The sequence below is a fragment of the Clinocottus analis genome, unplaced genomic scaffold (assembly GCF_023055335.1).
Source record: "Clinocottus analis isolate CAN_PGR_092001 unplaced genomic scaffold, fCliAna1.0.p SCAF_9, whole genome shotgun sequence".
In the NCBI taxonomy this organism is placed as follows: domain Eukaryota; kingdom Metazoa; phylum Chordata; class Actinopteri; order Perciformes; family Cottidae; genus Clinocottus; species Clinocottus analis.
Genome location: NW_027176251.1, coordinates 9412907 through 9483514, shown reverse-complemented (window position 1 = coordinate 9483514; position 70608 = coordinate 9412907). Strand labels below are relative to the sequence as shown.

At 40.7% G+C, this 70608-nt stretch overlaps 6 protein-coding genes across 9 annotated transcripts; all 6 read right to left on the bottom strand.

Moving 5' to 3' along the window:
* Positions 1–18751: 18751 nt before the first annotated feature.
* stk40 (serine/threonine kinase 40) lies at positions 18752–35011 on the bottom strand. Of its 3 annotated transcripts, XM_068570503.1 has the most exons (13): positions 34813–35011; positions 32937–33025; positions 32367–32518; positions 31418–31542; positions 30959–31044; positions 30160–30303; positions 28853–29077; positions 27803–27855; positions 23280–23395; positions 21881–22025; positions 21464–21583; positions 21229–21313; positions 18752–21048 (listed from the first exon to the last, which is right to left on the bottom strand). In XM_068570503.1, exons 2-13 carry the CDS (start codon positions 32961–32963, stop codon positions 20830–20832), a joined length of 1497 nt encoding a protein of 498 aa, XP_068426604.1. In that variant the 5' UTR covers positions 32964–33025; positions 34813–35011; the 3' UTR covers positions 18752–20829. The 3 variants fall into 3 exon arrangements, with proteins under 3 accessions (XP_068426604.1, XP_068426605.1, XP_068426606.1); XM_068570504.1 differs by lacking the exon at positions 32367–32518; XM_068570505.1 differs by lacking the exons at positions 32367–32518; positions 32937–33025.
* Positions 35012–37193: 2182 nt separating this feature from the next.
* Positions 37194–44559, bottom strand: oscp1b (organic solute carrier partner 1b). Its single transcript, XM_068570677.1, has 10 exons — positions 44345–44559; positions 43009–43163; positions 42403–42570; positions 41453–41533; positions 41238–41341; positions 40650–40778; positions 40213–40282; positions 39810–39949; positions 39578–39641; positions 37194–38182 (listed from the first exon to the last, which is right to left on the bottom strand). Exons 1-10 carry the CDS (start codon positions 44454–44456, stop codon positions 38063–38065), a joined length of 1143 nt encoding a protein of 380 aa, XP_068426778.1. The 5' UTR covers positions 44457–44559; the 3' UTR covers positions 37194–38062.
* Positions 44560–45284: 725 nt separating this feature from the next.
* On the bottom strand, positions 45285–47130 carry LOC137781588 (cornifelin-like). The gene is made up of 4 exons (XM_068570449.1): positions 47104–47130; positions 46223–46370; positions 45955–46091; positions 45285–45746 (listed from the first exon to the last, which is right to left on the bottom strand). Exons 2-4 carry the CDS (start codon positions 46332–46334, stop codon positions 45648–45650), a joined length of 348 nt encoding a protein of 115 aa, XP_068426550.1. The 5' UTR covers positions 46335–46370; positions 47104–47130; the 3' UTR covers positions 45285–45647.
* Positions 47131–47728: 598 nt separating this feature from the next.
* mrps15 (mitochondrial ribosomal protein S15) lies at positions 47729–53268 on the bottom strand. The gene is made up of 8 exons (XM_068570237.1): positions 53055–53268; positions 50569–50637; positions 50411–50486; positions 50229–50277; positions 50037–50121; positions 49862–49920; positions 48915–49106; positions 47729–48615 (listed from the first exon to the last, which is right to left on the bottom strand). Exons 1-8 carry the CDS (start codon positions 53176–53178, stop codon positions 48517–48519), a joined length of 753 nt encoding a protein of 250 aa, XP_068426338.1. The 5' UTR covers positions 53179–53268; the 3' UTR covers positions 47729–48516.
* Positions 53269–53704: 436 nt separating this feature from the next.
* On the bottom strand, positions 53705–62688 carry csf3r (colony stimulating factor 3 receptor). 2 transcript variants are annotated; one of them, XM_068570020.1, is made up of 17 exons: positions 62581–62688; positions 60531–60630; positions 59691–59765; positions 59212–59508; positions 58827–58959; positions 58519–58685; positions 57922–58091; positions 56848–56998; positions 56463–56545; positions 56140–56347; positions 55854–56042; positions 55537–55638; positions 55127–55273; positions 54904–55044; positions 54698–54794; positions 54540–54618; positions 53705–54399 (listed from the first exon to the last, which is right to left on the bottom strand). In XM_068570020.1, the coding sequence occupies exons 3-17, from the start codon at positions 59752–59754 to the stop codon at positions 53917–53919; spliced, it is 2511 nt and encodes an 836-aa protein (XP_068426121.1). In that variant the 5' UTR covers positions 59755–59765; positions 60531–60630; positions 62581–62688; the 3' UTR covers positions 53705–53916. The 2 variants fall into 2 exon arrangements, with proteins under 2 accessions (XP_068426121.1, XP_068426122.1); XM_068570021.1 differs by having other exon boundaries at positions 59212–59505.
* Positions 62689–68174: 5486 nt separating this feature from the next.
* On the bottom strand, positions 68175–69426 carry LOC137781753 (uncharacterized). Its single transcript, XM_068570701.1, has 3 exons — positions 69387–69426; positions 69144–69202; positions 68175–69009 (listed from the first exon to the last, which is right to left on the bottom strand). Exon 3 carries the CDS (start codon positions 68918–68920, stop codon positions 68264–68266), a length of 657 nt encoding a protein of 218 aa, XP_068426802.1. The 5' UTR covers positions 68921–69009; positions 69144–69202; positions 69387–69426; the 3' UTR covers positions 68175–68263.
* Positions 69427–70608: the final 1182 nt, after the last annotated feature.

The window sequence follows — 70608 nt, the reverse complement described above, 5'->3', positions numbered from 1 at the left end:
GGTCTTTCTTCTACAGGGAACTGTAAATGATGCTAAGTATATGCCTCAGAATAAGCATGAACAATGTTGCACTGTGTTTATGTCCTGCTTCATAAAATTGTTAAAACTAGGCTTGTGACGCTTGTTTTTTTCAGATGGAGCAAAAACAGTGAAGCGTTTCAACTTACACTGCTTAAACTTTTTTAGCGTATGTACAAACCATCAAGAATATGAAACATTTTACAAACAGTAAAACAATGGACCATTGTTTCAAAAAGAGTTGTGTGTTTGTACGTCTTGTGGTCATCTGGCTGTTAAATATATATATATATATATATATATATATATATATATATATATATATATATATATATATATATATATATATTTCTTTTACCCCAGATGAATCAGGTAAAAACATGAACTAAAAGATATTACCATGAATCTTCCCCAGTTTATTCCTTACTTACTTAGTTTTCTGAAAAATTTTACAAATGCAAAGGAGGCTTTCTCTTATTAGATTGTGCTGATATGCATTTTATTCAATTCACATATCAGATTCAAAGGTTTTCACAGTGATTATTTTGGATGTACCTTGATAAGACAACTCCATTGATTTTGCACAACACTCGAGGTCAATGTTTAAAAATACATCACAATGAAAATGTAATAAAATAAATACTTAAACATATATTTTTTTTTATTTCACACTAGACTAGAAAAAAACATAACAAGACTCAAATTTGCATTATTTAATTTTTTTTTGACTTGAACTTCTTCATATTTACATATGACGCATGACACTTTTCAGTTGCTATATTAGACGTCACTGAAATGAAAGGGACGAGCAGAAAAAGGGCAGCCAGCATTTCAAAGATTACAACTTTTTTTTAACAGAACAGCAGAGAATATTATGGAGCATGACCATGGCCACTAACACTGTACCCAATTTGAGGCTGACACTAAAAAATACCAAGAGTAGTGATTATGGTTTGATAAAGGCTTCAGTCCCAGAGCAAGCTGGAGCCAGTTCACTAGTCTATCCTAGAGAGAGAGAGAGAGAGCGAGAGAGAGAGAGAGAGAGCGAGAGAGAGAGAGCGAGAGAGAGAGAGAGCGAGAGAGAGAGAGAGAGAGTCATAATGACATTGTCGTTGTTTGGCCGCCATTTTCAGAGTGTTCTGCTTCTTTGGCCCCAGCCTTTGTAACCCTGCCTCCACCATTGACCTGGCGGCCTCCAGTCATGCATCACCTCCCCATTGGATCCAGCATTACAAAACCGACACTTTCCAAACAGATGTGACGGATGGATTCTTTAGACAAATAGACACACAATGACAATGCTTTCAGTAACAACTGGCCAAGCAAGAGAAACAACAGGGAACGAAAAGAAAAATGGACAAGAGCTCCGATTTCTTTTGTGGCCTTTGACATGTCCTGCCTTAATTGAATTAACTTCATGTAACATCTGATCACACAGACGCATACATGTGCACACTAAGTATAACGATAACAACATTGACTGAATGTTGATTAAATTCTCAGCTCGGGAGATATACAATTACCCCAAAGCTCCAACAGGACAAATCAAGACATTAAGAGACATTAGAACCTTGTGTAGATTTTAGATACAGCTTCACACAAACCATTACGTCGTCATATTCTACAAGCCCTTACCCTCCTGTTCCCACTGACGTCCTGGCAGCAGAACACTGTTGAAAACCGCATATGTTGAGCTCCAAATTCGTTGTAATTGCCGCAGGGCTTTTTAGAAGTACACACAAACAAATTAGGCTGACTTCCAACAATGCACTGTTGTTGCAAGTGGTTTCAAATACTTAACTGCTTGTGATCCACAATGGACAAGAAGACTAATAACACTTTTAATAGAAGGAATACCAATTCTTTATGAATGTGTGCCACATCTGTGAAACATAATGAACAGATAATCCAGATGTTGAAACTGCATGAGGTTGTTATATATTTATTTTTATGGATGGTTAAACATTTTGTGTCTTCAATTTGTTAATACTGTACACAATACTGACAGCATTATCTACCCACTGAGCTGCTAACAGTGAGCTTCAGAGATATTCTTTTGACAGTATTAGACTGATACAACGGTATCTTCTATTCCATTAATAAGGTAATGTTGTCCCAGAGTGGGACATATTAGCGTTTGAAGCTTGTTCTCAGTTTGATTTAACAGATTACTTTCACTCTCTCTAAACTTTAAAGGATGGTAGATTGGTTAGTAAACAGTAACCAATCAGCATGTGTCATTGGCGTTTTCTTTAACTCCTAATTATGTCAAAGCATTACGAGTAAAACATTCAGAGACGCAGTTCTCACATCGTCCCCTGTGTGCCGGTTGTCTGTGCATTGGTCCACCACAGATCTGCTGCTGTCATTCACGCTTTAACAATGGGACCATTGTCCTACTTTAACCAACATAATCATCAAAGGATGCTGTATTGCATGGGCCCCATTGGAAGAGCCTGCAGTTAACAAGTCATCTGAAAAACAAACTGTTTTTACTAGTCACTTGTTTAGGTGCAACAACTCTCCTCAAGCCCCTAAAAGCACATGAAGACCTTATGATGACGAAGAGCTAATGGCACAAACAGACTCTGGATGATTAATTGTGTTTTTCTTGCAGAAAGAGAAGGGACAATGGATTTTCTTTCTTTTGCTTCCTTTATATGCACAAGAGGTCAATCGGTTCATTTTTTGAAGCAAACCATCAAAGAAGGAAAACCTAGGCCAGTGAGATTTAAAATATCTGATTATGAAAATATTTCTAACCTCATTCTCCTTGGAAGTTAGTCCTTATAACCACTATTCACCCTCCTGAGAGTCAACATGGCAATCAGGTGGCAATAAATCCAGACAGCACCTTCCCCTGTGCGCCTGTGCCACAATATTATAAGTCCCGATACCACATATTTCCCAAAGGATGCCTGGGCTAAAAGTCATCCCCTTTATAAAAACAGCCACTCCTATTCTTACAAGCACTGTAAACACATACACAGTAATAGATAGACATTTTGGAATAGCGCTTGAACTCTCCCACAAGCATGAACTAAAAATACAAGCCCTCACTAGTATTTATGACGGCTGAGAACAAGTCGAAGTGAAACATCAAGCAAAAATGTGTAATTTTTGTTGTTGCTGTGAACCACAAACAATTTTATATAGCCTTGGGAGCTCAGCACTCTCGAAAGCCCGCACATAATGACATAGAAACTGGCATTAATAATATGTCAACAAACAATCTGTTTCCATTCACGCTTTTCCCACAGTGAAGAATCTACTGAAGCCGGGCTGCACGGTGCTCATACGCTTTGCAAAATGAAGATGCCCTTTAGACAAATGCAATCATGTGTGGAGAGTTTTTTCAGGAGTGTAAAACCTAGGTGTGGCTATCCGCACATTTATAAGAGTGTTTTATTCACCTATATGCAAGTGAGTGTGCCTATATATGCACAGTGTGTGTCCACACCAATGGTGGCACTATTAGATGCATCTTTTTCTTCTTCTTTTTTTTTTTGCCTCCCTCTCATTAAGTTGGAGCCCGGAGGAGTGTGCAGGAGGAGTGTAATCGAGATAATAACACGGTTGCACAGACAGCTGCTGATGCCTCTGCAGAGCTGAGCCAGGTTGAAAGTCAACACTGCTGAAAGTCAGAGTGCAGGTTTGCTTGACAGTGCATACTAAGGACAGGACCCAACAGGCCGGGAGAGAAATAAGAGAAAGAGCAGATGTGAAATTTAGATGAAGTGGTGCATGTGTAAAGGAATACTCCCCAAATGTGTATACTCAAAAACTCTACACCCTGAAATATTCAAGTTTGTAGCTTCATCTTCTTCACTGAGAGTGGCAGCTGTAGTGAGCTTGGATTCACAAGAGTAACACGCAGCCCGACAATTACCGAGCACAGCAAAATGTTCCACTGAAACCTCTCAAACCATCCCTGCACCACAATCCTCCTCCTTACCACTTATCCATATCTTCAGCGTGTTCTGAAACATAGTTTCTCCACATTACAGTAATAAGTGGGTTATGCTCCAGGAAGTGTTTTAAGAAGTTTCTATGAAAGATGATACCGTCAAAGGAAATGTGACGCTGTTGAAAAAAAATCTAACTATCAGTGATCAGACTGCCGTAACATTTTAAGTTAATTAAATAGATTGTTCAGTTTAACTCATTTTGAAAGTGCAAGCTCTACACTTTTCAAGCACGCAGGCTGTATATTTGATACTTTAGAGGTTATCAGTGGAGTTTATGTGCACAATCATTCATGTACACCAACATCACAAGCTTGCACACACACAAACATCCACCAACACTACAATATTTACAGCAGTCCACATGTACATCAGTTGGGAACTTTTTTGCTTCTGAATCATTCAGGCATCTGCTTCCTGTTTGCCCCCCACCCCGGGAGCTTAAGCCCCATGTAATCGTTCAACACCATTGCACTTCCGTTGCTCTGTCCCTCCATCCTGCCATCCCCCTCTGCTGGGAACTGTTGACTCATGGTTGACTAAATCAACAGTTTTGGGTCAGAGGCATCCATCTGGACTGTGGTCGCCGCTGTGCCCTGCTGGTCATTTACCTCTTTGCCGGAACAAGCCCCTGGAGTTACAGTCAACACTCATGGACACTTGTGATAACAAGCTGAGCTGCTTTTTTTTATTGGAAAACAAGCACTTTGACACCACCACACAGTCGGTGGAGCGAAATTGTGTCCAAAAGTGAAGGCACAGTTTGTAAATGTGCCAGAACAAGTTTGTCACAAGTTCTGTTTTTTTTTTTTAAAGTTCTTTTCAAAGAACCTTTTGAGACTGCAGATGAGCGTGACTTTTCTTTCTTTGAACAAGAAAAATAAAATGTCCAGTGGCTTTATTCAGAGTGAAGGAACCCTAAAAGATTTTAATCTGTCAGTATCTAGATCCCCAGTGGATGCATGCACAGATTGGAGTCAGCGGCTATGAAGTACTTAATGTCTTACTCCTCCCCCTGCGGCGCCCGAGCAAGAGCTGACATGAACAAGACAAGTCTTATCTTTTAATGCACAGTCAACCAATTTCAAAACACCCTCTTATCATAATCTATTGCTTCCTTCAGGTGCGGCCGGGATTACATATTATGATTATTATTACGGTCGGTCATAATGCAGAGCTTTAGAGTTCATAAACCATTTGTTCTTAACATGATGGCATGCCTGCCGCACAGGCAGGTCAGAGTAACATGATACATGCAAAATATGGACACCCTTTTTTTCAAGACTCAAATTTAAACCTCTGTGGTTGATTGAAACTACATTTTAGTCAGAGTGAAGTTCCGTGGATTCAAATCTCTGGGCACGCAGCACTGCATGAACTAAAATGAGCTAAAAAAAAAAATCCCCGTGAAAATCCTTGTTTTTCACAGCCACTGTTTTTGATAGTCAATTAAAGCACACTGACTCCATCGACGCCTAAAAGATCAGGGAGTGCAGTCAGTGAACCCAGCATTCATGAAAGAGTGCCCACGCAAATATGTGTGCTTATGTCGGATTGCACTGCACTGCATGCATGTTTACGTGTTGCATTGCATTTTTCAGCTGACAGCGGAATGCAAAAACATGACTCCCTTGGACTGGAAACCATCTGCCTCACTTGTAATCAGCTTGTGCAGTGTCAGGGTGTTTATATTGAGGCTGCATGCTTGACAGACAACAGACGGGCAAGACTTCATAAATCACTTTCGTGTTCAAACCCCCAGAGTTTGTGCGGCCACAGCATCGCGCGATGCTTATCACCGATGTAATGAGCGACCTGCAATCACAAAAACGGCCGGAAAAAGATGCTCAATTTGACTGGGTCTTTTGTAGATGGAACCTAGAGGGGAACTTGGATAGAGCAGACATCAGTCAAGGCCAACTGCTTTGTGTAAACGAAAGTGAAAAACAATTTGTATATCCGTCCTCTGAGTCGGTTCTTACTTGGCCCGTGTTACATCCTTCCACCAAGTTTTATGAAAAATCGGGCTCCTCTGAGAGACTGAAATTCCTGCAGTGCAGCTGTGGCGCCTGACTATAAAGCAAGCAGGCCAAGACTGCATGATCCCCCCCCTCCCCCCCCCTAGACGGTTCACCTCTCTCACAGTACGAAGACTACTCCACTTGCTTTCAGACAGCACTTCTTCTGGATCCAATCTGAGGATTAGCTGTAACATGAGGATGAAGCGAGTGAATCGTCCGGGAAATTAAAAAGACGGAGTGAAATGGGCCTTCCTCGTCCAAGAACAATGACTATTGCTTGAACATTCGACAATATGGATTCCAAACAAAATAGTTTCTTCAGATTAGGTTTCATTGAATGCTAATTACATAAAAATACCTTTATTTAATACACTATGTGTAGTTGCAGTTGCCTTTTCAGCTTCAAATTGCTCTCCTTATGGGCACAAAAACCTCTTTTTACGCAAACCCAACTAAAGGAGTGCTCTTCGTCAACACCAATCTGTGTTTTCTGCATTCTTTGCTCAGGTTGACGTTTGTGTATTCTTCAGCATCCAAAAACAGAATCAGCGACTGTTTGGTTGGACAGTCCAGTCTAGAGGGGGATGTTTAGCCTGGAGGCGAACCAATGCCAGACGGGCAATCTGTAGAGCTCGACTGTTGAGTTCATCCCAGGACACATTAGTGGAGAAAATAAAACATTACAGGCCCACAAAGTATTAACTGCAATATGGAGAAATATGCAGGTGTGTAGTGGGAACAATGAACACAGCTTGAAGCCTTGAACTTTAACCCCCAGGCTGTTATGCTAGTTTTAATACATATTGGAGCACAGATTCAGCTAACACCTTGTCAATGTTGAAAAAGAAAAAAATCTAGTAACAATTTCCCAGCAAACCATTCTCCCTTTGAATATAGGCATGTTGGTTAAGGAAGACACCAATTAAGCAGATAAAATAAAATGTAATTGTGTAAATATGTTTGCCCAATTTGTGTGCCAGTACAGAAACTATTCATCTGATCTTCAGAGAGGTTTGAGATGTTGCCTTTAAAAATTATTTTTCTCTTCTCTGTACCTGAACCCTAGCCACTCTCCCTGGGCATTAATCTCTCCTGGTACCGTTCACTGCCTGAGTCCCCGACACTCCAGGTGTTCGGAATAAAAGCCTCTTAACTCGCTGCTGAGTTGGCGACTGGTGAGACTGTAGATGATGGAGGAATGGAGTCGGTGGGAGCCTAATAAATAACAGTTGGCCCTCTAAAAGCTTATTTTACACTACTGGGGATCATTTACAACAAGAACTCTGCAGCAAAAATGTAGTCTGGGCTTTGGCGCAAAGCATTTCCACAGATGGAGGCAAAGTTATACTGTTGTGGTCAAAATAGTAGTCCAAGTTTCATTACGACTGTGGAGAGACTTCAGTCAATCCACAGTCAGTTTCCTGCCTTCTAGTTCTCCACCAATCAAAGAAAGAAAAAAAGTTTATTTGGATCGTACCTTTCATCAGCAAAGAATGCCAATTGCTTTCCAAAAGATAGGGAAAGAAACAATGGCATGATATAAATGTGCAAATGTTTAGCTGTTGAGATAAGAGAATGTGAGAATGTCAAAAAAAATTCTCCTTGGAGATTAATAAAGTACTTTTCATTCATCATTTCATGTTTTGAGACTTTGTGTGTCACTCACTCCAAACATGCTCCTCTTTGGTTCAGCCATCATGTGTCAGTCAGAGTAACTTGTCAGCTTGTGTGTTGTTTGAATGCACACAACAGTGAGAAGCAAAGAGTGCAACAGAACGAGTTCTGCCTTTTAATGAAAAACAATTTGCAGAAGAGAGAAACTAATTCCTTTTTGTATCGATCCTATGGACACTAGAAGCTATCTTCAAAACAATACATATCTGCAGTATCAATCATTTTGGATCGCTCTGCTTATTCCCTGAGCTGAGAATAAAGTGTCTCTTTCCGTGTGTGTTGTTTATCTTGCTGTGTTAATATAGCCGAGTCGGCCGCACATGCTTTTAGTGCATGTTTGTGCATATGAGCGTGCTCTACGGGTTGCTGCTTTGCACTGCGTTCATACAGCTAGATTGAGATTTATAGCTTGAACGCAAAGTGAAGACAAGCTCTGACTTTTAATTATTGGCTCCGCAAACAATTATTTCTATTTTATCTTAGTTTAATGTGGAGTAAGTTTTAGACGTCCCACTGATTTGTTCAGTGAACACACTCAGCAATCACTTGGTGACGTCAAATGAATAATCACAGCATAAGTTTTTGGTTCCAAACACAGAAAACACTGCAGAGTTTAAAGTGTTCCCAGTGATAAAATGGCTCTTTTGGTTTCTGAATTTAATTAACGCAGGAAGAGATGCTATCTGTGTAATATCCAGGCCTCGGAAACTGCTCCTTTATCCGTGTTATTTCAGTCTACTTCACACACAACGCTGTGCGTCACTTCCAGAAATGATATAGCTTTGCTGCCACACTTTTCAAATACAATCATTTTCTCACGGGAAATGATAGCCTCTCAAGAACTTCAGCCACTGCTGACTTTAAAAAGACATGCAAAAAGAGCAGGTCTTAATTTTCTATGTTTAAACACAGCCAAAGTACACGCCCTGCGTGTGCTGTAATTCATGCTGTCATCTATTTCTGTGCAAACATGTTAAATGATTTTCAAACAATGTGTGCTTCTTATGAATAATACATGCAACACAGCATGTAAGGGAAGTTTTAATAGAACTGTGATGTTAGCAAAGCTGGACAGGAAATAGTATATTTTATTACATCTTCAGATAAAGCAGCTGCAGAACACAACACATCATACAGTAAACACAAGGGTTAGCAGCATGACTGAGTCCAGACTGATCCCTAACTAATCAAACCTCCAGAATGACTGACAGTAACCACGTGTAGAAAAACCCAAACAGTCTAGTGAAACAGCTCCACCAGGTAGCAGCCACAGGGCGCCTTCAAACATGGACATAATCTGTGCTGACGGCCGACATCTGGAGACTTCACTCCGGTTTCCTACATCCATCCTACTGTTCCAACCATGGAAGTGCAAAGCAAAGCAGCAGCCAGGGTGGGACAGATCCCAAACCAAACCCCGGAGGAATTCACATTTGGGCCAACGTGGTCCAGACTTGTTTCTTCTTCATGGGTGCCTGGCACCACTTGGGAAATCCTGGTTTGGTTTTAGCAAGTGGCACTCCACCCATGCCTCATTGGGGTCGAAGACAGAATCACAAGAATTACACCCTATGTTAGAGTTTGTCACCCGATGTCTACTGTAAGAACCGCTGTGCACCCACTTCACTCTGGCTGAGCAAGAATAGACCTGAGCAGTCATTCAAGCAATGCCCTGGGAAGCCTGTAATGACTACCTCCGCCTCCATTTGGCTTTCTGTGGGAAGAGACACACTTTTTGTTTTCTGTTCTTGAATCACTCCACTTGTTTAGTTTATAAAGTCAAAGGATGTGGTGCGGTGGTGAAAATGGTCAACATGCACTAGTTTGTAATTCTGAAACATCTGAAAATAAAAAGGTACACATACCAAAGAAAGGAAATTATTATGGCCCTAATCAAAGATTGACAGGCTTGCAAGTCTTTGATTAGAGGACTATACCACATAGTATTTTGGTTTACATTCATTTACTGGCCATTTTTTAACTCCAAGTCCATTCATTCCTATTATATATTAAAACAGGTTACAAATATAGTTTGTTTTTAGAATGAATTAATACACATTTGAGCACCAGTCAGCATATACAACACCAGGATGTTGTATGTTGGATCGACTCAAAATAAACAACCTAACCCACATTCATCACAGTGAGGGAACATTTCAGCCGGTGCAACAGAATGGCTCACTGATGTGATTTTGTACAGTTTTTGGAGAACAATAGAGCTCTATGGCCCCTGTGGATACACATAAAGTAAGTAGTTATTATGTCCAATTTATTGTTGTTGTGGTTTTTATCTTGAGTCTCGTTGACAATAAGAAAATAAAAAGAAATTGTCATTTTTGAATACCTGAAATACAGAAACCTGATCAGATTCAGAATTACTATTGGCCAAGTGTGTTGATAGAGACAAGGAATTTGATCTGGATGTGCAATTTAGTTAAATCCCCTAAATGTAGTTTTTGTGGGTGGATGGGCTAAAACAAAAAGAAATCTCTTCTCTAAACAGAGGCCACTGCGGTAATTACAGGGTGACAGCACTATCGTAATATGCAACCTGTGTGGAAGCTGCTGAAAGTAATGGTATAGTTGGGCTTCCTAAGCTTTTCATTTGTGCAAGCAATAAACTGTTATTTCATCTTTTAAAAGTCACAGTGTCACTTTAAGGCACCGTGTAGATATAAAGAAAAGTTACGCAATGCGGTGTAATCCATACTTGTTTATCTGTGAATTGCAATAATTAAGTCATAAACTCCTTTTTACTGCAAACACTACTCAAAGTGGAAGAGACGTGCACTCACTCTCTCTGTTACTTAACTCATCTGCTTCATCCTGTTCTTTGATGTGTGTCTCAGAGATTAGACCGAGCTCTGAAGTTTGGCTCTTTGATTGGAGAAGATATTTACAGCACACACAAAGAGAAAGAGACATGTCTCACCGCCCACACCAAAGCTCGCTTTTGAAGGGCCAACGAGAGGAAATCCAAGGGCTGTTTGCCACCAACAGATACAGGATGAAGGAGTGAAAGAGGCCCTCAAGAGGAAGAGGAGGATGCGAGAGTCAGAATTTATTCAACATTTTGGTAATCTAGTGTCTTTACTGGCATAATGACAAACAAAGAGCCCTGTGGTTTCTCAGCAAAGTGCTGGTGGGCTTTATTTTCCTCCACATTCTTATGTCAAGTAAAATCACTTGATTTCTGTGAATGATTCAGTTTTTAGACGCCCACACGACCGACACTGAGACTCATTGCCTCCTTGACATGTTGAGCTGACTAAAAGTTTTGATGTGAAAGTAAAAAGAGCTTTTTTGGACCTATTGTATTGCAGGAAAGACCGATAAGTATTTTCAAGAAGGTCCTGAAATTCATAATTACATTTCAAAACTAAGTCTAAGCAGACGGTGCAAGGATAATTAATTGTTACAAAAAAGGCGAAGCTTAAAACAAATTAAAAAATGAATGGCTACACCTGAACTAGGAGTTTACAGCCAAACTAGCAACTGCGAGGTTGTAGGCACGATGGTGCTTTAAGCTAAATAGTGTTTCCATGTTCACCATCTAAGATTAGCATGTTATCATTTTTGCAAATTAGTATTTAACACACAGTACAGTTAAGGCTGAATGGAAATCTTAGTTTCTTTTTGCAGGCACATGGTCATAAACCCAAATATTGATAATTGATCAATGGATTTGAATTTGAAGAACCCATTTCTCGTCTTCTACACTCATGCCAGCATTCACCCACACACACTCATACACTGATGGCAGAAGCTACCATGCAAGGAGCTACTGCAGGATCCGAAACCCATTCACATTTATACTTCGATGGCACAGCCGTTGGTAGCAATGTGGGGTTCAGAGTCTTGCCCAAGGACACTTTGACACGTAAACTCGGAGAGACAGCGATTGAACCTCCGATCTCTCATCCACAACCCAACCGTTCAATAGCGACAAATTGAATTCTTGACCTGCCGTTAGCGGCAGATAAAACAAAGTCCAGTTCACGAAAGTTTCTAAAAATTGTGGAACATGAATACCTTTCCCAAATTTCATAGCCATCCTTCAAGAAGACTGTGGAGATATTTCAGACTAAACCAATGTGGTGGGCCAACTGGGCCGTGCTAAACGTTTACATGAGAGGCAAGAGGATCTTGATGAATCGGCAACTTTTATTTTCTCAATATAGTCATCACTCTCAAACTTCTCCGCACTGCAGCTGCCATCAGGAAAGTGGAGTATCTGATTTAAGAATGTGTCTCTACTGTTTATATCTCTATGTCAGAGGGAGAGTGTGGAATGAGTCCAAACATCATTAGAACAAAGAGGTTTAGATAGACAGCGAGATTTTTTTTCCTGAGCCTACATAAGCAGTTTTCTCTCCGCTGACTGTGCCGAGTGGGGATAGCTGCGATGTCGAGTGCAGCTCTTTTCCCAAGCAAACACTCTCTCTAACCACAACTTTTGGGATTGGCTTGGATGTACAGTAAGTGTATTTGGGATAGTACACATTCATTTTCTGTTCAGTAATTTTCTATATGGAAGGCAGTAAACAAAGAACTCAAGCTGTAGGACTCTTTCTTTTCCTTTACACAAGTGTCTCAGAGGCCGGGACCTGATTCTGTCATTTGGAATTTAGATAAAAGCAAACAACCTCTTTATTTAGTTCCCACTTGATTTTACATTGATTGAATCTTGCTTCTTTTTTTAATGACAAATACATCTTATCTTTTCAGCCTGGATCAGAGGAGTGCCTCATTTCATGCAGTGGTCCCTCAAAGCAACTTTCACTAACAAACTTTGCTCTGCTACAGTGTAGTAATGCTAGCTGTATAGAGAGGGAAGGTTTACATCATTTAAGCAGTAACAAACTGTAAAAACAGTACATGCTTTGTTTAAAATCTCCACATCAAACTATTAAAAAAGAAGAAGAAAGATCAGGTGTCAATTTGAAAAAGGAGCATGTTTGCATCTCAACATAAAAGACAGAAGCTTTATAGATCAGAAAACAAATCACATGTAATTCTACATGAACCTGTTTGGAGAGTAGAGTATTACATCTAATGTTTGTTTATCAGTTCTTTGGCAGTTTAAGTAAGTTAAACATGACCTATGTAATCTTAAAAAGACAACGTTCCCTTGCATCTTGGTTCTTCTATTTTCAGATGCCGACACTTGTGTCAGGGATTGTTACTGCAGGATTCCAGTTGCTGTACACGATTAAATAAGTCCCACCAAATAAACATTTAATACATGTTGTGGAGAGGGTGTCGTATATTTTTCCATCAGGAGGGTTCAAAGTAAACATTAACAACCCTGAGGAGGTCTTTGTTTTTCAGCCTGTGGCGGTTCTCCAGAAGGAAAACCTGAGTAGAGTGGTGTTCTTAAAAATTCACAGTTAGGTTTCAGAATGCTCCAATAAGAAAAGATAAGACAGCAAAGAAGAAGCAAGGGCCTACGATGGAGGATTTCTGGCAGAAAATATCTGCTGAAATGATCATCGGCTGTTTCTCAATATACGTTCTTCTCTGTAGATGTCTGCATTGAGTCAAGGAAGGATCAGAAAGCCCTGGGTGGGCAATGACCCACCTCTCCTCAGCCCTGATTGGCCAATGGGGGAAATGCACCAAGCTGCTCTCAATTTGTAATTAGTAGCAGAGGACAGGTGATCTGAATAACCCTCCAATCAATGAGGGTGTATTGTGACGTTGAGCTAATCAAAGTGGAAAGGGAAATGATGCTACAATACTTCTTCTTCAGTCCCTATCACACTTCACCCTCCTCATGACTTTTCCTAATTTAATAGGGATAACTGGGTAAACATAAAATTAACATGATGATAAGTTTTTCAATGTCCTGTACACATCTTGTACACTGTTCTTTGGGGGCAATTTGACCCCAGGTTTATTTTTCATTGTGTAAGACACAAATTGGTTTGGGTGTTTTGGTCACCATAACATACAATTGTATAATCTTCAGAAAGTATTGATTTATGTTTTTGGATGATAATTACCAGTAAGATTTAGGCTATAATAAATACATGAACTTTTTTTGCTTATCACATGATGATCATTTATGAAATGAGTTCAGTGTGTCCTGATGTTTTTTGGTTATTGCACCGGAAGGTGATCCAAGCGATACACAGAAGTTTTTTTTAAAAATAAGTACAATATTCAAAATTAACATTCATGATACTCAAATTTTGCCTCTTATTTTCAAGACAGATTGAAGGCAAATTTCAAATTACAGTAGGTCCATGCACAAACTTGTCTTACTGATGCCTGTTAAACATCATTCTAGCATGAACAGTTAGGGTCACACATTTAAAAACACACACACATGCCTCCTTGTTCACCTTGTGGCGGGCTGTTCTCCTGGTGTTGACAAGGGAGACAAGGACTCCCATTGACAGGCTCGCCCTCCTCCCTGTAGGACCAGATGTTCAGAATTAGCGGGCAGTTTGAAAATGACACACTCATTCTGGCGCCATTTTGGTTTTTACCACTTTAGAGTTGAGAAGGTGAAGAAAGACTGAGGGAGAAGGAGGAGCTCAGTCAGGTCTGCAGCATAAGTAGGGAGAAATAGTTCCAACATAGTTAAAGGACTTTGAAAAGACAAAAAGTCTGTGAGCAAACTTTATCAGCTGGTCAGGACCTTCACGGCATCTATTCTTTTTGAGGTTTCTGCGAGCTATTTCTCAACACAGAATAAAGCCACGTGGAGGCAAAATATGCAAATGTTGCACCATCACAACCTTTCTGTATCTCATCAAACTCAACCACACAGAAGACAGATTACAGAATGTATGACTGTCCCAAGATGTCATCCTAAGAGAGAGAAGAAACAGAGGTGTTTCATTCTCTCACAGAAACTGGACAAGGTCACAAGGAGACACAGAGCAGCTGTAAACAATCTTCTGCTACGTGCTGATGGGTCTCAGATGAATATGAGTAAGAGGGGTTATGCCAACATGAGGCTTTATTAATAACACCTTCTGGTAGGAGTCATACCCACAATACATGTCAGACTGTGGATGAAAAACAGACAAACATGTTTCATCTCAAGTAATAAAAGTATGATGCTTGGGAAATATGTGTATTTACACATTAAATAAGTTATTTAATTAAGTCAAACTTTGCTATTGTAGTTTTTGATGTTGTGAGATTTATAACATTGTATTCATACATTTTTGTATGTAAAAAGAGCTGAGAGAAGTAGCGAGTTCATCGCAGTAAAACACGTATCATCTGTATTAGACTTGGACAGTCATCTGGTCGTGCTGTAGGGCACACCATGTGGAAAGTGTCCCAACAAAGTCTTTGCTGCTGCTGGACACCAGATGCAGAACCTCATCTGAAGTCACACTGTCTGTGTCTGAATAAGACGGTTCTCTTTAATGTGGGAGCAGTGGTTTGGTTTTCCTAGTTTAATTTGAATAGTTTAATCTATTGATTTTAATGGAGGTATCATATAAAAGGCCTTTACTGGTGAACACAAGCACTGATTTCAAAGTCACACAGTGTTAGTTTAAAAGAACATGGCACCATGCTACTGAACTACAAAGTCAATGAAAAGAAGTATTACACAAGGATATGTGGACACTTCAGAAGATGTGTGTGTGTGGGTGGTCACCACTAACTGGTTGATGATAATGTAATTGCGTTTGTCATTTTCAGATCTTCTGTTTTATCATCTACTTTAAAAACACTCAAATATGAGGAAAACAGAGTGACTTTCAATTAGTAAAGAAAGAGCTTCAGCAGATGTTTTCCCTCCTTGTTGCACATCTGGGGGCCTAACTCTGTTTTGAGACTTGTTTTGTGGCCATGACAGCTCGCCAACAAAAATGTTCAGCATGTCTGTAAGTACAAGTCATAATGCTACTAATCTCATTCGCTCTTTTTCCTTTTCCCTCAAAAGGTGGAAACAAATGGAAACGCTTCAGTATTCTGGCACTTCAACTAGGATGGGTATTAGTTTTTAAAATACATTTTTAGTACTGTGAGCTATAAGGATAATTATCATGTGATCGTCCAACCTTCCAGAACAGGATATGTTTACAACAACTGGCCAGATTGGCCCCTCGGTTAAGACTCTAATAATAGATACATGATCACTACTTCCAACACGTTTAATGTTCATTACAACCGTGAAGGACCTTTGCAAATTATTATTATAGCGTAAGCATTCCTCTTGGGTTTGAGGATTTTATAGAGCAGAGATTGGACAAGGTTAGACGCTCTGTGATCTTTATCCAGAAGTGGAACGTCCACCAGCCGCTAACTACACATAATGGTGGAAGAAGTGTTCAGATCCTCTGCTTAAGTAAAGAGTCCAAACCAACAAATGTGTAGATGTACACGGTTTACACTGGACAGCCAAGCTGCCACACACATTAAATATAAAATATATGGAATTTGTGTATAAACTTAAAACAAAATGGAAGTACTTGAGTAAATGTACTTAGTTAATTTACACCAATGACTTTTTAACTGATATGAAGTTAATATAGTAAACCCCCTCAGGGTGAAGATCAGCTGGTTTCATGCGGCCTCTCCTTCGGCAGCCGAGACTTTATGTTACTCAATATTGTGATCAATGTCACGTTTTTTTTATTTTGTTCAAATACAAAATAAGTTTGGTTTCGTGTTTTTGCTAGATTGTCTCGACATGAAGTGTCAAGAAGCCTCTGCCTGCTGAACACAGTTTGAGACATTCATGCTCAATTTCTCATTATTTTTCAACATTTTAAACACACTGCTACCAGTAAAGTACAAAGACAAAGCTAATGAAGTGAACAATACGGTTACATGAACACATCTGGATCCCCGTTTATCCTTTGTCATCCGTGTCTTACTGGATGAAGCCAGCTCTTTGAGTGAAACCGAATACGTAAAGCTCTCCAAGGAAATTAAGCAAGAGCATTGCAGATGTCCGATGCAACCTCTAATGAACAATCGTTCGTTTAAGACACGTGAATCCAGGGTGTGGTCCAGCTGGTTGTATTTTATGGGGACAAAGCATCTGTGCAACTTTGACCCTTGAGAGTTTTTCACCCTGCTTGAGATTTTTGGAGAGGGGTGTAATGCTCGAGATGAGAGAACCACTTCAGACAATCTCTTGTGTGAGGATCTCAGGTGGGAAAGTTTACTCAGAATTCTGTTGAGTCAGTGCATAATTTTTGCCTTTAGTTCCTACTTATTGACTGAAAATAGTAGAGCCAAGGTCTGATCTCTAATTTGTGGGCTTAAGATTTAGAGACACTTTCTTTGCTCGAAAATCTTTTTGGGCTATAACAAAAAGGACCAAGAAAAAGTGTTGCATAGTGGGTGGTGAAACATTTGCACTTGCCATTATGACAAATTTAATCTAATGGCTGTCATACCTGCATATGATGTGTAATCTTTGGCATGCAAGACAGAATTTCTAATTTAATTAATATCCTGCTCAAGAGAGCACACAATAGTGGTGAGTGAGTGAGTGTATGTAGAGCAACCCACAGGTGTCCTGTTGCGCTGTCAGTCACGAGATTTCCTGTTCAAGCAACTCTGCCTCAGTTTTGGTCCAAAAACCAACTCACCGCAAAACTGAGGTGGTATAGAGTAGACAAACAGAGACTCAATTATTCTTCATTCGGGTTGGTTCTTCACACAAGTCTCAGCCTCAGAAGCCTGACACCACATCAATTGAAAGCACATATAGATGGCTGGCACTGCACAACTCATAATTTACCGTACATTGTATTTTCCACATTGTAGTGAAACATGTGGAAAGCAACAAAGAACAACATTCAGAATAATTTCCTAATGCCAATGTCGATTATGGTCCAATTGCTTGCTTCAGTTTCATTTTTTAAGAAAGTGCTCCATCTTGTGGAAGTAAGAGGAAGTGGCAGAACACAAAGACAAAGATGCATGTTTCCATATCAAAGTTTATTGCTGACATGCATGTAGAGATCTGATGAAGTAGAAAAATATGTTTTTTTTTATACAAACGTGTTTTTCTTCTGTACAATTTCCGTATCTAGATGTCCGACCAAGCAGCTTACAACACATATCCCATTGGGTTTGAACCACACCACGTTTCTTATCTTGCAACTACTAGTTTCCAGTTGAAACAGCAATATATATCAGTTATATACTGCAGACGCAGGACTTTAGAAGCAGAGTGAAAATCATCATAAAAACTAAAATTTTGGAAAACATCTCATCTCACTGCTTATTGAATTCAGGTGGTTTATCTAATTTGCCTTGTAGTTTCTCAAAGGACACCAAAGAAGTGAATTTTCTTCAAATGTCCAATCAGTTGCTGTGGCGCACCTTGCAAGTTTAAAATCATGCAACAGTCACATGTTTTACACAGAGCTGAATCTCACACCAAGTCCATGCTTTTCAGTCCACATTGCAGTCTACCAACAACTGTAAAACAAAACATTGAGCGTGGTACAATCCACTAGCTAGAAAGTGAAATCATTTTTGATTAGAGGGAGGGTGGACAAAATAACATCAAGAGTCTATTGAACCGGTAGTTACTAATCTGTAGTTGGGCTTCACGGAAGGTTGCGTGAGACACTTTTCAGACAGATCAGCATTCAGCAATGGCTACGGTGTTTAAACACCCTTTTCTGATTAACAACCCTAACTACAATACTGCTGTATATCCATGGAATTCACATTGAGGTGGGAGAGAGCCGACAGCTCTCTTGACATACAATTTTAGCTTTTGGATGTGGCGGTTGATGGCCAACGTGGCCCATAATGCACGTTAATCGGTATGTGTTGAGTCGCTGTCTCACTGGGTGGAACTACATACAATATGACTGGCGCATTCATGATGGTACATATTTACATACTGACCAAAGAGTGCAGCTTTGTGTGGGGATTTTTTGTTGTAAATGATAGAAGGAAAAGAAAAGAAAAACACAAAAACCCTCCGATAAATCAAGATATCATTTTTGTTTTCTGTAAAAAATATAACTATGCAAAGTCAGTCTTGTTATTAGTGTAGCTTAAGTTGACCACAGACTTAAAAAAAAATGGCAAGAAAAAGATTTAGGAATTACAAAAAAAGGGAAACAAAAAAAAATGCTACTCTTTTATGAATGTGGCTGAAAATGATCAAAATGAGAACCACTGTTAACGACACTTCTTAAAGCTGAGAGAGCATAGCGGTTTAGGACCCCCGTAACACTGACATACGTTGAGCCTAGTATTTGGGGATGGGCGGTCTACACAAGAGAATAAATAAATCAACATGAAATTACAAGGAAAAAGAATAAGTAAAGACATTTGAAAATATTTCAGAGCCTATGTTCATGCAATCAGTTATAAATAGGAAGAAGTCTAGATGGTCTAAAGCAGGTACCAATACGCAAAGGCAAGTCACAATGTACACATGCCTAACAGTCATTGGTTCGTCACTTTGCCATTGTTTGAAGAAACCCTTTGATAAAAGACAAGAATGCATCAACAGCCAAGAAGCCCCAGCAGCTAAACTTAAAAATCTATGTGTGAATTTTCATTTCTCTATGAAACATTACAGAATCAATTACCAGCCACCACCTAGTCTCTTTGTCTTGAGACCCTACGGGGTGAGATAATAATACAAGCATATACAAGTTGAGCTGGAGAGAAGGCTTGAGAAACGGCGATAGAATGTGATAGTTTTCGATCTTAAAGAGAGCATTCATGGCAATCGGTAAAAACATTCAGTCAAGCCCCATCTCCGCAAAGCTGGCTCTGGTTTTCACAGTGTCTGCCACCGAGGCAGGCCAGATAACAGAACACAATGATTGGAGGTTAGCTTAAAGGGTCTGTGGCTGTCAGAGGTGAACAGCTCGACAGCTACACAGACTCAAAGCATAGAATGACAGTTCACATTCATACTGAAAAAAACAAACATTTGTCCCGTTGTCTTTCTTGATAAAGAGAAACCGGGAAGTTGGAATACCTGGAAGCCATTTGATTCTGAATGAGGCTGTGGGTACCAGTTTCCTTGGCTAAGAGTCACTTTAAGACATGATTTTTGGCAATAGAAACATGACAGTGCTTAGATCTCCACTATAATGGCACTGAGGAAGCATTACCATCAATATGCCTTGGCAGGGAGGATCCAACAGCATTTCCCATTCAGTTATTGGCATCGTGACTTCCAGGTATCTCACACTAGCTGCCTAGATGCTAAAATAGATTTCCACAGGGACAAGCAAAAGCAGGAGATAATGCATTCTGCAAATATCAAAAGGATGCATGTGCACATGATTTGATATTCATTATCTTCAATCCAAAAGGTAGGGATGAAATGCTACTTATTAAGGTTAATATGATAAAAAGCTTATTCAGATTTTCTGAAACCCCTGAAAAGGTTTCAAAGCATTATCACTCAGACAGAAAACATTAATGCTTTATGTCACTGGTGGCATCAAGACTCCATCGTTACAATCCCTTGTCTCAGAACAGTGAGCATGGTTTACCAACAGACAAGAGAGACAGAGAGGTAGATTGATTTGAAGTCAGAGTTACAGACGGGACCAGTCTCCATCATTTTCAGTACAGTAAACAATAGAGAGGAAGAGGAACGAGTGAGAGGAGGAGGGAGGGAGGAATGGAGGTATCGAGAAGTGACATCTGTGATCAGGTGATCTGACTTGAGGCAATACCATTAACCACTGGGAAGAGGGGGTTGCTACATGATTCTGGTCCTGTGTTGCTCAGGGGACCCAGAGTTGATGGGGGAAGTGTTACAGGAGGGAGGAATATGGGTTTGACATTTCTTCAACACTGCAGGCATAGCCTGGTGTCGCCCCATGTGGGACTGTGCCATCAGGTTGGTTGTCCAGTGAGATCTGACTGTGGGTGACCTGAGGGCAAGGAACCTTTGGTTCAGATCTTCCTCCTGGCCATTCCATGTTTCGCCAGAAGATTCAGATACGAGGAGTGATGTTTTAAATTGTCAGTTTATTCTGGTGCCCAACTCAAACCTGCTCTGCCGAGCTTGCACAAAACCTGCATATGAATGGGGACGTCTGTTCCCTGGTCCAGGCTGGATTCTCCTGTATGCAAGGTCAGTTTTAGGGCACGTCTTCCTCTGTCCTCTCGGGACTCCACAGGTCTCTGTACTCCCTAGGGAGGTCGGGGGTGTGTCACGGGATGGTTGGGGACTACTTCCGGAGGAACCGTTGTGCCAGGATGGCAGCATCTAGCGGGCTGACAGGCTGTGCGTCGAGGCCCAGACGCCGTACAGGTGGGATGCTGCCAAACTGGCGCTTGGTTAGAAAGCTCTTGGCCTCGTGAATAGTGTTCTTCTCTTCAGCCAACAGCAGCTGCTGGCGCATGTAGTTCTCAAACTCGTATTGTGAAGACTCTTCTATCACCTTGGCCTGAGGGAAGAAAATGGAGTCTGTTCAATGTGCTGCAACATCTGAGCCGTTAACAAGGAAGTAATGTAAATATGAAGCAAAACTATAAAAGCATATAATTCTTCCTTGAGTAGCTGTATTTTAGCTGATCTGAATTTCTCCAACAGGCTCTATGTTCAGATATACCATGTAATAATTTACCTCTTGCAGATGTTCTGGGTGATTGACCTGATCGTCAATATCCGGCACCACCTGCAGAGGGCCACTCAATGATGAAACAGACTGCCTGTTAATAGGAAAACCCAACAAAGATGATGATTAACACCAGGGATCTAAATGTTTTATGCAAATCCATTACTATGATTTCTTCAACAACACATCATGACTTCAACACATTTGATGACATTTTCAAACATCCAGCAGGGGGAGCAATTACCACGACGCAATGATGCCACTGAGAGACTCCAACACCTCTCCTGCAGTAAGCCTCTGCTGAGGGTCCAACACCAGCAGCTTTCGGATCAGGCACACTGTGTTCTCCGACACACGGCCGTCCCTGTGATGAGGACAGAAAGGGAGAGGGTTTTTTATCAATTATAATGTGACATTTAGTCACAAAGTCACTATGGGAAGATTATAATGGGCTTTCTTCTAGTCCAAACTGAATATGAAAATGTGGCAAATTCTCAGCAAATGTTCTGCATATAAAATCTTAAATTACAGATCAGTATGCAAAAACTATTTGGCTAAAACACATACACCATTTTCCTGTTTTTAATATGCCTTCACTTTTAAATTATATTGCTTTGAATAAATCTCTCACAAATATCACGCGGACAGGTCAAATACTCACTCTGGGATGGAGTACTCGGCTGCCTTGATCTTGCGGAAAAGCTCTTGAGGTATGCTGTCATAAAAGGGGAACTGGCCATACAGCATGGTAAACAGGACCACGCCGAGAGCCCACATGTCACTGGGTTTACCGCGGTACGGCCGACCTGGGGACGGGAGGGACAGGGGGTCTGGATCAGTGTTTTGATGTCAACAAATGGCATTTGTAATTGACAGCTAAAGTGCTACGCTAAACACTCCAAAAAAAAGATACGGCAGAGAGTTTAAAATCAACATGTTCGCCTTGTGTGACTCAGGGATTTAACTAAACGGGTTAATCACCCTCTGTCATGTCACCAGGTCTAACGATTAATGAGATGAGTAACCCAAGAGAAGTACATATCCATATACATTATTTCCAGCCCACCACTGACTTTTAAAAATGGGAGCTGGGAACTGTTTTCACCAACAAACCTGAACGTGGATCGGAGATGAATAAACTGGAGTTGTTGAAGGTAAAGCATTATGGCTGTGCATGACCATAGGCAGTGTTGTTACAGCCTGGCAGGCGGTAGCAACAGCAGCAGGCAATTATGTTAAAGCTTGACACACACACACACACGCACAGACACGCACACGCACACACACGCACACACACGCACGCACACGGAAGGGGTAGATGGGAGTAGTTTCCCTCCAGTGAGTCATCAGAGCGTGAGTCACTGGAGCTCTGTTTAATTGTGTGCCTGTCACGTTATGCTGATATACAGGCCCAAGTTTGATCTAGTTTCAGAGTTTGTTGGAGCTTTCCGTTTGAAAGTACTCTTCTCAATCTTGTAGTAGCTGATCGGTGTGTGGCGCTTATGTTTGCACATATACTGTGACAAATGAGCATTGTGAAGCTAAACAATCTAATGGATTGAGCTTTTTTTTTCCCCGACAAAGAAAATGTTTCACACAAAGAGGAAGCAGCTTCCTCTGCAGACACATACCATGAAAAAAATGCAACATCACCATAATTACACAAAGACAAACAAACAAAAAAAGCTGTTTCTAGCTACAACCGAGATTGCAACATAAACCTTTCCTTTTGCCTAATACCCGGAAAAATCAAACACAAGACTGTCTCAACATTGCACAATGCTCCCAGAATCCCTTCTGGCCACAGATCCACAAGGGCCGCTCTTCTTACCAGTACCGGGTCTAGTATTTTGTATATGTATATAATGTACATTAGACAATTGATTTTCACTTGCAGTGAAGACACTTCACAACTCGCAACTCGGGAGAGTGGGGAAGGTTTTCACACATGATCAGTTGCTGCAAAAACAGGTGAGACTGTTGGATTGTCTGTTTGGAAAGTGACAAAAACTGCCCTATAAAAAGAACATGCATGCAACATATTTATTTTTTTCACTCACCACTTAATACATCAGGGCTGATGTAGGCCGGACTTCCTCTTTGGTCTTTTAACAGGTCATCCTCGCTCACCAGGTGCTTTCCCAGGCAGAAGTTAGTTATGGTGATTCGGTGAGTCCTGTAAGCACACACAAAATGCCTGATTAATGTTTTATAATTCTGATTTTATATCAAATAATGACTAATAGTCCCACTGCTAACGAACGCACACAGAATACTCTCTTTAACTTGATCAAACCATGGCAAAACCAGACTTACTCATCATAGTAAATGTAAGTTTAGAATGTGGGACACTGCACAGTCATAGCTAAAAGCATGACATGAACAAAGGCTGACAGAGATGAGAAGAACTTGCAAGCACGCCTTGTTGTTTTAATAATCTCACGGTTCACTAGACCCGAGTATCTCATGACTGCCAAATGCAAAACGGAGTGTGCACACCCAGCCTACAAGAAGAAAGTCGCTCATCTTCCTTGGTTAGAATTATAAAAATTCAAGAAAGATACAAGTTTTCTTTTTCCTTTAACATTAGAAAATTCTTCATCTCAGATTCTGACCAGCATCATACACTGACAGAGGGTCTCCATGTCCAAGTGTTTTTGATTTAGTAGTTCCTTGTAATCTCTTGCACTATTCCTCTGAAGCAGCTGTTATATTACAAAATTTCACCCATGCATGTTTATCTCCAGGAACAAAAAAAAACCCTGGTCTTGATCTTTAGTCATTGTAGGTGTTGAATACTAAACTTAGAGCATATCTATTGCCTCCATGCCCTTCTCAACATGGCGGAGCCCAAGTCAGTGGCTCGGGCCATGGATGTATAAATTGAACCGAATACAGGGTTGAAGGTGGCGCCAATCATGTCTTTTAAGTTGCTTCGTGGTGCGTGAAGAAGAAAAAAAAGAAAAAAAACCTCTTCAAAAAGTATACCATTTTGATTGAATTACCGGGATCTTCCGACAACATTCTCCATAAATGGGCTCATTGAGAAAGCGCGCTACTAGTTTTCCACCGCCCAGCCCACAGTCCAGAATTGGTCAGGCTTATTCCCATACGGACAACGAAACCTTAAACTTGGGATTAGTTCTATAAATTGATTAATCTTAAAAAATAATTATCCACTGAGTTACAAGCTTCTCTTTCCTAATTTAAGCCTAGAGGGGGAAGTATTTTTGAGCCCAGTTACATCATGTGACAGACCCAGAAATCTACCAAATTTGCTTTAAATCCCAAAGCTCTTCCTGGAGACCTTGCTCACAGCTAAAGTACCAACAGTGAAAATAACTGCATCTGTCCTGACAGAGCCAACAGTGTTTCCTTGAGGGGGACAGGAGGACGGACGCTACGCTTCTGCAATGTCGTAACGGTGTTATCAGCTGTAAGTGCTGTATGAGCAAAATGAAGAGCAGCGCTTCAGAGCTCGTCAGTAAGGCACGCTCCCATGCACTAAAAATGTACACATGCAAGTCCGGCCTGGCGATAGAAATGAAACACAAAGAAGCTTGAATTACATCATAATTATCTGCTCAGACATTATTCCACTATGTCTTTTCATAGAAAATAGTAATTGTTTTTTTTTTTCCACAGCAGAAACTATGGTATACTCATCCGAAATGAAATGCTCATAAAGAAACAAATGTCTCAATGTTCTCCTGAACTCTAATGCTATTACGTAAAGATCATTATCAAGATCACTGTTTTAACTGATAACAAAAATTAAAAACATGCCAGACACACTGGTACATCAAACTTTGACTAGTCCCAGGGATGTTAGCGATGTTTGATTAATTTGGTTTCTGTGTTTTAGACGAGGGACTCCGGACTGTTCCATATCATTATGTTCTTTAACAGGAGAAAAAGAAAATAAAAAGCTACACTTTGACAAACATGAGTCAACTTGTTGCTTGGGATAATTGTTCCGATGACTAATCCTGCATGGTGATGGGTTGCCAAACAAGTATATAAAGATCACGAAGATATAAAATATGTACACATACGCGCAACTTCAAGTGCACCCACACGATCACTCCCATGCACACACAAAACACACACTCAAAAGGCACATGAGTGCAGACAAAAAGCAGCCACGGTCTCGAGCCGAGGTCCTCTCTTGATCACGCTCTTCATCCACATCCGCTTTCTAAAAAGCCTGAGGTCAACAGCTTCCCCTATTCTCTCCGACTTTCACACCCTGCTCCATCACACACAAACATACTCATTGCTCCCATTACAGCCAATGGAGCCAACTCCTGTCAAACACTCTATTTTCAACCAAATGCTCCAATCTCAATTTCCGCTGAGAACATTTGGTTCAAATAATTTCCAGCTACTTATATGATCAAACTCTTGAACAGCCTTTGTGATCCAAATCTCTATAACCAAGCCGTGTGATCTGCGCAGGGATGGGCCAAAATAGAGTGCAATGCTTCAAGGACCCTCGACATAAAAGCTTCCTTTATAAAGGAGTCTGTTCTTTTGTCTGTCTGCATCACGACCCGAGCTTCTATTCTTGCACCGGAGATTGGGTAAATGAAATTGCATGTTTGCCTCGTGAGGCAAGGGTCCCCGAGGACTGAAGAGCGACCACACCATCTCTGCTTCCTGTTCATGTGATCCCGGGTAAGTCAGGAAACCAGAAACCAAACAGCCCCCATGATTTATCCTCCCTCGCCGCAACATTTTGCTGAAAATACAACAGCTGACGAGAAAGGAGGTTAAACGCAGGGCAACCTCTAGAGATCAGTGATTTGGAGGGTTATACAAGTACCCAAACTTTACAGAAGCAATTTTTTTCAAAAGTTGATATAATTGAATTATGTTTGCTGTCAATTCCAGAATTAATTATTCGGTGACAGACAGCGCAGAAAAACAACCTCTTAACTGTGAATTTTGAATTTTGTGAGAAGGGGTAATCCATTCCTGATACAACACAGCACCTATGGTGATGCAAACTTACACACCCTGTCTGGTAGAGATAAAAACAGAAAGGACACCATGCTGTGGTGCATCTCCAGCTAAGGAAGTCAACACAGCTCTGACATATAACAACCCTGCGGATTCATTTATGACATCCTGTTTTCATAACAGCTGGCTCTGCAAGAGGAAATCACATCATACATGCATAAACTGCTGAGCTTGTTGATGGCATCGGTGCATTTCCCGGACTGACGACAAGCAGCAGGGAGGACAGGGGATTTTAGGAGCGGTCTGCATCTAAATTTGACCACATTCTTCCCACACGTACATTCACACACATCCAGGGTTGAGCGATGAGGGGAAACATGCAAGCAAGCAAAGTGTGCAGAAAGTAGACGGGAAAAGTGAAAAGGAAAAAGGGGATATGACGAAGAGACAATAAAAGCAGGAAAGGGACTGGAATGTAAAAGTAAAATAGAGAAAAAAAAGCAGAGTAAAGGGTAAATAAGTAATGACTGTGTCCACGTGTGTGGGTGTCCGTGTGTGTGTCCGTGTGTGTCACGTGCATTGCTGTGTGAGTCAGCTCGGAGCTATGGGGCCTTTGGCAGGACTCTCCTTTGTCTTCAGCTGGGACGGAGTGTTCCGCTCGTCTGCTCCTCTCCCCACCAGCCTCCTCCTTCCCTGGCCAAAACACTCCCGTTTCATCATCACCACCATAACCACTACTACTCCTGCTACTGGAGGAGGTGTATGTGGTAAAAAGGATAAGCCGGGAACGTGACATCTCAATGCTTATACTCATACTGACAGATAATGTAAAAGAGGTGACCAGGTACCATGCAAGATCACTGGTGATTACGCTCACTGATGCATGATGCAAGCATGCTCGATGTTTGCATGCAAAAGGTATGTGCAGCGAGCGTAGGAGCAGAGAGAGCGGTTGTGTGTCGGTGTGAAGTCACGGCCTTCCAAATGAAAAGGTCGGCTTTGTGGGATGGTTGTCAGAGTCTTCAAGAATGTGCGCGCAGACCTCTGCTGTTTCGAGGCAATTAACCACAAGCTAAATGGGAAATCTGGCTGAATCATCTAAACTTGCACAAATGCACAAAGTAACAGATGAGCATTAGTCCCACTGGGAGAGTGCCCGTTACCCCCACTGAATACAAACAACAGCTCTCTTACGACTCTGAATATGGGTTTTCCATTCTGCAGAGCCTAGTCGAACAGCAGCACTCGCCAGGGTCATGTGTGCTACATAACATAGCTCGCTCTTCCACTGGGGACAAAGCAGTGACATATTTCTTTGCTCTGTTTTTCCAAAGTCGGTTTCACATTGCTTCCAACAATCCAACCATACGGAGTAAATTATCAGACACTAAAGCAAAGCTTTGTGTGTTTACAACTGATCTCAGTCTTAGTCTGAGAATGTGACCTCTGCTTGAATTTAAAATGCAAACGTACACTGGATACAGGCTGCTGGGGCCACTCGCACACATGAGCTGAGACTGAATGACTAACTGGCAGGCTAATATGACCTGGTATAACAGGAGAGGTTATGAGCCAGCTAACTGCCTGACAAGTTTGAATGACAGCTTGAGTTTCATCTTACCGTTTGTTCAGCACCATGTTTCCCAGCTTAAGGTCTCTGTGCACAATGTTTTTCTGCACGGAGGAACGAAAGAGAAGGAAAAGGGTGAATCATTGGTATTAATACAATCAGTTCATTTTTGACAGTGGCAAACATGGGAGAATGTAAACTCAGCGAACAATAAAAAAGCAATTTCTCCTTTAGTTGTAGTATTCCAGCTGTTTTTATTGATAAAAATATAAAATGCACACATTTTCCATTTATATACTTTCTGTGCTGCATTATTTTATAATAATAATAATAATTAACTAAAGAATAAAAAAAGACAACGAGTGTAACTCATGGGTATGCACCTGGACTGTAACTAACCGGCAAGAAATCGTAAACCAACCTCCACAATGCCGGAAAGGGGATTCTAATTATTTGTAAACTCATATTCATGACTACAATATTGTCCATGTACAAGCCCTGTCAAGAAACAAGTCAAGTATTACATGCAGGAAACAAAAGGTGGAATATACTGGAAACTATTTGATTGGCTAAATGTATACTCAAATTAAAAGTTTTCAGACCTCCTGTTTCTAAAGCGTCTCAAAACTAATTGGCCTATTTTGTATAATCCCTAAATATGGCTTTTATCAGTGAACAGTGTCAAATGATCGCGTGCGGCACAAAGTTAAAAAAATTCAGAGATGCACAACCAAATACACCACGCGCCAGATGAGATTACGTCATTTCTGGCACCCGCCGGTGAGGATTACTTGAGTTTCTGGCACACGCATTAAAACCTCACCCACTTGCCCGGTGCAAGTAAAATGCCACGTTAAGCTAGTAAATCTAGTAACTCTCACCCGATCGTGCAACTGGTAGAAAATGAATTACACACATCGTCCTTTCTGTAGCTGATGAGTTGCACATGCGCAGTACTGATTGGGCACGCGCCCGAGAAAATGGAAAAGACAAAATTTATGAGTTGAAAGTGTACGGGAGCAAGTACATATCCCAAACAGACAAGTGGAAAAAAATAACATACGGACATCTTTTGTTTAACAACTGTACTCCAAGACTCACCTTGTGAAGGGCTTCCACCACACGCACAACATCGTAGAAGATGATGATGGCTTCACGCTCGCTTAGTCTTTTCTCCTTTATAACGTAATGCTGGAGGTTTATTAGATCTGCCGTCTTGTCGCTAAAGTCATGTGCACACAGGCAGTCAAGCACGAGACAGATCCGCTTCTTCATCTTGCGTACTTTGTTGGCCTCCATGTCCTCCACTATTTCGTAGGCTCGATCCTGGGGGACGACAACAAAGAGAAGTGTGAGCAGCCATCTTCAGAAAGGGGTTTACTTTGTAAGCGAACAGAGTTGTTGATACATTTTAGAGGCACTTTCCAACAGTGCCCAATCAATATAGGTTGAGGAATTCATGAATGCATCCAACTGAATGGATTCCTATACTATGTCAGCTGATTAAGCCTATTCATTGAGCTTAGAAGGACATGGATTCAAGCAGCGTAGAGGACATCAATCACCAGCCTGCATGTAGCTAATGAATAAGACACCAGTTGGAGTGGGATGAAGAACAGAGGTCATTCCTCTAATTCCAACTACAGTTGAGTACAGTAGAGTACAGTTGGGACTCCACATAGCAGTCACAAATTCTTATCGATAGCTGTATAAGGTTGTCAGTGTTTTTTTCCCCGATGCAGTCAGCCTCTCTGAAAGTGTACATTATTAATTAGTTGTCACAGTGGAGATGCACTATAATAACCAATATTGCAGGTGTAAATGAATCAGAGTGGCTCAATGCTGCTATTCTGAGAACACAGGCAGAGAGAGTGGAAGTGACAGATTTGAAAGAAAGACAAAGAAAAATAGAGAGGAAAAAAAAAAGAAAAACATTGGCAGATGGAACAATAAAGTTAAAGGAGGAGGCAAACGGGAAGACAGGTGAGAGTCATTGTGAATGGATGAGGCTGTGAATAGAGAATGACGACAGATAAATATGCCTTTTATATGGTGCTCCCACTTCTTTTTTTAAACAACCCTGATAAGGAAAATACAAGCAGCTGGCCGGACTAATGACAAGCTCACCTCTGCCATTACTGGCTTGATAGCAGCATGGTGATACTTATGCTTATTTGGTGATGCTACATTCTGAACTGAATAAAAAGTTTGACATGTCTCCATGATAATGTTGGTGTATTAATCATTTTCAATTATACGGTAATCTCGCCCACACAATGCTGAGTAATACACCATAGACTAAAAGACAACCCCCCCCCCATTTGTCCATGACATAATTTGACTTATGATATCCTATGCACCCGTCAACAGAAATGCAACTTAATTAACGTGTGCAGGTTTCAGTCTACCTGAAAGAGGCCGTGGTGGTGGACCACCCCGTCCTGGTTGTGCAGCAGAGAAAGGAGGGAGTACTCTGTGTGAAGCAGCATCTTCCCCTGCCTCTCCTCCTGAGTCTCCCCTGCAGAGTCCACTCGCTCCTCCAGTGTAAGGATCTGCCGTGACCACACACACGAGAACCGAGCAAACATTAGAGGTCACAAGACAAGAGCTCATACCGGATCAGACGGCTGAACGAGAGCTTTAACCATTTAGAATGAAGCCGATCTTCAGTCCTGGCACGACAGCGTTTAAATAAAGGACGGCGTTACAGTAAGAAACATCTGCTCAGCATTTAACAGGAAGTTACAATCCATGCAGTGGAGATGGTGGAGGGTTTTGGAGCTTTAAAAAAAACAGTGGTTCATATGTGAAGCAAACAAACATGTGCTGCTATGTGCAGCAGACAGTGAGGCGCTGTAGTCACGGGTAAGAGGGGAGGGTCACGCACTGACTCACTACATGGTCGTGGGGGTTAAAAGTCGACATTCCAGGTGGGGCGCTACCTTCCTCTCACCCCCCCACTTTATAGCGCCCTTCCATGTGTACTGAGATAGGCCCAATGAACAGATTGCCCAGCTGAGGGCTAGTTGTTTGCACCAGACCGAAACAGGGGACCATAAAATGAACACCAACAAAGAAAGGGCAAAGGTTCAGATGTCTACAGGAACATCATAGCTTTTTTATTTAAAAGAATTGAAGCAAGTGCTTAACTAACTGCGTTTGCGACAAAGACAACCCCTAAAAATTCGCCAACCAAGAACGACTTACCTTCAGCTGATAGAAGTCATCGGTGCCGTCCTTTCTGGCCAGACATTGCACTATGCTGGGCACTGGTGAGTTGCCCAGGCGAGGCCCTGCGAGGATAAGAAAAAAGAACAGCTGCATGACCAAAAGGCAGGCTACATGCTGTAGTGTGTGTGCTCTCACTGCAACTCATTAAAAGGCTGCATGTGCACGTTCCCATTAACACCCCTGGTGTAATGTTTTCTTTGGCACTCTGCATTGCAAATAGTGGAGGAGTTGTGTAGTAGAAAACATACAAGTTGAGAGAAAGGCAGAGACGTTTTCCAGAGGGAGGAAACAACCTTGGCCTGACACAGACTGGGACCTTTCTGGCTGATCAGCAGGATCAGCAAAATTCTTCAAATTCTTGTCCGAGGCGTGCGTATACACAGGGACACCCTACGACTACCAGATTCACACACAAACACGCACGCGCTTCCTTACCGAGGATGAAGGGCCCAGCTCTCTTAGCGTTATTGCCGGATATCCCAGGACATTGAAGCTTGCTGGCCCTGCCTGATGTCTCTCCAGCCCCCCTCTCCGACGAGCGCCGCTTGGACATACTGGAGCTGTACAGAGGAATAAATCTGATTAGTACACAGGATAAAGATGGTCGAGGTACAAGTTAAGTGTATACAAGTGACCACATGGACCAAACTCCTAATTGATTACGAAATAATTAGCAGCCGTAATCAGTAACCAAGCAGTAGAAAGAAAGAAAGAAAGAAAGAACCCAGAGACTCAGCAGTACTACTACAGAATGCATCGATTAGTAAATAGAAGAGAAAGGAGGTAAACTTCAGTGCAGCTCCTCCCTGGCTATTTAAAATATCCCTCCCACACATTTACCAACACCTCAGTGTGAATGTGAGGCTATTACAGCTCCATTCAGAATGATGGCTGCTGGCGTCAAGGGTGACACCTCAGATTCAATCTCCCCAACAGGCAATGCAAATGTGCCACAATCTGCAAGTTAAATGAGAAATGGTGTCACGTAAAAGGCATTACACTAAAAGATGACTTTCAAACTAAAAATGTGTAACATTTTTTTTTTTTGTCTCAGCACTGAACCACATAGCCTTTCCCAGCTTTTACTGTTGCAGTAGACATGGGTTTAGAAAAATCCTTTTGCGCTTAATCTGCACGTTTTATCTAAAAATCTGTACAGCCGGCTTATCGAGCATACCTTCCTCTGAAAAGACATGCGTGTTCGAACAAGGCTGAAACAAAAACGCACAAAAAAGCCAAGCCCTTACACTATGATAAGGAAATAGATTCACATGCCAGAGGGACCAGTGACATAGTGTGACACATCATCACAAACTACTTTAACTGCCACAGCAGATCTGCTTCCCAGAATTCAGAGAGCAAGAGGTATGCTTTGTTTACCGACCAAGTTCCTATGTGACGAAACCCCATCTGTTTCCCGTAACAGGGAAGTAGTGCCTTGAACCGAGAGGACTGATTCACTGTGCTGTCGTCCTCACTTTCCATTGGACAGAAATTGGTGACACCAATATGTGTAAGACAAATGCACCACCAAGCCTGTGTGACACACACACACACACACACACACACACACACACAACTTAAAAAGTAAATAATTAAACTCCTTCATAGAAGTTACGTGCACAAGACAAGAAACAATATCTGAGGTAAAAATGTCACTTATAGAAGTGGTGTGCATATTTTAGCCAAACTAATAAGCAGTACATCAGACCAAACAACTTCAAGATATGTAGCCAGTCTGAAAAAAGGAACAAACCAGGGAAATGTAATATTGTTAATGAATTCAGCCATCTTCCTGTTTTCAAAACTAATCGTGCGCCACTCGCCAGTTGGCGTTTTTGGGCAGAGAGGAGGCAGGACAGTTGGCAGTCAGTATGGGCTGGTATGAATTCTCACTTCCATGAGGCTTTTTGTGATCCCAGACAGCAGACAGTGTCATCATCATGTCTCTCACCCATCTGTCTCCATCTCCACTAGCCATCACCCACTGAGCTGAGGTTTTCTGACAGCATTTATGGCACAAGTCAGGGTGACATCTTCGCCCTGCCAATAGTAAGAGAGCATCTTACTCAAAAGCATGGAAGGCAAAAGATGAATCAACCGCTGCAGTAAAGAGGCCACTCAGGAAAAAAAACAACTTTTCATCCTGTGGCCAAAGCAGTTGGCTGAATTGAAAAATGTACATACTGCACACATTTATTTTAAATTGTTGATTGAGTGCTAGTAAAATAGTCAGACAGAGACATTTCTAAACAAGGTGATCTGTGTTTCTACCTTAGCAACACATTTAGTTTAGAAGAGAAAACAAAATAAACTTGAATCTGACCAAACTAATACACAGCAAACGGGCCCATGGCCATTCATTTACCTATTAAACACCAGTTATATTGCTGTGGAGCCAACCCCTAACACATCTCAAAAGCAAAGGTCAACACAACCAACTAATGCACACTGACCTAAATGACATCAGCGCAATGACAGCACACAGCTATCCTTTTCTGACACTGCTGTGGCTCTCTGCACAGCCAGTGATCTGGCAAGCAAGACTGCCTCTGCCTCTGACTGTACCAGAGGGAGGACAAGAACAGATACAGCCTCTGAATCATATCACACAAAAGGAGGAGAGACACGCTGCCGGTGCCCACGAGAAATGTGGGCTCTTGAAATAGTATCTGAACAAAACAACCACGTAGGTGTCTCGGGATCCACCCACCCAGACTCCATGCCACTTGTCTGGCTCTGCGAGAACAGCTTGATTGCAAAATCAAGATAGTATCAGGATGGACAGAGACAGCATAAGGACACTAGAGCAGGTAGTAAATATGTATGTATATAGCAGGAGATAGCAGGATACAGAAATGAATGAATCCACAAATAGATGAAACACAAAAGTCAGGACAAAGAGGTAAGGCAATGCGGAAGGTCACAGAGGCTTTAATCCTGCTGCTTGAATGAAATGTCAATCATTCATGCGCGCGCGCGCACACACACACACACACACACACACACACACACACACACACACAATAACAACGTCTTTGACCGCACAACAAGTCCACGTACGCAAGGTCACATTATACATGACAAGACTGAAAATAATTACAAACGCACACAGTCTGTCACACTTTGATTGGTGCCATTTTGAGACCGCGAGGTCTGGACACCGTTCAGTCCTGGCAGCGAGCAGAGTAACGCCAAACCAAACGCTGACGTTATGCCTCACAACTTGTACAGAAAAATACCTGGAGTTATTAGCAGGCAGCCAATTACTCGAGTAAACCAGGTGCTATTGTGTTTTGATTACAGCAATTAATGTTGATATTGGACCACCGAGAGACGGTTAAAACCCCTGCAAACTAAACCGCGTTACACGGTGCGCGTTAAGTGTCACTGGCAGGCAGCGCGTGTCTAAAGTGGTTGTTGAAACAAACATGAACGTACATATTTGTAATGTACATGTACGTACGGGTAATATATAAATGCAAAAATAAGCGTCGCTGCACATACATACTTCGTACGACAGACAAAACCGGACTGAAATGTAGTCGGCTGCCCCGGCTTAAGGCACACCGGCCACACAAAGGGGGCACACAACACAACAAGGAGTTGGGCTTTCGCAGCCAACTATCACCGGGGCAGCCGTGAGCTAGATTACCTCTACAGAGGCACGGAGCCACCCGTGTTACGAATGCTAACGCGACGTTAGCGAAAGCCGAGCCGGGAGACACCGCGACAGCCGGGAGGCCATTTAAACACAGTAGTTGATATAGTACAGCTGGCTAGCTTCGCCGGAGAGCTAGATAGCAATGCGTTTGCACAACCTCGCTTACCTCGAGCCAAAACCGCCGGGTAAAGTCTGCGTCGTCTGTTCACAACATGGATGTTTCTCGGGTAAACGCTGTGGTGGACACGCGGAGCGTCTCGCGTTAACAGGAGCGAGCGCAGAGAGTTTGGTTTCGAGTTGTTTAGCCTCTGTTACTGAAATGAGCAATTAAGGAAAAGCCTCTGCTGCTCTTCGCTGATCGCATCTTTCCACAGCGACAGCGCCACCTGACAACGGAAATGACGCACACGGTTATTTGATTGACAGCTGCGACCGACCAATGCAAACACTTGTCTACATTTTTTTCCTCCTGCTAAATGGTTGCGCACCCATGATGAAATTCTTTGCATCATACAAGTTGCTAAACGAAACACATTACATCATAGATGTTTACGGGAAAAGTTTAGTCCATTAAAATAAAGTTTGTTGCACTATGAAACAACACCACTTTCAGACATTGCCATTATTTATTGTGTCATATAAATTAAGTGTGAGCACACATAGCCTAACATATTGTAGTGGTGCATTATTTGTCGGACAGAACATGCATGTGCAAGTTTTAACAATCATCTGACCAGAGGAGGACGTAAGCATTTGAGAATTTAATTTAAAAAAAGAATAGCGTTTGTTCTAATCTAATGGGCAATATAACATGACATCGAATGAATCTCCCATCCTATCTAAATCCAATGAAACAATCTTTTCCTCACGTAAAACAGCATTTCCTTTCTACAGGGAAACTATTAAACTTACTTGTTTTAATATCCAAAGGTAATTTATTTAAATTTAACTGTGCATGAAGATATCTTTGTGTGTTGGTTAAAATATATGTTGCTTAATAGAAGGCTCTCCAATATCACTCACATATTGCACTTAATTCACGTCAACCATATGACTTACTGAAAGTTGAATAAGTAAATTATAATTTCTGTACCAACGATATCTTTGTGGATAAATTGCAATTAGGCAGAATGTTATTGCTATCACCCACCCACCCACCTCAATTCAGCAAACTAAAAGGTACATTTTGCGCTCATTTACTCAGCAATCAGAGTTTTGAATGACAGTGACTTTCAGTTAAGCCCACCCATGTTCCCAATTTAGACTCCCCTGTTAACCTTAAAGTCCACCCACAGCTACCAGTTTCATACCAGTAGGCAGGTGTGACAGGGAGGGCAACCTAAATGGCAAAGGCTTATTTGAGTGGCTCTCGTCTTCCTGCATTGACTCAGCGGAGCATATGCTCCCGGCCACATGAAACACTTGTCAGCCTGTGGCTTTACAGTGTCCTCGCCCCATAGTCTTTAAAGAGGAAACTGAATCATAACTCGAAAGTAAGGTTTGTGAGAGAAACACATTTGAGCGTCTGTCTTTGGTATGTTTGTGAAAACTAAATTTGCTGTACATGAAAGACTTTGTTTATAAATTCATTTTAATAGTACAATTTAAACATTGTACATATCTTGAAAATTAGTGACTATTATTCGTCATCTTAAAAATCACAAGTATGTTTTTTTTATTTTTATGAAAACGCCAATATAGTAGAATTACCCTTATAAAGAAATATAAATGGGTAAACAATCTGGCAAATCTTTTTGCAGGGGGGCATGTTTTCTTTTGAGCCTGCTGGACTCCAGTGAACAGTCTTGCGGAGATGACTGGCATGAGCTCTGGTTTGTGTTTTTTTTGCAGGTAGGTTGTATCCTCAGGGCACACAATGTTTCTCATCTCCCCTTTGCCAAGATTATTCGGAAAGACTTCACCAGAATCTTCCTCCCCTGGATCAGATCAGAGAAATGTCTCAGCATGTCTTGCCTGCATGGTATGCACCATATTTGTGTGTGTGTATGTGTGTGTGTGTGTGTGTGTGTGTGTGTGTGTGTGTGTGTGTGTGTGTGTGCACAAATGTGGTTTACTGGGGGAGTGTCTCACTTTGACCTATCTGCAGGCAGACTGCATACACATATATTGCATACAGACAGCTGTTGCTATAGCAATTTTCATTGTCGGTTTGTGGACGGGAGTCTAATCGGGGATTACATTCACGCACATTTGTTTTAACGTCGTGGTTTGGTGGTAGTTATAGCTAAATATAATCAATTATACATTCTTCTACATTTCAGTGAACCTTGCACTCATATAGCAAGTGTTTTTTTTTTTTTTTTAAAGACAGCATGACTGCATACTAAAATGCAACTAGGTGTGGGAGTCACTTTGGACAGACCACACAGAACATGTTAGTTTCTTAGGTCAGACGGCTCCCCCTATTGTCAGAGCTTTTAAACTGCAACAAATTGTTACAAGGTTCATGCCATCCTTAACAGTCAATTGCATCAGTACCAAAGCCGAAGATATGTGTATACAAACAAACTTTTTTCATCTGTTTATTAAAAATCCTACATAACACATTTCACAATTAACAAACTGTTGCAATATGTATACAAATAAAATACATTTGAATAAATACATTAAGGAATAAGCATGTACATATTAGACAATTACTCTATTATAATAACATACTTCTCAATGAGCACATTTCTGGGCCATACGTCAAGAATGTAGACATCACAGGATAAGAAATGCCTTACAAGAGTCTCCTCATGGTGTTTAAGGAAGTACAGCGTGACGCAAGCCAAAAGTATTTCTTACCAAAATAAAGATTTGAGGGAATTTAAATCACATTAGAAAGAGCACTTGGGTTTCCTCTGATTCCCCCACAATATCATGACTTGTTTATTAAAATAGAGCAGAAGTTTACAACTTCCCCTTTCACACAGTGTAACATTACAGACCATAAATACTCAAATCAACTTAAACTCTGACGTATAATTAACATTTAGGATGAATTACAATATGTAAAGTTAAAGAAATATGTATTTTGTGTGCCGGAGCACTTTCCAACTCCAAAAAGACAGTTTTTCAATTCACACATACACATGTTAACACACTGACATCGGCCCACTGTATATTTTGATGCACTGAAACATCACATTACAGTGTTGTACAGCTTAAAGTTGGGCTCAGCACATTCTTTGCAACTTAACTATGCAAATATGCAGTTGGTCATTTGACAATCATTGGAAACACTGACTCACATCTGCATTTTAAAAAGCACTGAAAGAAAAAGGATTTCTAACGAAATGTGAGGTATCTGCGGTGTGTGTGCAGGTGCAGACAGCAGACTGGTCTTCACTCCAACACACTGTTGATGATGCATTGCGCCCCATTCCCTGAGCATTTCTGTCAGGGTGACCATGTCACAGCCCGTCCATCATGGCCAGAAGGTCATCTCCTTTGCTGCTGGAACTGGGAGATTGATCCCCACACTCTGTGAACTCTCCCATGATCTTGGCCAGCTCTGCATTGGCCTGCTGGTCCTGAAAGACAACGCCCCCCCCAACCCATTCAGACCTGGTATTAACATGCATCTTGGATGCCCCAATCACATGTGGACATCGGTCAATCACAGAGCCAGAGTGGTTCACAAGGACTTAGACCTCATTACAGGAAATCCTGTTAGACCGGCAAAGCCTCAAATGTCTGATCTACAAGTCTATCGTTGAGATAAGTAACAATTTGCCTCACTCTAAGATAATTAAAACAAATTTAAATAGACCCATTCTGTGAAGGGTCCTGCCTACGTCATGAGCTGTCCCAGGCAAGATGCACGAGTTGGGATGCATTTGAGACCAGACGGAGATGAAGGAAAGCAGTATCCAAACAGAGGAAAGCAGACGGTCCAAAAACAAACAAACATCATAGCGACAAATAGGGTTAATATGAGGATTAGTGTTTGGCCTATTGTGTGTCTTATCACTGGCCTAGTACACAAACCGGAAGTCATTTCCAGTGAGTGACTTCATATTAGTCTTCCATAATCATTGGCGCCTGTCACACATCTCACCACAGGAAGTAGTTGATCATAATCAATCCAGCTTGTCTGAGATCACTTGGGGAAATATACATGGATAAACAATCTGGCAAATCTTTTTGCAGGGGGGCATGTTTTCTTTTGAGCCTGCTTGACTCCAGTGAACAGTCTTGCAGAGATGACTGGCATGAGCTCTGGTTTGTGTTTGTTTTGCAGGTAGGTTGTATCCTCAGGGCATGCAGTGTTTTTTCGTCTCTCCTTTGCCAAGATTATTCGGAAAGACTTCACCAGAATCTTCCTCCCCCAGATCAGATCAGAGAAATGTCTCAGCATGTCTTGCCTGCATGGTATGCACCATGTTTGTGTGTTTGTGTGTGTGTGTGTGTGTGTGTACAAATGTGGTTTACTAGGGGAGTGCAGACTGTCTCACTTTGACCCATCTGCAGGCAGACTGCATACACATATATTGCATACAGATAGCTGATACCAGACGAGATGCACTAGTTGGGATGCAGTAGTTAGAATGCATTGGAGACCAGATGTAGCTGGAGGAGAGCAGTATCCAATCAGAGGAAGGAAAACGGTCCAAAATAATAATAAAAAACATCATAGCTAGTGTTTGGCATATTGTGTGTCTTATCACTGGCCGAGTGAAGAAACCGGATGACATTTCCATAATCATTGGTTCCTGTCACACATCTCACCACAGGAAGTAGTTGATCATAATCAATCCAGCGATCACTAGGTGCACCCTAATGACTCCATGGCAACAGTCAGGGATACATAAAAAATGTCTTGTGTTTTGAGAAGTCTTGAGGTCTGCACTTGACACAAATAACAAATAATCCACTTATTTCTTACTAAAAGGAACAGATTGTGAGGTCAGTGAACTAAGCCTTACCTTTGTTGCTTGGATGTTTATGACTCCATATAAAAGGTCATCTGGTCTTGATATTAATGCCTCTCTGTGATAAAAACAAAAAACAAAAGAGTCACCATGTTAGTTTTGATTGGTTAAAAGAAGTTCAATTTTAGTATAATTTTCATATGACCGATAGATAGCACACACACACACACGCACACACACACACGCACACACACACACACACACACACACACACAAAAAGACTCACTCTTCTTCCTCATCGGTGGAAAAAAGGTTGACTCGGAAGCCGCTGTCCGCATTTCCTAGCTTCTGAATCTCTAACCCTCCCATTAACTTGGCCAACAGGTTCAACTCCTCTTTGGCGAGAGGATTGGGAGCAACATTGACCTGTTGATACACAATGGCTTGTTTACTTCAGTATATCGGTGCTGAACCTCCTGTTTACAAAATCCTTCTACTAATAATTGTGCATCAGTAAGCAGAGTATAGTTCTGGACTGAGGTCACTGCCCATGCCATGTACTGTGGACACGTAAAGAGTTAAGCTAAGTTTAGAAAAGGTGTTAAAGATAAAACCTCTGTGCAAGATACAGATTTTGTGCATTTATAAAAGTATTAATTTCTACAGTGCTGACAGAGAAGCTGTTTCACCTTTGTGTGCTGAGCAGAGTTTTTAGATGTTCCTGACATGTGGGTTTCCACTGGGCGGCTTACACTGTACCTGAAGAATGAGATGCAGATGAGAGAATGAACACTTCAATGCAACACGATGCCAAACATGATCGGTCTACTCATCCAGGAGGCTTTACACTGTCACAGACTAATGGGTCCGAGGCCTTTATATTTCTTTAGGGTGTTCACAACGTAATGTAATGAAATTCTGCAACTTTAAACCACATGCGTTTAAATAACTAGGACTCTCAAGCGCCGTCATGACTAAAACATTAAGTTCAGTTGCCATTGACTTAGGATTTCTAAAAATCTCACAACCTGGACGACAGCAAATCCTCATCAACACACTGCCCCACATTAATACAATATCACAGAGTCAAGATCATGCACATCTTCAGTACTTTGCAGCGTCTTACATGTTGGTGCCTAGTTTGGTGACCCTGTCTCCAAATGTCTCGAAAGATCCCTCCCGGAGAGCAGCGGTATAGTTTCCTCCGTTACTGAACTGCCGCCTGGTCATCTCTTCCCCACTGCAGCTAAATATCCTGGAATTACCAGAAACAAAAAACATTTAATAATATGGACAAGCATGCTTTTTAATATATTCACTTAATATATTCATTTAATATATTCCTCAATGTATCAATGTGTAAAGTAAAAACCCAAAATACAAGTATGGATCTGAAAATGAGCTTAATATGTTGATCTCCTTGAAATAATTTTATGCAAGCTGAACATATAAGGCTCTAAAATTAGAATGTAAATTCTTGTTCAACAAAACCTCTGTAATGCCATTAGCTGCAGATAGACCTACTTAACGTAAGATTACAGTGTCTGGGTAAGAACAGCAAGCACATGAAAGAAAAAGAAGTCAACATTAAGAACGTTGGAAGGACCAGAGGTACACTTTACAATCTAAGCCACTTGTTCGATCTCAGTCCTCGTCATCATTCTCAGGAGTGACAATGTTTTAGGTCGAAGTGCAAATAGCCACAGGAAAGTACCTTATTAAACATGGGACTTGTGTCCCATAAGGGACAGGACCACTGGTGGGAAGTACAAAGCGTCCATTTGAGTTCTGCACTTTATCCTTGAGGAAAATAGACACCTGGCAGAGAAGAAAATATAGAGAAAGATTTGTGAGGAAAAGAAAACAACCAAATATTATCTGGTATATTTACTCCTCATGATTTAAATGTGTGAACACATTTGGACTTACTCTTATGTGCATGTCTTGAAAGAAGATAAGGAGAGTTTGTCTGATCAGCTGGAATTCTCCACTAGACAAGTTTGTATACATCTAAAAATAAAAATAAAATATTTAAAAACCCAAACAATTAAAAAATGTAATGTGAAATCACCTTGTAGCTCCATTACATCCATCCATCCATTATCCGAACCGCTTATCCTGTTTAGGGTCGCGGGGCACTGGAGCCGATCGAAGCTGTCAATAAGCGAAGAAAGGGTACGCCCTGGACAAGTCGCAAGTCCATCACAGGGCAGACATATAGGCAGACAACCATTCACACTCACATTCACACTTATGGTCAATTTAGAGTCCAATTAAGTTATGCAGCATGTCTTTGGACTGTGGGAGGAAGCCGGAGAACCCAGAGAGAACCCACGCTGACACGGGGAGAACATGCCAACTCCACACAGAAGGACCTGCCAGACCAGTATCCGAACCCCGCCCAGACCGGGATTCGAACCCCAGACCCTCTTGCTGTGAGGCGTCATTGCTAGCCACTACACCCAAAAATATTGAATCAGGAAAGTAGCCACTTACATTTCTGGCTTGATTAATTAATATCAATACTAGTTTGGGTCATAAAACTATAACACTTCTAACATTGACATGTGTTATTTCCTCATCTTGGCATGTTTGTACAAAATGTAATAAATAAATAAATAAATATGTTTGATGACTTGTGTAAAATCAGTTGTAAGCTCCACACCAAATTATGTATTTTGTACATCCACAGTAGTTTCCTTTTCATCTGTATGGTGTACTTAGCCAAGTTTGGAGGCCTTTTTGCTTTTTACCTCTTTTAAAATTCGACTGAGTGAAAATACCACAAAATAAACCTCAGCAAGTTAAGTGCAATGTTGCGAAGCAAAGCATTGTTGTCGATAACAAATGTGAGGCAAGTCAAGTCACACGTGGCATACCTCTACGAGCTGCCGGTAGGTCTCATCCACCTGACTGAGAATGCTGGGAGTGTCTTTCACAAAGTCTTTGATCGCATCCATGTGGTTGAAGGAGACGAGAAGGACGTCCTTCGGTCGGGGACAGAGGAGCACCTGGTACTTGAAAGCCATGGTCATCAAGTCATAGAGCTGTGAGGAAGGACACACATATGACTTCACTGACTAAACCATCAAAATACAATCAATGCTACGGTTGTATAATAAACAGCAGAGGGAGCCACATACAGTCTTTAAGATATGAATCACTCAGTACTTCAGAGTTATTGTTCTACTCTATGCTTCAAGGCAAGAAATTATACAATATATTTGTAAACTTGGTGTACGAATACAAAGCATGGATTGATGTGTAGGTTTATCTAATGTAGATATATTGTTACTTGTCTCTAAAATACTAATGCAGTGTGTATACTGAGGCAGCAACAACTGGCATCCCTGTGCTGTTGATCAGAAGGTGATTAATGTCTGGATAAGCTTGTGTACGGAAGTAAAAAATACAAAAATGGGAACAGGAAGAATTCAATATGTGCATGACTCAATGGAGGGCTACATTTGTACGTGATGATCTACCTTGTCCATGCTGGCTTGATTGAGTCTCATTATTGAGGCGTGGGCAAGCCTGTCGAACACAGTGCGAAGGGCTTTTTTGGAGTAGAGCTCCTGTGGCTTGAAAAGCTCTTCAAGGAACTTTTTGTTGAACATGGTGGTGATGATGTCATTCATAACTATTCAGGCAAACAATAAAACAAACAAAAAGTCCACAAAGCATTTAACTGAGGTTAGACTGATGTACTTTCCACACATAGACTCAGAAGCAGGCAGCATTGTATACTACATGTTATTCTAAACCATTTCATACTACGCATATCCCAACAGCCCCAATGAAGCAGCAGCTTGGAAAGCCATCAGCGTATGCCCGACGTGGTACAGTAGCAGGGTAATAGCCATGTCGGAAAAGGTTTGTGTTCGTACTCTCCTCAGAAATGTTTCAATTGCTGGGATTAAATCCATCAATCAGTTATTTAGAATATCCCACAAGCTTTTTATTTGGCTCAAGGGTGAGGCAAAGGTGATAAAACTTCAAAGATTAAACCCAGAAAGACAGGGTGGCGACCACAGATGAGTGTCTTAATCTATGCAGTATAAACAAATCCAATGCACTTGTTTTCTGGGGCAAGAGACAATTGTATGTAACGATTGTCTCATGTTGTTTATGTGCATGTGGACCTGCAAGGTAAGTTGAAAGTCTCTTTAATTTGAGACCAAACCCCCCAAAAAATGTGTCGACAGGACTCGAGCGATTGAGTAACCCAACCACATACACAACGCAGCTCAGTGCAGCGATTGCAGAGAGACTATTTGTGAGCTGATCTGGGCACATGTGGTCACATCTGTTGTTTTATTTCTCAAACACAAGTGTTTAAGTCAGTCTAAGCCAAAGCAGAGCGAAGAGCTACTAACGCATCAGAGTATAATTATGCCGAAGCTCTGAAATAATACCTCTCCTTCTGTCATCGTCTATCCAGCCGGCTATTGTGACAACTTTGCGATGTGAAAAAAATATAGATTAATGGAATGATGATATGAAAACCAGATTGCTCGAACGACAAATGGCTCAACACTTTAACACTGTTGTTGTCTACCACAGTTATATAAGTTACATGCTAAAATTCTACATAGTGGAAAAGCACATTTATTGACAATTGAGTATTGGGAGTGAGCTACACATGTGAAATTACCCATAATTAAAGTGTCCCATGCAACAGCAATGTGAGATAGGATTTATATCATAACTCACGTAGACTAAACACACTGCAATGAGCGTGTGGTTAACGCAATGGAACATGAACGTTTCACTGCAGGGTGACATTCGTGTTGTTGTGAGGATGGCTGCTAAACTAGCTACCTTTTTTGGCTTTGTCAGCGGGGATGTTCTGAGCTCGAAGCCGCTGGTCCAGGATATACAACATTTCTCCGCCGAGGTTAATGAACAGCAGAGGCAAAGTTCGTGAGGACATGATGATATCTGGACGGGTTGGATTCTCTACAGATTAAAAGGCAGCAGCTAGCTAGCGGTCGGGGCTAGCTTGTTTGGTAAAGCCTTCTCTGGTTGCCAGGCCACGAAGCCAACAGCCAATAAGCGCGTTGGGATTTATGACACAGAGCTCGGAGTAGCCAGAGTCATAAAAAGAGAGAGTCGGGTCAACTTGACTGTCACGTGATTCACGCGATTTACTCAAGTAGTTCCAGTAAGTACTTGGCGGGCAATTTCTATGCCTAGATATTGGTAGAAATCTGTAGAAACAGAGACATAGTTGAGATTTTCGATTATTAGTAGTCAATATATCAATCAATATACAATATTCATAAAGAGCAATGACATAGGTATTTAGAATACATATTTCTTTGGGTTTTTAAAAAAATAGTAAGTGTAACAGATTTAGTGACATCTAGTGATCGTGGTTGCAGATTGCAAGCAACAACATGCCCCTCTGTTTAACCCTTTTCCAAGCGTGAAAGAGAACTACATTGCCCTACGGTTATTCATCATTTTAGATAACTAAATATTGTTGGCACTACAAATGTGAAAACTCTAAATGTGACATTTAACTAAGAACCAATCAGCTCTCTGATTAGGTGACAGCTAAGCGTTTCTCATCATGGCTCTGGGTCTTGCAGTCGGTTGAAAGTATCAGTGGCACCTGGCTCCAAAAATGTAGGCCACCATGACCTTGTGAGGTTATCGTTCCCCATACGTACATGATGTCGGAGCAAGTCGGGATCAAGTCGGACACAAACATAAGAAAATTATGATTTCATCAAGTCTTTGGGAACCACTGTTTTAAAAAATGGTTTTTATTCACCAAAATAAGTCCGAAAATATTTCTTTCTTGACAGGGTTGTACAAAATGGTCCATGTTTAAATGTAATTAGTCATGTTGTGAGTGATTGAACAATGCAGTTTATTTACAGTAATGCAGATAATACGAGCACTTTGTCCCGCAGTTAGACAGACACATCAAGCTACAGGCAAAATATTACAGTTGATAAACTTGAATGCATTGTTTATCAGCCCTTCCTTATTTTCCGTGCACCTGGCAGCTGGCCTGTTGCAAGAATAAACAAATTATTTCCACAATAGCTGGACATCAGCACCAAAATGAAAATACTGCATATAGTGGGCCAGAATCCTTTACGTCTTCTTATGATTACATTTCTCCGTTCCTGATGTGGATTTCTCGCGCCATCCTGCACATCTCGCAGAGCCCGCAGAAAAAGGTCATCAAGGCATCATTGGTTATTGTTCCCTGAGGTTAAAAGATTGCAACAAAATCAAAACCGGGAATCAGCCCTCTATGAGGAAATTCATTTTCTCAACTGAAGGGAACACCCAACATTTCCTCTGTTTTTGAAATCTCTATGTTTCACAAGAGCCAGGTTATTGAAAACATGAGAACCAAAGCACCACCCAAAACGCATGCATAGAAAGTTGAGATAAATATACGAGTCACTTACTTGAATACCATAGGTCAGTCTCATATGAGTCCTCAAGGAAGCTGTGCCTCCTGGCACACAACCCAGGCAGCAGTTTTCTCCATATTTATTTGCTGTGTAGCAGCTCAGGGCAAGTGGGCAGATGCAACCAAGAGCACCTGCACGAAAAAAGAGTGTGTTTCATTGTGACTTTTTGGAAGTGAAAATAAAAAGCATGAAAGGGTGCCTGAGTGTGTCGAAAGGTGTATGAACGAATATGTCAAAAGTCAGCATTTTGAATGGTACTCACAGACAAAGAAGTCATTGAAGCAGGAGCACAGGCCGGTGCTCCACTCTCCTGTCTGGACGTTTGTCCCAAAGCTGGCGGCACCTGGTTGATTGGAGACCACTGGGTTCGACATTTTTGGATTACTGGATCTGCTTCTTGATTTTGAAGCCTGTGAGAACACTTTCAGCTGTTAACACTGGAACAGGGTTAAACGCAGCTGGAGGAATTACATGTATCAATCTTTCCATGTGTCACAATTGTTTTTCACATGCAAGATTTATTTCCAGAGTGGGCAATATCACATGTTTAGTTTTCATGGAAAAATATCAAAGGGATAAGCAAATTGCTTTCCAGAATAAGAAGATTGAGTTCATGTGTCGTATACTCTACTCTCAATCAGCATTCATGGATCACCCCGCAAAGCATGAAATACATGTTTCATAAACTTCTACCTTAACACAGAACGAGTTTGTGGGTTTGAGAGCTCTTGGGATTTACTAATTGATTAACTAATGCATTGATAAATATTTCACATTGGTTCCTAATTAAAAACATACTTGTATTGTAACATAATAAAATACTGTGTATCTTAACACAGTGTGTGTGTAACAGCTTAGTGACTAATGATGCTCAAAAAACATTTAGCTTTGGTATTTGAGTTTCCAACTTGAAATACTTGAAATGAAAAAAAGGTGTATGTTAAGGTACTACTTCAGTACAAAAGAACCTGTGACAGCTCACGTTATCTGGTATTGGTGCTGCCAGAAGAAGCCAGATTCTGAAATGTTAAAGTTCTAAAGTTAAAAAATGTGTGAGTGTGGTTTATTAGCCACGGTTTAACTCAATTAAAAGTGAATTCTTAAGTGAATCTACTGTGAGAGAAGGAACAAGGTGTCACTTACCAGAAGAGTCTGTCAGTGTGCAGTCCTCTTTCTCAAAGTGACAAGATGCACACCACACAGGAAGCTGTGACGAACTTAAGCTGTGAAATGCTGGTTTGCAGCAAACTGCTGTTTCTGAGATGACAACGATCTCTGGTCATTCACTGCCACACTCGGCCACAAAAGCACAGCAGTTCTTGTAAATTGTCTGTTTGTGGGTGTAATCACACGCAGCAACAGATCACAAGAACATCTATCTTTAGAGGTGAGATCAGTTAGTGAATACTTTGACGCCAGTTTACGGTTTGATTTATATATTATGTGACTACTGCAGTTTGCAAAAAGGGATGGGATAACTCAAAACCTCCTACAGCTGCAAAAACATTCTGATTGACTAAAACACCTGAGCAAAAAGTTTAAAAAGATGTCTCAGTTATATATATATATATATATATATATATATATATATATATATATATATATATATATATATATATATATATATATATATAAATAAAAAAATGTAATAAAAGTGTGGAGCAGTCATAAAGTGGGGTGATGCTGATATCTCAGAAATGTATTGTTTTGTGGTGCAGCATATACAATTTAATGAAGACAATGTGTTTAGTTACTTCGACAATAGTTTGAGATTATGTTGTACCGGATCACATTCCAGCAAGGCCCTTTTGTTATATGGACAAAATAAGATACATTGCAATTAAATGCACCCCAAATAATGAACTGTTTTGTTAACACCTCTCTGGCAGTAAACAAAAATGTAACATACTTTTCTGAAATATCGTCATTTAGGCAATTATATGTTATGACTAGTTCAACAGATGCTCTTAAAGATGATGCAAGGTGTTGGTATAATGTAAACTCAAATGCTGCAAAATACCTGCAGAAATAGGCCAAACCAGTACTGACACAGAGAGAAGTATTATTTCACATTATGCAATCACTTGTTGGTAACATCGTAGTGATGTATTAGCTTGCTAAACGATGACACAACAGGAACTTTGCCTTTGACAGATAATGGAAAAATACCAGCAATGTAACATAGTGGACATGTTTGACCCATAAAGAGCAGCATATAGTGGAAAATAGAGCAAGACACTTTCCCCCTATAATCTGGCTATTTGAGTTCCCTACTTAATACTTTGAACACAATAAAGTATCATTTAATTCAAAACACCTCTGATAGTCTTATAATTCATCAGAGATACATTTACAAAGAACATTTGAATACCACTTTCTAGAATATTTTATTCACACCACGAAAGCAAAATAAAACAACATTGTATGATGGTAACAAATGAAAAAGGGAGCTATTTATCAACATGTCACATATCAGATAGTGTTAAAGTAAAGATGTGAACACAAGCACGTCAATAAATTGTTGCAATATATATAGCACGGTGTCTTTTATTGCGTCTAAACAGCTTTTGTCTTGGCTGCCTCGGTTTCTGTGGAGGCTTGACTTTGCTTCATCAGCCTCTGCTCTTGTTTCTGCTTCTGCACTTCCTTGAAGACCTGAGAAGAGACAAATATATATGATTAAGTGTCAGTGGAAAAATAAAACACCACCTTCCATAAGTTAGTCAGTTAATTAAGTGTACACATCAACCTACAGAAATCTTGAGTCAAGCTCTCAGACACAACATGCACTATTGTTTCCCTCGTGTCGGATGATACTTGTTGTTTAAGCTCTTTAGATATCAATCAATTGACACCATTATTGTAGACATGCAAATGAAAACAATATAAACAGATGCAGATCAAAGTTTGAACATATAGATGTGAACAGAACAACAGGGTCATTAGTTTGCTACCTTAATGCAGAAGGCCTTCTTGGCCAGCCAGCGGCGTGTGGCCCGTCTGTAGTACTCTGGAGGGAAAGTGTAGGTGATGCCCAGCTGCTCGCATACTTTCTCAAAGGCATCATAGCTCACCAACCGGAGTTTTTTCAACAACTGTTTCCTTCGGTCAATAGCCATGAGCATCCGCCTCTTGTTAGCTTTGTCCTGGAATCAAATGACACGTAAAAAGAATGAGAACTACAAATGTGATTCAAGCAGGCTGAGATGGGAGGACATGGGAACACCCATTAAAGTGCAGTCTATAACACTCATCCACCAATGAGGAGATTGTTAAATACAAATTAAACAGAGAGACAGTAACAACCTCTAATAGAGGGGTTGGCAACCCACGGCTCCGGAGCCACATGTGGCTCTTTAGCTCTCTTTGGCTCTTTGATAGTTATAACACGTAGAGTAGCAATACAATGTCAAACATTGTCTTTACTCTTGTTCTATAATTTCCTAAATACAACAAACTATAGTTTTCTGTACAAATAATATGACTATATATAAAACTTTATAAGCTGTGATATCAAATAGCTTTTGTGTCTCCAGACACATTTTTTTGGTGAAAAAAAAGGGGCAAAATGGCTCTTTGGAGAGGAAAGGTTGCTGATCTCTGCTCTAGTAGCGTCATCCATTCTTTTTTAACAACAATGTTTGATGTATGTAACGTGGAAATTTCCAACCATGACCGTGCTAAGCATGTTCTTATTTTGCGTGGGGGAGTACACAGGATATCCTGTAGCACACGCAGACCTCAAACCAGAGGAAGGCACAGAGGAAATATGAAATGATGCATTGATACACGTCATCCAAGATCTTTATAAAAAACCTGTTAAAAGAACAAGCCTTTCTGTTGAGCTGTCGGGGGAGAAAAGTGTTGCTTCAATGCTGCCGCTTGTTGGTCCTTCACTCACCTTGTGGTGTTTTTGCAAGTGCTCCTGATAGTTTCGAATTCTTGCAGTTAAAACAGCCACTGAGAAAAGAAATAATAACAATACAGAAGAAAAAAAAACAACAAAAAAAACATTATAACCTGTATTTGTACTTTGTTGAGAACAATATCTACAACACTGGAAAAATGCAACTCACCCTTGACATCCACAGAGTTTTGATCATTCTCATTCCTCTGGACTTTCGCAATCAACTGTTGCTTTTTCAGCTGCAGCTTTTCACTCTGAAGATGTGAACAAAGACAACATGTTTACACTTCCGATTTTTTATTTTTTTCAAATGACATGTCATCAAAAACAGTCGGACACAAGAAATCTGACGAGAACTCACATGACTCGCCAACTCCAGAGACAAAAGTCTTTTGACAACATCATCAGTTCTATCGACAGAAAAGTACTCTTGTGTTAGAAGAAATATAATAATGATAATAAACATAAATGCAGATTTAGAAGGAATTGCGAGTATACAATATATTTGTACTCCGCTCATGTACGGTATGAATGCATGTTTACGTTTGAGCGAGGGGCACAGATGTATAGTCCAGCTTCAGCATTGTAGGAGGGAGATCACTGAGCTGGCTCACGGGGACTGCAAGAAACAAATGGTTTGGCTGAAAAGCAAGCATTTCAAAACCTCAAAAACACAGTGCGGCGACAAAACAGCCTCATACCTGTCTTTTTTTTCTTTGCAACTGAAGCGTAATGTCTCACTGGTGGTGAAACAGCAAAGCCGCCTGCAGCTGAGGAGAGAAAGGGATTGGAGTGACGTAAACACCAAAAGTAAAACAACTTAAACGGAGACAGTCGTAGCTTTTTAGAGCCCAGAAGAGTTCAATAGTTGGTCCCCGAAGAACAGTTAAAACAAAACCTGAAATTTGATCCAACGTTGCAAGACAAAGGAAGACATGGCGTTTGGCAGATTAGCAACAGACTCACGAGAGGATCACTGGTTTCCAGCCAAAGCGGACTGAACTAGGCGTGAACTTCCCATAATGCTAAAGTTACTACAAAACTGAATCAAGACACCTGTGACACAGTTTCAATAAAAAAAAATGCATGTTGTGACCTTCACAAAGCTATCATGACACCGACTGCCATCTATTTCCAATATGTGGCTATATATGATAGGCAAAAAATACAGGCAAATAAATAGGCTATTTACAATCACATGCACCTGTATTTCAAGCTGATACTGCCCTTTGTAGATTTCCTTAAAATAATATGATGCTATCCTAAATTTGATAATCGCAAGATGGAATTTATTTAATTATGATCCGAACTCGGATCCAAATGACACTTTAATCACTGCTGTATGCGAGGAAAACGTTCTGCTGGAAATCAAAAACAACACGCCTTGTGCTTGCAACACGCCTCTTAGCACGGCCAGCGTGCCGTCCCCATAGCTGCATGCGAGACATTTCGATGATGTTCTGCTGTGACAGGAAAGTCACAGGATGATGATGCAATTGATTCAGTTTGAGATGCACGATTTGAAGAGCACAACTGAGATAATCTGCATAAGCAAGACTGTCCCTCACTCCAAATGGAACACAAGATATCAGATGGTGAGAGGAAAGTGGTTTTCAAGATCTCAAAATCATCAAAACACCAAATGATGTCACTTTTGCAAAACACTGGCGCTTCGTCCTCTGCAGAAGCCAAAGACACGCATACATCTTACATGACTGTGCACGGCAGCTGTACTCTGTGCTTTCAGTCCATTAGAGCAATTACCAGAAGGTTTCATGCTTTGAGCTACTTTTTTATGTCTAATGATATATACAAAATGAATCACGTTGAGTTGACTATATATTGGCTGACATTGGATTCATGATTTCCCAGTATTTGTCATATGGTAGAGGAGACGAGTCATCTGCTACTTTGATGCAGTAAAGTGATCTGTAAGAAGATGTCAACTTGTTCTAATGTAGTTTTGGTGCGTCTGTGACCGTCAGCGGGCTGAAATCAGCATGCCACAGGGTGAAAACCAGCTTTGACGTTGTAATAGACTTGAGAGGCAAATAAAAGTATAGCTGCTCTCGATGTGATCATGATGAAGCGAGAGAGGGCATTAGATTGAGCACATACACAGATTGAGCACACACACACACACACCAAAGTTCAGAATAACAATTCTAGAGGAGGCAGTCCATAATGGGTTAATAATGTTTAGCACTTCCTCTCAAAGCCTGACAGTTAGTTTCAACATGCTTCTATTGATGCAATCCGTCTGACTTGGACAGGTTGGCTGACTTTAGAGACTGCTCGCTTTTATTTGTTACTTTAGAAACATAAACCAGCAGATCAAAATGGGTATTTGTGTTCTTTTATTTACACTACATTTGTATTAGCTTTCCTTATCTTAACTGTGCACGAGCTTGTTTTTGTCATTTTTTCCTATCCCCAACACATTTTGGCATTCAATTAATCTGCTAGCTATTAGTCTTTTTTTTTAGTACTTTTGAGAATCCACTTTCCTCTTTAGCTGTTAATTTCTATCATACTTTTGGTCCAACAATGTTTTATGCATTGTTTTCTTCTGATTTGCAATCACAATAATTTGTTATGCAATTATGTTTCCCCAATATGCTTTCAGCAAAAACTCTCAATTAGATTAAATATTACACCTATAACAGACTATTATGTTGTATGTTTCAAGGATTCCAAGCAGCACAGTGATGTAAATTTACGAGTTAGCTTGTAAAACCAATCAATGCATTTAAAATATATAAATTATTATTTAATGTGAATTGATAGTGATACATAACTCCTCAACACAGTGTCAACATCGTTGGTTGTGTTTGTTGTTCATTTTTGAGTTTACATATTTTACGGTCAAACTGAAAATGTATCTCAGACTTTTATAAAAACACTGAAAAATAAATCCATACATTAAGACGCGTTTTCGACCACTGACGTATTAGCTGATAACTAACTAACGACACTACTTACCGTCGATGGTGTAGCTAGTTACCCACGCGATTGTTGTTGTTGTTGCATTTCTTTTTCTTGTGAAAGCGCCTCACACATTTCCGGTAAATACATAATACCGCTGTCCGTGACCCCCTTAACTGATACAGGTATCGGCAGAAGGGTGACGCGATCGTTAGACCCTGTGAACAACCAAGTGGGTTAGCCAGCTGTCGCGTGCACTTACCGGCTCTCAGTCCCGCAAATGACGCCGAGCTGCATGTCCAGGGTTTCACAGACACAGCGACGCTTTCTCGCAACACACCGACTGACGACTTCAGCACAGCTCGCATAGCAATGTTTGTGAACATGGTTTAGCTCACCAGGCCGACAGTAACGCCCGCTAAGAGTATGAAAATGTGACAGTTTATAACACTCGACCCCTAGATGAGGCTCGCCATTTTGACTAGACCACACTAGCTGAGCGAGGAGAGGGGGATATGCTTCCGAGGCTGAGCTAACAGTCCCAGAGCACATCGATTGGACAAACGAGGGGAGGTTAGGGAGTCGTTGTTCCACTTTTGCTTTCTTTTAGAAAGGTTGCTTGTCACTGCAGTAATGTATTTAAGGACCTATTTAAAGATACAACTAAAAACATTAGCCAACACCCCATACTGTTTTGTTGACATGGCTCATAAATGGCTCTTCTTCCATTTAAACATGGTTGGTATACTGTATACTAAAAGTAGAGGTATTGTGCTGAATAATCAATCAGCAGGAGAACTATTTTTTTCAGTTAAATTATTAAATTACACTTGGCCTAAAGTAAAGTAAAAGTAATTTTAAGAATGTTGACAAACAGAATCATTCCAAATATATAAAATGTTTCTCCAGTAAAAAAGTTTATTTGTTAAAGAGGTGACATATCTACAAAGTGTGGTACAAAGTATGGACATCATAATCAAAATACATCAAAGTGATCATAGCGTTACATCTCGTATGCATTTACAGCTATATGCTGAATCAACTTATCACATTTGGCTCATTACAAACTCAAAATTGCATGATCATCTCGTAAAGCAGCTATTCTTATAATCAGCAAAGTACTTCTAGTCATTTTCAGTATACTTCAAGGATAAGGCTCGAAGAAAAGGAAAGTCATCACACAAAATGTCTGGGCCCTCCCCTTTTTCAGGTTCACAATCGTGTGAAGGTCCAAAAAAACATTGCTCACTTGGCATCCCAACGCTTGTCATATTATGGTAGCACTTTGGACTGAAGGACTCTTCGGTCTCCAAGAGGGGCTGTGTGGACTCAGACCTCAGGTAGACATGCAGGTCTTTAGGTGTAGGGCTGTTGCATGGACCAGAGAAGATCACAGTAGCGTATGGAACAGAGTCGCTGTTGGAACCAGAGTAGCCAGGGATAAATGGTGACCCACAAATGGACTCTCCGAGGTCACTGGTGTCGTCTGCACTGCTTAACCATGGGTCATCGTCCTCTTTGCTTCGTTTCACAGGGAGGTCCAGGAAGCTCAGGTGGGATAAGTACATTGGATTGGGCTCCTCATTGTCCAACGATAGATGGGAACCCTGCAAAAGGAAATATATATATATAAGGCCTGTATTTTTGACAAGTACCGTATAGAACTTCAATATATACATACTGCACATAAGAATATGTTACTTTAAGTAGAATCTGTCTGTATTTTAGCATTTCTGTATTTCTGCACCTGGGTTGATTCTGATGTCCATCTCTTAATGCTGCTATTGGCTGGATCTGGAACGGCTGGCCAAAAACGACCTTTCAGTCTGCAAAAAAAAGAAGAATGTTTTTAGAATAAATGACAACAGAGCTTCGCAGCTTAAGTCAGCGTGGCAATGATCTCACCTTTTGTTGTTGGAGAACGACATCATGGCTATGAAGATAACGATCAATAACAGTCCAACGACAGACACAGGTACAATGGCAACAACAACAACTGTTTCTGAGACGGGAGAAACAGACATTTTGGATGAAATATCTGTTGTTGGAATACACACTGTCTTAATCTCTGTTATGCCTCGAGAAAGCCACTGCCAAATTACAATACCAACCGAAAGAATCAATTTCGAAATGAATTGTTGACCCGTTCAGGCTCCCACCAAACGTGCTAACCATCATAAAAGCTTCATACAGAGACGCAGTGTTGAGGTCTTTCAGGACCACTCTCCTCTCTTCCAGGTCAGCATTCACAACTGAAAGAAGTGTCAGACATCAGATAGCATTAAATAAATAAGAACATGTTAGACGACAGTTAAATTAAGGTCTTTAACCTACCGTTAATGGGTCCCTTGTGATCACGGTAGAAGACTTTGTAGTTCTGGATAATACCGTTTCTTTGGTTTAAAGGTATCTCATCCCAGGTTAGCTCAACATGTGACTTCCAGATCTTTTTAATTTGTAGTTTTGGAACCATTGATGGAGCTTAAAAAAACAAACATTGTGAGTCATTATAACACCTATAATGAACGATTATGCTCATGATTTGAAACCTTAAAAAAAAAAGTAATTTCTATCCACAAGAGGGCATTATTACATCATGCATTTAGCTGTTTCTAATGGATCGCAATGTTTTTGTTAAATCATGTGGCAACCTATTTTCTCACTTCTTCAAAAGTTAATGCAGCCCAACTCTCACATCCCCATCTGCTGTCTGTGTGATCCTCTTTGTGTCTTTGGTGACTTACCCTTTTGTCTCGAGTAAGCATTAACAGTCTGAGGAAGACCTATCCCATCCTTAAACCTTGGATACACAGAGATCCCATAGGGCTTGTAGGGCTCAAAGCTGCCTATTGATAAGAGTGAAGAGGTTAGAGTGTATCAGTGCCTGTAAGCTCCTAACACTGTGTACATGCAGGGTGTGCACAGGAAAAGGAAGACATTGTATCCATGTGGATTCTCGGGGTAAAGGATAAACACTGGATTAGGAAAGTCAAATGAAAGTTGCGCAAAATTGGAGGGACATTGATCCTAAAACCTGCAATACAAATTCTATAAAACATACCTGTTATAACAAGGAGTGTCTGGTTTCTGTCAGTTAATTCAAACTGGGTGGAAAAAAAGTCTGTTTGTAACAAAGGACTCCATTCCACAGTAAAACCAGTGAGACTGGAAGACAGCAGGCTTCTCCACTGGACCAGCAGCGATCTGTCATCCTGAGGAATGACTGTGACGTCTAATATCACCGCACAATCTACAGACCCAAAACACATCATACACATTGTGGCAAAATGTATTAAACTATCATATTTAAAGACCAATTTAAGCAGGTTTAAGGTGGTCAATTTTACCTTTAGGTAGGTAAATTCGCACTTCAGTGGGAGAGGATTTCCCTGCTGCATTAACAGCACTCAGATATACTTTCTTTGCCCTCCCGGGAAGCTGGAAAGTACAATAATTCCGCACCGTAGAGCACACCTTTCCATTTTCACTTGGCAGCTTTTTCACCGAGACAATGTATGACACATTCTGGCCGTTGGCACGGAATTGTTTTGATGGCTAAACAAAAAAAAGCGAGAGGGCATTTTGAAGCAGACCACACACACTCAACAAGAGCTGTAGCAGAAAATGCATCAGCCTGTGACAGGTGTCGAGCAACATGTGATGTGTGTACCTTCCAAAACAAGAGTATGTTGAGTTGTTTGTTCATGTGATCCCCTGATACCCTCATCCACGAGTCTAGGCGTCCAGTGGGAGCTGAAAAAAAAAAGAGACGGCTGTCAGCCTAGTGGTTCGTCAAAAGCCTGCACTTCTCTCCTCACTATTTCAAAACTAAAACTTTCCTCTGTGAGACAGGTGGCTGTGGACTATGGATTCACTGCCTGAGTGTGCGGCAGAACTCAATACATCAATTCAGCCTGTGCTATAGAGCAAAGCAATGGGAGATGTAGACATGGTATTAGCATATATTGAAAAGACCAGGAAATGGAAGAAAAGGCCATAGATTGGAAAATGTTAGAGTGACTGATTGTGTCACTGTGAATTGATCTGAGCCCTACCATTCTCCAAGGTGACTCCAGACTGGCTGCTGCTCCATTCACTCCAGGGGCTCCGCTGGAACCTGACTCTAATCTGGGCGAGATACTGAGTCCCATGGAGGAGACGGCACTGGTCCACAGATCTGGTTGGTCTAACCCGGTTTACCAGGATCTATTGTGTGTTCAAGTTTAAATAATTTATTTAGCACTTTAAAACAGCGGTTTTGCATCAAAGTGCTTCACAAAGACATTCATAAGCTTATACAACCATTGGGACACATATATGTGCGGGGAAATAAAAATGATCCTGTATTAATCCCCTTGGGGAAATTATTTTCTGTATTTAACCCATTCTAAGTAATTAAGGAGCAGTGTGCTGCAGAAAGGCGCCCGGAGAGCAACTGGGGGTTTCGTTTCTTGCTCAAGGACACTTCCACATCTGAACTATGGGGGGGACCAGGGATCGAAACCGGCTTTCTTGTGGTTACATGACAACCATTCTCCCCATGAGCTACAGCTGCCCCCTAGATACATCAAGATAAACCCAGACAAATGGATAAAAACACACTTTAAAGCCAGAGAATAAAAGTGAGTCTTAAGATGCATCTTAAAAGTATCAACAGACTGTCTAAAGGCCTCCAGCAGACTTTTCCAGAGCCAAGGAGCCACTACAGAAAAAGCCCTGTCCTTGGCCTTTTTCCTCCATAAATGGGTCACAGCCCACAGGGTGGATCTGAGGGGTCTGGTGTTGCTTTAAATGTAGGGGCGTGACCATGCGGAGTTTGATGTTTATCCTGGAATAAACATTGAGCTATTGTAAGGATGCAAGTATGAAGGTAACGGGGTCTTGTTTTTTGGACTTTGTTAAAAAAACCGGCAGCAGCTATTTTAATTAGTTGTATCCAGGAAATGTTAACCTGAGAAATGCCAAGGGAGTCTGGCCCGCATGATATTATGGGTTTGTCCCAGAACACATGGAAATATGACTCACAGCACATCATGAACTCAAAGCCTGCGTTACTACTGCATGGTTGCTTGTAGCTATACTGTGTCAAAAGTTATGTTTATCTTGACAAGGGAAATCATTTTACTCACTGGTTGTTCACTCCATTGGCTGCTGTCAGCAGTTGTAAGTCGGACTTCTAGGTTTAGCTGAAGGCTACGCATCCAGACCTCCTGCTGAGATAAGCTCCAGCTTAGCTTGAGGCAGCCATACCTTTTAGGCACCGCTTGCATCTTCAGAATCGTTGGTCGGCCAAATTTAGCTGTGACAAAACAGCCAACAAAGCAAAAACTGCGATTGAGATTCTATTACTTTTCCCAGAAAAAGTTTACATCAGATGTATTCATCAGCTTTACCAAACAACAAAATTATTTGACAGATCCAAAGGGTCAGCTGCTCTGAAAGTATTTCCATAGGCCTCTTCTAACCATCTGGATAAAAAAAAGACATATTCCATTTACTGCAAAATAAAACAAAGATTTGTAACCCATTTATCAAGTTACGACACAATTTCTCAGTCCAAACAAACCAACACTAACTCAAATGACTTCACTTGAGGCAATTTGTCAGATTCACACAAAGCTTTACACAACCTTTTTTTTTTTTTTTTTACATCTAAAGTCGTACACCCCAACAATAGAAACAATCAAATATGTTTTCAATAGATGAATATCTTCTATATTTCTCACCTGCACTAACAGGTTCCAGAACGATAGGTGCTGAAGTTGCTTCTCCAAGTTCATTCACTGCCTTCACATATATCTCCATGTCTGAGAAGATGACAAAGCCCGAGCGAGGGATGGTGTAACGGTGGACTCCTGAGAGCAGCTCATATGTGTGGTTCTCGTTTGAATCCCTAAAAGGAAATTCTCATTTTGGAAACAGTTGTGCAAACTCACAGACATATTTTGTAATGGGCACGAAATATTGCTACACAAAATCATATTTGCTTTCTGCTAATTCGATTCCCAGATGGTGTTTATGGGCAGATTATTACCATATCTTGGTGTGGAGGGTGTACTTTGTGTGCAGGTGGGTTTCCTGCTGCCCAGGGTCCCAGCTGCAGCTCAGGGTGTTCGGGGTGGTGAGGTTTGTCTGACAGCTGAGGTTCTGTGGTGCTTCTGGTGGATCTATAGAGGAGAAATAAGTTGATGAAGGTTATGAAGTTATGAAGGTTGTAAACAACAAGTTGTTACATTACGTTTTGAGCAGATACAAGTTACACAATACCTTTAAGTTAATGTATGTGTTCAATGTTGGAGTTTTAATCTATATTTCTCATTCAAAGTCCCCCTCACATACCCTTAAAATACAAGCTGTCACGGCAAGTTAATTTGATTATAAAGGAAGAAACTTGCTCAAGAAGGTTAAATTGCCCTCACATCCAGCTCTGATCTCCACTCCTTCTACTACTTGAACAGGAGAGGTCCGGACACAGCAGGTGAGGAACTCCCTGGTGTGATTGAAGCTCGGTATGACAACCTCAGAAACCCGGCCACTCTCATTAGCCACGGGGCTGCTGGGGAGGAATCGATCGCCAAGGCGCCACGCTAGCTGAACAGCTCGTCCAATGACCAGAGGGCAGTCGTCTCTGATAACACAGGTGGCTGTGACAGGTGACCCAAAAGGCACCACTGAGCTGGAAATCTGGATCTTTGCACACGGCTGTGTGTCATCTTCTAGCAATGAGAATGACAATTAATTTAGATGTGCCAAGTTCATGAGAATCTTAACTGTAAACGGCCAGCATTATATTCAGTTTGTAAGAATCTAAGAGTCAGGAAAGTCAAAGCAATCGTTTAGCGGCTGGTTAGGTATTTTCATTTTGATTTGCTTCTTCATTCAGAGAGTAAACACTCACCATTTTTCGCTCCATTTACAAGTGCCACCAGCACGACAACCACTGACATCGAAGTGGATATCATGACAATAAAACCTGTTGGGCAGCCAAATTGAAATGCATCATTCCTCAATTACAAACCTGCATGTCCTATCAACACAATATTTGTTTTGCCGTTCCCTCTGAGCGACACGGTGCATTGTGTGAGGGAGGTATTGCCAGTGATAACGCCTGTCGCTTCAGAGGACATATCAACGTGGTGTTTCGTGTGTTTGGCATGGCAGGGTGATGCGAGCAAGGACGTGGTCTCAATAATTCATTATATTTCAAAATAAGCGGACGGATAGAGAATGTATCCACTGCTTTTACAACGTAATAGCATAGAGAGACCTGCAGTGCTGCCATGTGTAAGACAAATGACACACTTGTGAATATAGAAATCCACATTTATTACAGCTTGAGTCCACATATGTGTAGAATAATTACACAAAAAATGTGACATTTCAGCTGTTACAACTTTAAATTTAAATGCTTAAGGCAGAATAAATAACTCACTCCTTTTTCACCATTTTATTAGAGGGATGAAACTCCTCCAAGCACACAGAAAGACTTTGATTGTCAGTTGTTAGAAAGTAACTGGCCTTGTTGGGAAGGTGCTCAACAGCTGATTGGTCATGAATCATGACCAGAAGATAAGAAGCCTGTAAGCCAAGCAGATGGGAGCAATTCTCCAGCAAATTAACTCTGATAGTAAGTCAACAACCTGGTTCTTATATTCAGGGATCGGTTGGGACATCAGCTTAAATGCACAAGTGTTAAGAAGTGAAAATTAATTTTGGGGAGTGTTTTTGAAATACTCACCATTACACGACCACACAACGTTAAAATTCAACTGAACTCTGGGAGCTGGCTCACAAAGCAACAACAACGAGGCACAGACATGCCATCAGCATTTGTGTGGCTGTGCGGGAGGAATGACAACGCAGTTATTTGTCTGGAAACATGCGGAAACAATTATTTTCACTGCTTATATAAATCACAGAAAGCTAGCAAAAATAGATCGATAAAAGAAAGGCACATGTTCATTGGTAAACGTCGTTTCACACAGAATACACTGGGAAACTAACACATAGCAGTTTGAAGTGGTGTTTCACATGTAAGACACACCATATGAAAACAAAGATTTCACATAATATCACATATATATATTCACAAATGGTTTATCACATGCAAACAGATATTCCCATGAGAAACCACACACACACACACACAGACAGACATGTGGTTTTGAGACATTCCACAATGTATTTCACAACATTTCTCACAAATGAAAACATGAGGGTCTTGAATTGTTTCAGTGATCAATGAAGCAGAAAACACTTTAAAAACTTTGCAAGGATGAATTTAACGTATACTTTAAAGGCGAAAGGAAATAATTGAGATGATGTATTATTGGATTTCCATTAAACCCGCTTCCATGTATTTCTGGTCGAGAACAACTCTCTACCTTCGGGCAGGAACGTTTAGACTGTCATTTTAGACAATGAGGCATTGCTTTAATAATTTGTAACAATCACTCAAACTCACAGTCAGATCGCCTCCCTCGGTGCACAATAACATACTTATTGGAAAAATCCACGTTAAAGCGGTGTGAAAGAAATGATATTTCTCCCTCTTTCTTATCAGCTGAGTGCATAAAGGCCTACATTTCCTCAACTTTCCTTTTTTCAATTTTTGCTTACTCTTAATAGGTAATTGCCTGTAGCTCTGACAAAAGACAGATACATAGACAGAGAGAGAGGGAGAAAAGAGATTTGGAGTTTATTTAGTCAACAATCGCTATTTAATATCGGACAGCATAAAATAAAACCACATATTTTAGGTGTGTTGGCGTGTCTGGTTCCTAATGAATTGATGAAAATGTTATCTGGATAAATGTTTGTGTCTCAGTGAGTCATGTCACTGTGTGTAAGGGTACATTTTGCTGTGGCCAACATATGTTTCCTTTCCCGTTGGTGTTGCAAAACGCCCACAATGAGGATTTGGCAATATCCTTGACACATGTGCAATGACAAACTCGCCACTATTTCCCGTTTTTGGGATATTTCTCACTCTAAGTGTTGTACAAATTACAGTTTTTGTATTGAGACTGAAACAATTCTTCCAAGACAGGGTGAGCTTTAGCGTCAGCAGATGTAAAAGTCCAATAAGCTAGAAAAGGAGGAATGCAATTTGTTTCACTTCCCCTTTTTTAATGGATGACCAGACCTTGAGATGCTCATGTGTTAAACATAAATGTGTTATCCTTACCTTAACTTGCTAATGTATTAAACATAAATGTGTTTACCTTACCTAACAATGCTAATGTATTAAACATAAATGTGTTTTCCTTGTCTTAACATGCTAATAGCAACATTGTGGTCATTTGAAAGAATGCCACAATCATACTGACTAAAATCGGAAAATTATTGTTTCTATAAAAATAAAGCAAAAAATATACATACAAAAACTCTTTCATAAATTATAGTTTTAATAAGTATCTTTACTTGGAAGCTGGCATCTTATCTTAGAATTCGTCTTTAAATTCTTAATATCTGAAGATCCTTAATATCTGAAGTATTTCATGTTTGTAAAAAAATATGGCATTATTAGACAGGAAACTAAAAGGATGGTAAATGGCACAAGTACAATACAGAAAAAAATCGGAGTAAGGAAGCGTTGTCAATTAAATTAAGTTGAGCGGTTCGTAAAAATGGATCAAGATGCAACTCTCCAGCCTGAACCTGTGTCATTCAGAAACAAGTTCCATGAAGTTTCCCTTTTCAATCTGGCACAAGTATCAAAATGAAAGGAGCGGCAAATCGCTTGATGTGAAGATAAAGGAGAGCCATCAGAGAGGCTTGCCACTCACCACACAGCAGCTGCAGCAGACCCAGAAAGACGAGAGGCTCTCATCAGCCGTGATAGCACTAGATGAAACAGCGTGGCTCAAAGCAGCTCAGACTAGAGGACGTGTGTGTTCACACAGCAGAAGCAGCAGCAACATCCTTGTTTTGGATTTGTGAAACTTCACTATTTTCCAGGAAGACACACATGACTGATGGGGCCCAGTTGTGGGTAAAAAAAGTGGGGTGTTTAAACCTGGGTTGTTCTTCAGAGAAGAGAGTTGATTTATGTTTTATTTGTGTGTGTGTATATATATATATATATATATATATATATATATATATATATATATATATATATATATATATATATATATATATACATGTAATCCCTTTGAGATTCAACATTCTGACTGCAGCATGAAAGTTTTAAACATAAATGCACAAATACCAAACAAAACAACAGAAGGAATTTCACATAAAAGACAGAATTAACAGACAAAACAACAAAAGCTAATTAATTGGAAGTACAAGCATATCCAGTTTAAATAGTTCTTAATCCTGTTTTTTTTTTTAAATTGTGCATTTTTACAAAATAATCTAGTCTAAAATGACTCTGTAGCTCCCACCAAAAACATTACAACTTTAAAATAAAGTTTTAACATGACCGATGGTTGCAACTATTGATAGATCATACATTGCATTTGTGATTGCTGATGGAGTAATAAGAATAGTCATTACAACTCAATTTGAAGCAATTGAATGTAATCTCTGAACAGCCATGGTGTCTGGCTTGTTTGAGAGGACGAAGGTATTTCAACTCTACTTCATGGTCTTTTTTTCTCACCAGGTGTTAATATAGCGGCTATCACACAGCCTGTGATAAGACTCCGGGGAGCGGTCTTGAGGATGGAGTAGTCTAGTTCAGACTGACCTCTATGTGTTGCGTGTGACCTTTAAAGTAGCAGATCTGCTGTATCAAAACGCAGTCATCTTCCTCTGTGAGCCTGTCCAAGCATTTGCCAGCATGGTAATAGAACAAGCTTCTTAAATGGGATTGTAAACTGTGCCTTGACCCCCCCAAGGGCACTTCAAACTACTTGGCATATCAGGTTTATTAGCTTATTAAATGGTAAAATGATTCACTGAGACCTCATTTAAAATGGTGCACGAGGCGAGCCAGTGAGCTCACCCACTCAACTTGTAATCTCATGGCTGCATCCCTGCTCGGTCACTCCGCCGCTCTCAAAAACATAATGAAAGCTAACTGTTAATCAAGCGGCGCTGGAGGAGGAATTAAATGCACACAGTGGTAGGGTTGTGAATAGGAATCAACAGGAGAAAAGAAAAGCATGCACTAATTAAAAATACATTAACTGGTTATCATGCGTTGACATATTTTGCTTGATCTTTTTTTCCTAATCGGCAGTAATGAACAAAGCGCCCTCCATCTACTGGGTACTACATGCTACGTTTCAGTGAGCAGTAAAATTAGCTGAGGGCCTGGAAGCGAAGTCAAGCTGATGAAGCTTTGCTAGGTTTGATTACGGTTCTTGTACTGTACTTAATAGAATGCTGTCTCCTCTTTAGATTCTGATTTGAGATGTGACAAACCCCAAATGAGTCACTACTGGGAATATCCTTTCATATCTATCCACTATTATAAAGACAAATGCAATCATAACCGCTGTAATCACGATATCGGCTATCCATGGAAGCTTATCTTCAAGTCCCAGTTCTTTCTGCTGAAACAATGCCATTCTACTACACTCAATCTCATAAGTTAAAATCAATATACTTCACCCGAAGTTTAAGACTAAAGCAAATTACAGATTATTTGAGTTCTGAAAGTGTTTTCAAATCAACCCTTTACTCTCCAACTATGGGTCAGAGATATGTATGTGCTATTAAATACTCAATAGCTGTCTCATAGCTATAATTGCAACAGCATTTGAGTGCTTTAGTGTGTTATTAGGTGTTAGGAAACAGCATCTGTTGGGAAGATTGGGCCATCATAACGACATGTAATAAAGACAAAGAACAACAGAAATTGCACAACAGCCTGTATTAAATAAGGCGTAATTGAAACTATGTATTTCCTTAGTGTTGGTACATTTTACACATCAATGTATGATGGAATTTTGTTTATGTTAAGCTTAACACAACATTTTAAGTATTAAAATATAATGGAATAAAATTAAGTAAGGCTCTCAGGCCTTCTGTATCTCTCCAGTGAATCACATCACTTACTGCAGTAAGCGATGCAATTTACTCTTCTCTTTTCTGTTGTGTCATTCGTTTGAGAAATTATTCTCCAAGTACATACGGTATCTAATCCCATCAATGAGACATTAATTAATTTATAAACCTGTGCAATGTATGTGTTTCAGTTAGATTTCTGCTTATGTTTAAAACTTTTTTCACATATTTCACACATTTTACATATGTCCTGCACTCGCTGTCCACATCAAAACCCCAGATGGAGCGACCATATGTCCTGAGGAGAGGCAGTGTGGAAGGTGCATGTTCCTGTCAGTGCTGTTATAATCACGTGTGTACAAATGCTGTTTGCATATGTGCTGAATAAAAGTGTCCTGCCATATGCATTTAATTCACAGAAACACAGATATATATATATATATATATATATATATATATATATATATATATATATATATATATATATATATGTTTTCATGATTCTGATTAAAATCACAATCATTTATGTATACTCAATGTACATATTATATCTACTGTGTGTATATATATATATATATATATATATATATATATATATATATATATTACACATATGCTAGATGACATGCAATGTCTACATACACCTCGGTTGTTGTACTTGGTACTGAGTTGTAAGAGAGAGAGAGAGAGAGAGAGAGAGAGAGAGAGAGAGAGAGAGAGAGAGAGAGAGAGAGGTAAGTCAAGCGCAGACTTACATGCACCCAATCCACTCCTATCTAGTACCTGTCACACACCGGCTGCAAAATGGAATTGACTATTGATTTCCCCCTTACCACAGGTCAGTTGTGCTGGCAGGATATAGTGGGCTCACAGAGAGCCACAAGAGGAGAGGAACACCGTGAGGAAACACACACAGAACACGAAACTCACAGAGGAACAAATACACATTCTTATTAACCACCACTGTCTGGGATTGTGTAAAGGGAGACAGCGAAGGTTGCTTTAAAAAAGGTGTGTGTTGTGCCGAGTGTGCAGTGAGAATGTGGCTGAGCTTTGACCAACTGGGATTTGTTGTGTGAGGCAGAGAAAGTTAAGCAAGCGAATCTGTGAAACTTTCTAAGGGATTCCATATTTGACAAACTGAGAGAGTGTCTGACACTGACACATGAGTGATTAATATTTTTAAATACTTTAAATATAGCTATGTTGCTAAAGCTACGGGTCATCATTAGCTGTTACAGTGACAGTTGGAAAACTGCAGTCATGAAACTTTACAGATGTGTGGTTGAATCTCAAATTAAGGGACCGAGATCAAAGATGGATCTAGTCTGAGCAGGCCACCGGGAAGATTTTGGTCTCAGAAGGTGGAAATTACCATTGAAATTTGTCAAAGCATAAAGACCATGTATGTTTACAGTGATGAAAGCACTGCCCGACCTCTCAGGGTTGTTGTGGGCTTAAATGCTTGGATACCTTTTGTCAAACAGAAATTCACCTTTAAAAAAAAAAAAGTGTACAGCGGTTCTTAATATTTACACCCACAAAAAACACCAAATCATGTCTTATGAGAAGGTTGGTAGTGTAATAAGAATACCATCTTAGATAAATATAATTTGATGCTGCTCATTCTTATATGTGCCGAGTAAACCTGCTAACATTTATTATTTTGTTTGTTTCATTTGCCTTTTTCAAACAAGCAGACATTGTTCGGGTTTGTGAAGGAATAAGCAGCGCCTCAACATTTTTAAAGCAAGCATGAATCTATAAGCAGCAACATTTTTGATATATTGTCCTACAGTTGGACAAAATTGGAGTTTAAAGTGATTTACAGGAGGAAGTACCAACAGTATAAAGCATTGCGGTACCACTAACTCCAGCCTAAAAAATGATCTTGAAGTAAAATCAAAGCCCCTCAATGTCTCAACAAAATGTCCTCTAGTCCACATCAGAGTAACATTGTGCAGTATGTATTTTTAAATTACACTTTACAGGTATTTGTTATTCTCCACCATGTGCACATCAATGTAGTTCTTGTTTTTCTCCAACAGACACTAATATAAACTGTCACTCCCTCTTTCATGTGAAGGAATTCTGTTTTCTAGGCTAACTGCTCTCTGTGAGATTTGTGTTGTCAACCGTCTCTCGGCATAAAAGTCGAGTTCAACAAAATAACTGCACTGACTGACGGGGAGAGGTCCTGATCTAAAGAAACGTCAGACTTATTTGTCACTTTATGCTAATAAACCTTCCATCTTGCATGTTGTGACATTAACCCAGGGAGCTGCTGGCAATATAGGCAGAAAGAAAGAAAGTGCAGGTGCATCTTGTTTTGCATCAACCCACGTGTTTATACACAGCAGATTCTCCTACTTGCTGCCTTTCACCATCCATTTTTAAACCGTACACGGGTCATTAAGTCATTGATTGGGGGTAAGGAGGCGAACAACTGCAGGATGTCATAGGAAATGTGTGTGTGTGTGTGTGTATCAAACGGTGACTGTGAGCACCGGCTTGAAGGGTTACTCCATCTATTTAGTGTGTGATACTTTTAAGATTAACATTCATGGCAGACATAATTGTGCTTCCAGGCTCTGAATACAGCCTGACATTACCAAGTGTGTGTGTTCTCCTGCTGGGATTCAAGCCAGCTGCTGAGCATCCTCTTTTTCTAGCCAACCTGACATCTTGTATGTCAGGTTGGTGGTCACTCTTCACTGCCTTCCTTTCTGCTCTCCATAAACTGTTTGATTGCTTTACATTGTTCCGTCAATCATTTCCTTAGACATGTTTTGGACGAGGGCTCGCGGCAGAGTCCCTTTCTCGCTCCCAATTGGTTGATTCCTGAGTCAATCACGTGAACCAATGACTACTTCCAGTGGGGAATCAAAGCCAGGGGTTGAACAATAAAAAATGTTTTTCAAAACATTTTAAAGAACGAGTGCAAGGATGAATGTTAAATATTTGCTGAGTTACAAGTTTTAAATCTAAGGTTGCCTTTTTAAACACCACATCCATTTGAAATGCTAAACAACCAGTGATACATGCCATCATAGACAGATCAAGATAGCATTAGCACTCGTACTTGCAAACAGCAGATTGTGAACAGATTAGAGGATTTGTCAAAAGCTGACCTTCTGCCAACAGCACCTGTGTTTAACAATCTGAGCCAAAGGAGATAACTACACATTAGAACCAACAGATGGCACTCTGGTAACATCCAGACCTCAGTGACACATTTATGATGAGAATATTTTATATTCAAGAGAATGTCGTTTTAGAGTTACAGGTGAAGAAGCAACAATGCAGGAGCTTGTACACATTTAAGTTGGACAGGTTTTTTTTTTCCCCTTTCCAATAATAATTAAAAAAAAAAAAAAAAAAAGTTAGAAAACCTAATACATTCTAAAATCACATTCTCCACAAAATGCTTGCCCGTTTACTTTTACAACTCACAGAACCGACAAGACAGCAAAGCTACACGTTAATGCCTTTAGCTCACACTACCCTATTTTACTTAATCAGACGTCTCACAACAGAGTTACCTTGAAACAACGGTTTGACATTGAGGCGTCTGTACAGGGGGCGAGCAAGAGGGCCAGAGAACCCAATCCTTTTGGGTCTACCGACAGCGAGATATTGGCCAGACGTTGCTGCGTTGCTGGTGATCCCAGACGAACGGAAGGCAGGAACCCGTCTTACCGGGCCATATCCAGTTAGACCGCTTGGGTAGGTGCCATGACCCCTGCTTTGGGGCAGGAGGAGCCCACGCAAAGACATGTCACGTCTATTTGGAGCAGACTCATCAACAACACGGTTGTGCGCGTTGTAGACAAACGAGAGTGGCTTGCCGCGACCTTGGAGATCCCGATTTACAAGGTCAGGCTGGCCTGGGGCTTCAGTCAGAGCTGAAGGCGCAACATGCTTGACCCCTGCAAAATTGGACTCGCGGTTAATAACTGAGCGTCCTCTGGGAAGGCCGAGCGCCTGGTCGGCGGTGTATTCACTTTGAACTGGACTGTAAGTGTCAGGCAAATTCCTGAAGTGCGTTTGTTTATGTATTCTGTCATCTAGAGATCTGGCGTCTTGTCGACTTTGTTTGTAGGAGGCCATGTTGGGTTCAAATTCAGGATCAGTGTTCTTGTAAGGTTGAGGTCTGGACGGCATCATGCTGGGGTGTATCCCATGGCGAGCTGCTCCAGAGAGATAAGGGGCTCCATGGACACCAGGATAATCCAAACCCAGGGCAGCTGCACGTGCTAGAGCAGAACAACATGTACAAGTATTAACACAATGCATTTATTCTGCCTGTGCCATTTCATTGTACGTCAAAAATAGCCGCTAATGGGTAATTATGAAAAAGTAGGAACATCAATCGAAGCACACTACATACCTCTGGCTGTTTTAGCACAATATACACCGCCAGCTGACACGGAGTGAAGCACAACCGCACTGCAAAAGACAACAAACACTGAAAGACAAACAGCACAGCGCTGGGCAGCTATGATTGATTTTCTTGTTAACCGCAGGAAACATCAAGTTTTAAAATACCTAAGAAAAAACACCAGTGGTACACACATCCCTGCAGTTATGTCAGCATAAACCACACAGTTACACAATTACTGAAAACACTTGCCACTCTTGACTTCTTTTGCAGCCTCTCCGACTGCCCCAAACCTCACACTGGCTTGATTTACTAATTACAGACAGCTGGTTGTCATAGAGACCAAACCTCAACCACTGAACCCAGTCAGCCACTGGCAAATTGCTTCATTACAGGCAATTAGTTAAAACGTTCGCTTGCAGAGGAATTTGACAAAACACAACATTTTGGGTTATTTTTCATTTTGGTTAAACATTTGAACACATGTTCGTGTGAGCAGGGGTAAGAGTCATGTCAATATGAATGGTTTAGTGCAATTTTTTTTTGTCTCTGCAAATGAAAAATTAAAAAAATGTGTTTACAGGTGCGAGCAGAAGCCTATGTTATCTATTCTGCTATCGTAGCATAATTAACATCACTTCAGAACCTTACATTTCCTGAACATGCAGCTAATTACAACTTATAATTCACTAGGCCTAAAAGCCTGATAATTATATTACATTTCTGCAGGATTACCATAACCACCGCAAATTTAAAATGATCTCATTAAGCTTGACCTCTTTTATTAAACGGTTCAAGGAGCATAGAATGAATTTGTAAGCATAGAGAAAGTCGTAACAGTGGGTGTTTTTACATTTATTTTGTTTAGCATAAACATGTACAGTTAAACCTCATTTCCATAAAAAAAGAACAATGGCCTGACTTTAGAAGAGAAAGGAGCAGGACTTGTATTCTTGCAGCTGGGAATGCCTGAGCCAAGAAGGAAGCAGCGGAGAGAAGGGAAAGCATTTAATAATTCACTCAAATTATTTCTGTCAGGACTGACAAGCTAAACGGAGACTTGATTTAATTCTGTAATTGCACGTTCACCTTTACCCTGAACCCATACTTTGGTAATTAATAGGCCTGAGCTTTATTTGAAGTGTGGCACGGGAAGTAATGGAATTTAAATTGCAGGTGATGTGAAACCAAAGATGTGAACGCCCGCTTGGCCAAGAAGCTCCTGTTATTTCCCCACTACAGTGTCAACCCGCCAAAAAGTGGCACCAACCCTAAATCAACCTGCTCCTGCACTTGGAAGGACATCTGTTGTTTAGGCAGGACTATGCTGCTCTTGATGTTGCTGTTTGACTTCCATACAGCGCACAGCGCTCCTGATAAACACAGACCTCCCCCCCCCCCTCCCACACACACATACATTCAAACACTGGTGGTGGCGGCGTGTCTATCAGCAAAGTGAATAAACTTTGCTTGG

Bases quoted from the DNA above. Each gene is read 5' to 3' on its own strand.
- mrps15 (XM_068570237.1), bottom strand. From the start codon at position 53,178: ATGTTCACAAACATTGCTATGCGAGCTGTGCTGAAGTCGTCAGTCGGT. The intron at 50,487-50,568 runs GTATGAGGCTGT...TGTTTCTTGCAG, and splicing joins TGCAAAGAAAAAAAAGACAG to TCCCCGTGAGCCAGCTCAGT. The intron at 48,616-48,914 runs GTAGCAAACTAA...GTCTCTTCTCAG, and splicing joins AGAAGGCCTTCTGCATTAAG to GTCTTCAAGGAAGTGCAGAA.
- stk40 (XM_068570503.1), bottom strand. From the start codon at position 32,963: ATGGCTAGTGGAGATGGAGACAGATGG. The intron at 32,519-32,936 runs GTGAGAGACATG...TGTGTCACACAG, and splicing joins GTGGAGATGGAGACAGATGG to GCTTGGTGGTGCATTTGTCT. The intron at 22,026-23,279 runs GTGAGTGAAAAA...TCCCGTCCCCAG, and splicing joins CAGCCCTGATGTATTAAGTG to GTCGGCCGTACCGCGGTAAA.
- oscp1b (XM_068570677.1), bottom strand. From the start codon at position 44,456: ATGTCCTCACGAACTTTGCCTCTGCTGTTCATTAACCTCGGCGGAGAA. The intron at 41,342-41,452 runs GTAAGTCCAAAT...CTTCTCTGCCAG, and splicing joins TTCAAGACATGCACATAAGA to GTGTCTATTTTCCTCAAGGA. The intron at 40,283-40,649 runs GTAAGACGCTGC...CTCATTCTTCAG, and splicing joins ACCAAACTAGGCACCAACAT to GTACAGTGTAAGCCGCCCAG.
- csf3r (XM_068570020.1), bottom strand. From the start codon at position 59,754: ATGATATCCACTTCGATGTCAGTGGTTGTCGTGCTGGTGGCACTTGTA. The intron at 55,045-55,126 runs GTAGGTTAAAGA...CACTTCTTTCAG, and splicing joins TCACAAGGGACCCATTAACG to TTGTGAATGCTGACCTGGAA. The intron at 54,619-54,697 runs GTGAGATCATTG...TTTTTTTTGCAG, and splicing joins TCGTTCTCCAACAACAAAAG to ACTGAAAGGTCGTTTTTGGC.
- LOC137781753 (XM_068570701.1), bottom strand. From the start codon at position 68,920: ATGATGCCGTCCAGACCTCAACCTTACAAGAACACTGATCCTGAATTT.
- LOC137781588 (XM_068570449.1), bottom strand. From the start codon at position 46,334: ATGTCGAACCCAGTGGTCTCCAATCAACCAGGTGCCGCCAGCTTTGGG. The intron at 46,092-46,222 runs GTGAGTACCATT...TTTTTCGTGCAG, and splicing joins CTTCAATGACTTCTTTGTCT to GTGCTCTTGGTTGCATCTGC. The intron at 45,747-45,954 runs GTAAGTGACTCG...TTTTAACCTCAG, and splicing joins GACTGACCTATGGTATTCAA to GGAACAATAACCAATGATGC.